This window comes from Engystomops pustulosus, chromosome 7 (assembly GCF_040894005.1).
Source record: "Engystomops pustulosus chromosome 7, aEngPut4.maternal, whole genome shotgun sequence".
Classification (NCBI taxonomy): Eukaryota; Metazoa; Chordata; class Amphibia; order Anura; family Leptodactylidae; genus Engystomops; species Engystomops pustulosus.
Window position 1 is genome coordinate 30472762 of NC_092417.1, and position 72089 is coordinate 30544850.

At 44.0% G+C, this 72089-nt stretch overlaps 2 protein-coding genes across 5 annotated transcripts; both read right to left on the reverse strand.

Moving 5' to 3' along the window:
- Nucleotides 1-2939: 2939 nt before the first annotated feature.
- On the reverse strand, nucleotides 2940-5636 carry INAFM2 (InaF motif containing 2). The gene has a single exon (XM_072115291.1). The coding sequence runs from the start codon at nucleotides 5235-5237 to the stop codon at nucleotides 4446-4448; it is 792 nt and encodes a 263-aa protein (XP_071971392.1). The 5' UTR covers nucleotides 5238-5636; the 3' UTR covers nucleotides 2940-4445.
- A 9812-nt stretch (nucleotides 5637-15448) lies between these two features.
- On the reverse strand, nucleotides 15449-47437 carry CCDC9B (coiled-coil domain containing 9B). Of its 4 annotated transcripts, none has more exons than XM_072115295.1 (14): nucleotides 46967-47432; nucleotides 46570-46747; nucleotides 44040-44082; nucleotides 35795-35905; nucleotides 32617-32721; nucleotides 32392-32505; nucleotides 31944-32078; nucleotides 27453-27527; nucleotides 25522-25691; nucleotides 25016-25089; nucleotides 23374-23424; nucleotides 22690-22789; nucleotides 18267-18324; nucleotides 15449-16165 (listed from the first exon to the last, which is right to left on the reverse strand). In XM_072115295.1, exons 2-14 carry the CDS (start codon nucleotides 46575-46577, stop codon nucleotides 15860-15862), a joined length of 1350 nt encoding a protein of 449 aa, XP_071971396.1. In that variant the 5' UTR covers nucleotides 46578-46747; nucleotides 46967-47432; the 3' UTR covers nucleotides 15449-15859. The 4 variants fall into 4 exon arrangements, with proteins under 4 accessions (XP_071971396.1, XP_071971397.1, XP_071971398.1 ...); XM_072115296.1 differs by having other exon boundaries at nucleotides 23374-23421; nucleotides 46967-47429; XM_072115298.1 differs by having other exon boundaries at nucleotides 16022-16160; nucleotides 46967-47437.
- Between the last annotated feature and the right edge of the window lie 24652 nt (nucleotides 47438-72089).

The following is a 72089-nucleotide window of genomic DNA, read 5'->3' on the forward strand; positions in this document are numbered from 1 at the left end:
ATGCCTGTGGCTCCTGTTTCCAGCGATGCAGTGGTGTTCAGAACTTTGGTTATGATATCATTCTAGAAGGAAAAAGCGGGTCCGAGGACTTCCCTTCAATGACGAAGACTAGAAAAAAATTCCACGTTGTCGGAAGAAACCCCAAAATTGGGTACCATAACTACTACACTCTGAGTAATGTTGGCCAAATCAAATAGTGATTGCATCTCCAAAACGTTAGATCATATGGTATGATGTGGGTCACATACATTGGTTATTACATATCAAAGGTGGTGCAAAGAACAACAGCCAGTGAACAAGCTTAAAGGACATCTACCACCAGGACGAAGGGTTGTAAACCAAGCACACTGACATACTGGCGTGTGTCCCCTCTGACAGGATCTTCTCTTCTTTTAGCTTCTTATGGTCTGGATTTTACAAAAAAAAGGCTTTTAAACTTATGCAAATGAGCCTGAGGGGCACCAGGCTTCATTGGTGTTAATAGCGCCAGGCTCATTTGCACAATTTGTGAGGCCTTTTTTCCTAAAAAAGAAGAGCTAAAAGAAGAGCAGATCCTGCCAGATGGGGCACACACTAGTATGTCTTTGTGTTTGGTTTATAATCCTTCATCCTGGTGGTAGATACCCTTTAAGATCAAAATCCATCATGATAAACCAGAGACACTTACTCATAGATCCAGGCACCGTGACTGTGGTTATCTTTTGTTATCCATAGCCTCCTTCCTTCTAATATCTACTTTAGAAATTATACTCATGAGCCTCAAGATCTCTGTAGGGTGTCATCAGAGCCCTTCCGTATTGTAGCTTCACAGGCTGTTACACAGTGCAGGACTACTTTGCCTCTCCCACTATGTGAGATTACAGAGGGATGAGGAAGCTCTGAGGGACCACGGGGGAGACAGTGTAAGAGCCTGTGAAGCTGTAGCATGGAGGTGCTCTGGTAACAGCCCCAGAACCCTTCTGGCTTTTTAGAATAATGGTAAAAGCTGATTTTAGAAGGAAGGAGGCCATGGATAACACATATAAGTAGATACCACAGTCCTGGTGCCTGGATCTATGAGTAATATCCCTGGTTTATCAGGATGGATTTTGATGGTAGATTTCCTATGCTATGGTTGATCAGAATATCCATTTCAGATATTTAAAATATACAAATACATTTCGGAACACTGGACTAGGACGTGTCGTCCCCTGGAGGTGCTGTCACACTTTTATGTGTGAGATGAGGAGATGTACCCTGAAGATGACAACTCGTACTAGAAGGGTGTTGACGAAGAACTAATTTAATTTCCACATTTATTCCTTTCCCGATAAGAAGAGACTGCGGGGACGAGAGATATTTTTAATGAGACATCCCTGGAGGAGCGGACTCCATACTCTGCGGAGTTACCCTCCTGTTCATTATCTGCGCAGTCACATAGTGCAGGAGGCAGATATGAGATGTTTTCAATTTTTTTCTATAATCTTAATTAGTATTCAGGGGCGAAATTAAATCTTGGCATCTGGGACAAATCTGAACTGATGAAGTTTGGAGCGTTACATTAAGTACTTCACTGTGTCCTTTAAATACATACAGAATGTGACTATTACCCCCGATTAGTCAGTGTTCACACTGGTGCTCTTGGTGATGACAAAGCCTGGAATATAGTGAGATAAAATCCAGATATTACATCACTTTGTCCCACTGACATAGATCTAATAATCATTACATTGCACCGTTCTACACTACAGGCAGTCCCCTACTTAAGGACACCCGACTTACAAACAACCCCTAGCTACAGACGGACTCCTCTGCCCCCTGTGACCTCTGGTGAAGTCTCTGGATGTTACTATAGTCCCAGACTGCAATGATCAGCTGTAAGATGTCTGTAATGAAGCTTTATTGATAATCATTGTTCGCATTACACTGCCTGTACTGGGTACTAAGAAGGAGGCAGTAACCCCTTCTATGCGGTGGCCTCTCACCTGTATAGTATAATACTGGGCCAATGCAATAATACAGTTGTTTTCACTCTCCCAGCAATAGTGATGAGGTTAGACAAAGTTTATGGGGGGTAAAACTCCTATTTTGGAGATATATGGGGGTCTTGGAGATGGAACCCACATCTATGAGATCCTAAATGTTGGTAGACCCTGTGGTTGGTCATGGTAAAGGCTTCAGCTTTTATCTGATCACTGTGGTCCCTCCAAAAGGTAAGACATCCCCCTTTAAAGGGGACCTACCATTCAGATTAACCCGCCCAAAATAAATTCTCCATAAAAAAATATGATTAAAATGCATAGCCCTTACCCCTAAATTAAAAAAAAAAATCAGTTTGTAAACTTTAGCAACTCACCTGACTCCAATGATAATTAATGGAGTCCTGCATATTAAATTTCCCTTGCATTGCCCCACCTCCTTGTTCTTGATTGACAGGTCTCACTGCGGCGGCGTGGAACTAGTACTTATGGACTGTCTGCCGGTATTCAACTACAGAAATATACAGCTATCTTAATTTATCATTAGGGGTAGAAAATGCTATGTCATATGTTTTACAAGGTGCTTACTGGAACCTTGAGAGTTTTGTTACATCATTGAGCACTTCATGTCATGTGACCAGGGTCCTTTTCCCAGTGACATTAATCTACCTCATCTATGTATCTGATCATATGAAAACAGAGCAGCCTCCATGGAGGATGAGGAGGAGTAGAAGTCCATAGAGGCTGCTGTGATTTCATGTGATCAGATACATACATGAGGTAGATATTAATGTTACTGGGTAAACTTAGACGACGTTGCACTGGCCACATGGCAGGAAGTTGAAGGCATATGGAATGGGGAGGAGTAGATGGGAGCGGACGTCTGAGCAGGACACACCCCTTCTGATGCCAGGTAGGATAACAAAGTTGATTTTATAGGGATGTGAGGGAAACAATTTATAACTAGAAAAGAGGACTATGACACACATTTACCTACGAGCTCAAGGAGATTTATTCCACAATTTTTTAATTTGTTCAGAAAGCTGAGTCTCCATCGTTGGGTGATCCTACATTTATGTCCTGTTTTTTAAGCATTCATTGATTGATCATCACAAAGTTTTGCATTTTGCCTAAAGGAAATCTACCATCAAAATCCATCATGATAAACCAGGGGCACTTACTCATAGATCCAGGTACCGTAATTGTGGTAATCTTCTTATATCTGCTTTCCTTCTAAAATCAACTTTTAAAAATATGCTAATGAGGCTACTGGAGTGGTTCTCACAGCCCCTCCTTGTTGTAGCTTCACAGGCCGTTACATTGTCTCACCCTCCCTCTCTGCTCCCTCAGCACTTCCATCTTCCCTCTGCCTGAGGTAATCTTACTTAGTGGAAGAGGAAGGTGCTCCTGCACAGTGTAACAGCCTGTGAAGCTGCAGCAAGGAGAGGTTCTGGTAACACACCAGTAGCCTTTCAGACTCATTAGTTGATTTTAGAAGGAAGGAGGCAATGGATAATAAATAAAAGAAGATTACTACAGTCACTGTGCCTGGTTTACCTGGATTCTGATGGTTGATTTCAATAAATCCTTCTTAGAAACCTGGCTAGATATTAGCTATCCCCTTTTTGAAGACTCCTCTTTAACAAAAAATAATACACTCAGGGTTGCACTGAGAATGATTGACCATAATGATGGATAAGGATTTTAAAGGGAACCTGTCAGCAGAAATTGAGCTTGACTTTTGTGTTAAAACTCTCCTCCTCCTTGACTTTATACAACCAGCTAACATCTCACTCCAATGTTGATTTTCTGGATGATGCCACCAACCTGGGACATAAAAGAAATTGTGACCTAGAAGCTGTTCAGCGGCTTGACAACATACTGGTAATAGTTTATAAGGTCAATTTCTGATGACAGGTTCCCTTTAACAAATTGTTCACCCAAAAGAAATATATAAAACTATCAAATAAAAAGTCATAAAAAAAGCAAATAATTGACAATATTTAATAACTGGTCATACGGTAAATGTGCCATTTATAGCTATAGCCCTTAAATAATAGGTTGACTTAAAGGTGTGCATTGATTCTAGCCAACATGACGGATGTATGAAGAGTACAGTTGTTTCTAGGTGCGATCTATGGACATACCTGAGCTCCACTCTCGTGAGTTGTATGTATCATGACATAAATAGTTCTTATCTCTAACTATAAGAAGCCAGCCCCCCCTCCTCCGACAGGACAAGCCTGCTTTATCTCATCAAAAATAAATATATATATATATATATGACTTTTTTATGCAGCCTATAGGAAGTTCACAGTTCTCGAAATGCTACGGTCCAATCCCAGAGTCACTGATCCAAGAAGAAGAAGAGGCAAAAGGTAGAGTCTACGAGGGGAGAAACACTTGGGTTGGGAGATGTCTGGATCGTCTTCCATTACATAAGAAAAGGCTTTGTCTGCTCCCTTAAGAGTCTTTTATCCCGGACTCCTATAGGCTTCCCGGAGAAGATGTATGTGGAGTACTATCTGTGTAGCCTGGAGGACTTCTTTCAGCTTCAGTGGCTCCATGCCTTAATAACGCCAGGCCCCCGCTCTCGTCTTCATTTACATTAGAAGTAGAGTGCTCCACACTTTCCGTGCTGTATTGTGCTGATGTGAACGCTTGAAGGTCTTCCGTAATGTCTTTGGTCTTCTGTCTATGTGACGTCCCGATAGACTGTGAGGGATCTGTCGCTAGAGGGACCCCCGAGGTCACCCCCCCTGTAGTCATCTCTCCCAAGTCTTGCATTAAGGCCTTTGTTCCTGTAGATAAAGTCACTTCTTCTTTGACGCTTTGCGTGTGGTCTATAGTTGCCTGTGTTCCAAGTCTTGTAGAGGTCGAAGGTGTTGAGATACCTTCATGATCTCCGTTCTCCGTAGCCATCTCCTCCCTCTCGGTATCTTCGTAAAATGCTAGATCCAGCTTGGCCTGTACGACGTCACCGTCACTGTTGTTGACATACGTGGCGTTGGAGAGACTAGTCACGTTACCGTAAACAGAAGTCACAGGCTTTTCGGTGTGGAGACCAACCTCCCCACTTGATCTTACGGGCTTCCATATCAAGCTGTAATAGACGGCTAGAATGATAGCAGCTAGAGAGACGGATAACACGTAGGCAAAAACAGTTGCCAGTCTCACCCATTTTTTATTCGTTTTGGCAGCCATTTTTGCCTTCTTGTCTCCGGTGTACGTAGCAGGTTTCCCTCTCTCAACATTGGTAACGAAGTCTTTGTCCTTCATGGCTGCCCGATTTTTCGCTCTGTGCTCCACCGTGCCGTCTTCTCTGAGAGGATCAACACAAGGCAAAAAAAAAAAAATCTTGGATGGGCCGGACGGATATTAATTACTCCTTGTACCTTTGTTCCAGGGCATAGCCTCGATGTGACGGGGTGTCATGGCATTTCATTGTAGAGATAGCGCAGCCTCCACCGGATCACAGGATGGACCTTCTTCTTCCTTGTCCTTGTTTTTTGTCAAATGACATGTCCTGAGCCTGAATCCTTGACGTAGGGATGGTCGCTCACTTTCTTGTGAATGATACAATCCATTGTACGTCTCTCCATGCAGGTCCCTTCACTTCTCAACCAGATGATGCTGCTTACTTCAGCAACACACACAAGAGAGAGGCAGACGGGGAGGGGTGGACCCACACTTCTTAAAAGGGCGATCGATTGATGCTGGGATGAGGTAGCAGGAGGTGCTATAGCAACGGCCATATGACAAACCTCCACCGGAGCCATGAAGTCACCTTTACACTGCAAGATGTGCCATTTATTTTACAGTTGTTTAAAAAAACTTTTTACTATTGCTATGCCGGAAACCTTAAAGGGGTGTTCCCGTTACAGCATGTTAATGTTATTGTTTGTATGATGAAAAGTTATACAATTTTTCAATATACTTTCTGTATCAATTCCTGACAGTTTTCTAGATCTCCGCTTGCTGTCATTCTATAAAAAGCTTCTATGTTTGCTTCCAATTGACAGAAATCTGACCGTGGTCACACAGGTGCACAGCTCATTATATCACACAGCTCCCATTACTCTCTGTGATACTAACGAGCCGTGCACCTGTGTGACCACGGTCAGATCTCTGTCAATTGGAAGTAAACATAGAAGCTTTTTATAGAATGACAGCAAGCAGAGATCTAGAAAACCATGAGGAATTGATACAGAAAGTATATTGGAAAACCATATAACTTTTTATCATAAATACATTTACATTAATTTGCTGAAATGGGAATAACCCTTTAACATGGATGCAAACATAGACCTAGAAATGGAAAAACATGGGATGTATCATATGGGAAAAAAATCAAGTACACTGTGTGTATTATCTATGTACTTTTATGTATTATCCCTGTACTATTAAACACCACTGTGCATATTATCCCTGTACTGTGACATCACTGTGTGTATTATCCCTGTACTGTGACATCACTGTGCATATTATCCCTGTACTGTGACATCACTGTGTGTATTATCCCTGTACTGTGACATCACTGTGTATATTATCCTGTACTGTGACATCACTGTGTATTATTCCTGTACTGTGACATCACTGTGTGTACTATCCCTGTGCTGTGACATCACTGTGTGTATTATCCCTGTACTGTGACATCACTGCGTGTATTATCCCTGTACTGTGACATTACTGTGTGTACTATCCCTGTACTGTGACATCACTGTGTGTATTATCCCTGTACTGTGACATCACTGTGTGTATTATCCCTGTACAGTGACATCACTGCGTGTATTATCCCTGGACTGTGACATCACTGTGTGTATTATCTCTGTACTGTGACATCACTGTGTGTATTATCCCTGTACTGTGACATCACTGTGTGTATTATCACTGTACTGTGACATCACTGTGTGTATTATCCCTGTACTGTGACATCACTGTGTGTATTATCCCTGTACTGTGACATCACTGTGTGTATTATCCCTGGACTGTGACATCACTGTGTGTATTATCTCTGTACTGTGACATCACTGTGTGTATTATCCCTGTACTGTGACATCACTGTGTATATTATCACTGTACTGTGACATCACTGTGTGTATTATCCCTGTACTGTGACATCACTGTGTGTATTATCCCTGTACTGTGACATCACTGCGTGTATCATCCCTGTACTGTGACATTACTGTGTGTACTATCCCTGTGCTGTGACATCACTTTGTGTATTATCCCTGTACTGTGACATCACTGTGTGTATTATCCCTGTACTGTGGCATCACTGTGTGTATTATTCCTGTACTGTGACATCACTGTGTGTACTATCCCTGTGCTGTGACATCACTGTGTGTATTATCCCTGTACTGTGACATCACTGCGTGTATCATCCCTGTACTGTGACATTACTGTGTGTACTATCCCTGTGCTGTGACATCACTTTGTGTATTATCCCTGTACTGTGACATCACTGTGTGTATTATCCCTGTACTGTGACATCACTGCGTGTATTATCCCTGTACTGTGACATTACTGTGTGTACTATCCCTGTGCTGTGACATCACTTTGTGTATTATCCCTGTACTGTGACATCACTGTGTGTATTATCCCTGTACTGTGACATCACTGTGTGTATTATCCCTGGACTGTGACATCACTGTGTGTATTATCCCTGTACTGTGACATCACTGTGTGTATTATCCCTGTACTGTGACATCACTGTGTGTATTATCCCTGCACTGTGACATCACTGTGTGTATTATCCCTGTACTGTGACATCACTGTGTGTATTATCCCTGTACTGTGACATCACTGTGTGTATTATCCCTGTACTATGACATCACTGTGTGTATTATCTCTGTACTGTGAACTCACTGTGTGTATTATCCCTGTACTGTGACATCACTGTGTGTAATATCCCTGTACTGTGACATCACTGTGTATATTATCCCTGTACTGTGAACTCACTGTGTGTATTATCCCTGTACTGTGACATCACTGTGTGTAATATCCCTGTACTGTGACATCACTGTGTATATTATCCCTGTACTGTGACATCACTGTGTATTATCCCTGCACTGTGACATCACTGTGTGTATTATCTCTGTACTGTAACATCACTGTGTGTATTATTCCTGTACTGTGACTTCACTGTGTGTATTATTCCTGTACTGTGACATCACTGTGTGTATTATCCCTGTACTGTGACTTCACTGTGTGTATTATTCCTGTACTGTGACATCACTGTGTGTATTATCCCTGTACTGTGACATCACTGTGTATTATCCCTGCACTGTGACATCACTGTGTGTATTATCCCTGTACTGTGACATCACTGTGTGTATTATCCCTGTACTGTAACATCACTGTGTGTATTATCCCTGTACTGTGACATTACTGTGTATATTATCCCTGTACTGTGACATCACTGTGTGTATTATTCCTGTACTATGACATCACTGTGTGTATTATCCCTGTACTGTGAAATCACTGTGTGTATTATCCCTGTACTGGGACATCACTGTGTTTATTATCCCTGTACTGTGACATCACTGTGTGAATAATCCCTGTACTGTAACATCACTGTGTGTATTATCTCTGTACTGTGACATCACTGTGTGTATTATCCCTGTACTGTGACATCACTGTGTTTATTATCCCTGTACTGTGACATCACTGTGCGTATTATCCCTGTACTGTGACATCACTGTGTGAATTATCCCTGTACTGTGACATCACTGTGTGTATTATCCCTGTACTGTGACATCACTGTGTGTATTATCTCTGTACTGTGACATCACTGTGTGTATTATCCCTGTACTATGACATCACTGTGTGTATTATCCCTGCACTGTGACATCACTGTGTGTATTATCCCTGTACTGTGACATTACTGTGTATATTATCCCTGTACTGTGACATCACTGTGTTTTATCCCTGCACTGTGACATTACTGGGTATATTATCCCTGTACTGTGACATCACTGTGTATTATCCCTGCACTGTGACATCACTGTGTGTATTATCCCTATACTGTGACATCACTGTGTGTATTATCCCTGTACTGTGACATTACTGTGTATATTATCCCTGTACTGTGACATCACTGTGTATTATCCCTGCACTGTGACATCACTGTGTGTATTATACCTGTACTGTGACATCACTGTGTTTATTATCCCGGTACTGTGACATCACTGTGCGTATATTATCCCTGTACTGTGACATCCCTGTGTGTATTATCCCTGTACTCTGACATCACTGTGTGTATTACCCCCGTACTGTGACATCACTGTGTGTATTATCTCTGTACTGTGACATCACTGTGTTTATTATCCCTGTACTGTGACATCACTGTGTGAATAATCCCTGTACTGTAACATCACTGTGTGTATTTTCTCTGTACTGTGACATCACTGTGTGTATTATCCCTGTACTATGACATCACTGTGTGTATTATCCCTGCACTGTGACATCACTGTGTGTATTTTCCCTGTACTGTGACATTACTGTGTATATTATCCCTGTACTGTGACATCACTGTGTTTTATCCCTGCACTGTGACATTACTGGGTATATTATCCCTGTACTGTGACATCACTGTGTATTATCCCTGCACTGTGACATCACTGTGTGTATTATCCCTGTACTGTGACATCACTGTGTGTATTATCCCTGTACTGTGACATTACTGTGTATATTATCCCTGTACTGTGACATCACTGTGTATTATCCCTGCACTGTGACATCACTGTCTGTATTATACCTGTACTGTGACATCACTGTGTTTATTATCCCGGTACTGTGACATCACTGTGCGTATTATCCCCGTACTGTGACATCCCTGTGTGTATTATCCCTGTACTCTGACATCAGTGTGTGTATTACCCCCTACTGTGACATCACTGTGTGTATTATCTCTGTACTGTGACATCACTGTGTTTATTATCCCTGTACTGTGACATCACTGTGTGAATAATCCCTGTACTGTAACATCACTGTGTGTATTTTCTCTGTACTGTGACATCACTGTGTGTATTATCCCTGTACTGTGACATCACTGTGTGTATTATCTCTGTACTGTGACATCACTGTGTGTATTATCCCTGTACTGTGACATCACTGTGTGCATTATCCCTGTACTGTGACATCACTGTGTGTATTATCCCTGTACTGTGGCATCACTGTGTATATTATCCCTGTACTGTGACATCATTGTGTGTATTATCCCTGTACTATGACATCACTGTGTGTATTATCCCTGTACTGTGACATCACTGTGTGTATTATCCCTGTACTGTGACATCACTGTGTTTATTATCCCTGTACTGTGACATCACTGTGTGAATAATCCCTGTACTGTAACATCACTGTGTGTATTTTCTCTGTACTGTGACATCACTGTGTGTATTATCCCTGTACTGTGACATCACTGTGTGTATTATCTCTGCACTGTGACATCACTGTGTGTATTATCCCTGTACTGTGACATCACTGTGTGCATTATCCCTGTACTGTGACATCACTGTGTGTATTATCCCTGTACTGTGACATCACTGTGTGTATTATCCCTGTACTGTGACATCACTGTGTGCATTATCCCTGTACTGTGACATCACTGCGTGTATTATCCCTGTACTGTGACATCACTGTGTGTATCAACCCAGTACTGTGACATCACTGTGTGTATTATCCCTGTACTGTGACATCACTGTGTGTATTATCCCTGTACTGTAACATCACTGTGTGTATTATCCCTGTACTGTAACATCACTCTGTGTATTATCCCTGTACTGTGACATCACTGTGTGTATTATCCATGTACTGTGACATCACTGTGTGTATTATCCCTGTAGAGTGACATCACTGTGTGTATTATCCCTGTACTGTGACATCACTGTGTATTATCCCTGTACTGTGACATCACTGTGTGTATTATCCCCTGTACAGTGACATCACTGTGTGTATTATCCTTGTACTGTGACATCACTGTGTATATTATCTCTGTACTGTGACATCACTGTGTATATTATCCCTCTACTGTGACATCATTGTGTGTATTATCCCTGTACTGTGACATCACTGTGTGTATTATCCCTGTACTGTGACATCACTGTGTATTATCTCTTCACTGTAATATAACGTGCATTACCCTTATGTACTATATGGCTCAAAAGAAACCTTTTTTGCATTGTGAAAATGCTCGTAAATACGTAATCATCTCTCCTAAACTCCTTTAAGAGTTTAAAATGTGTCACATCATGTGACAATATTTTATCAGCTGTCAAGTTTTATATTACTTTCTACTTATAAGAACAGTCCACAGAAACCCCATACTGACGTATTTCAGGAACACTATAGACGTCCTTGGTCCTTGGCCACCAGATATGAGTAGGGAATGTGAAGCAGAACTGTATAATCAGTAGCTGGATCTGTAGAAAGCTGGGTCACATAGATGCTGTAAAGGGGGGTCAGGCTTGTGTCTCATGTTGGAGGATCCTCTGGTAGCAGATTCCTGTGTGCAGGAGAGGAATCCACTGACAGGGGTAAGACTGAGTAATTGCCCAGGAAGGGCCAGCACTGGGCATTTCTGGGAAAGTGCCGGGGCCCACACCTGCTGGGGCCCCACATAAGGCTGAACATAAGGAATCTATTGGGGAGAGGTGGTTATATCTAATGAATCCATTATGAGGGGAGGGGGGCTGTTTGACATTATAAACTAGGAAAACAGGAGAATGTTTTAGTTCCTGAATTGTTAATGCCGCCACGTGAGTTCACTGCAAAGGGGCCCACTGAGGCTCTGTCGCCCAGGAGCCTTCTGAAACCTGGAGCTGACCCTGTGTATTATGGAAAGAGCAGGGTAAAAAAATTTCAACTCAATACCTAGTCCATGACGTTCACAGGGAGCGGATGTGCAAAATTTGGCGTTTGTAAACGCGACGGTCTGGATTCCTTTAGCAGACATACACACTCAGCTTTATTATATTAGATCTGAGGTTTTGTACTATAATTAATTCTAGGGGTCTATAAATCGGAGAATTTGCGAATCATTTATGTATGTGATGTGGTATATAGTATAAGATCGGAAACTAAGGTAAGAGCCCACAAAATATACCAGTCTGGGATCCCGAGAATTCCTAGGGGTGTCCCTGTCAGAGAGCACTGGTTACCCCTGTTACTATACTAGTGGAATATAATGTAGTGTATCCGGATCTTTCTCCATCCTGCAGTACAAACCGTTCCAACCTCTGCCGACACATGAAAAGGTTAAATGAGCCGCGCGTCGCTTAGAACAAGTCCACCCTCCCACTCATGTAATTGGCAGTCCTGTTCTTTTGTGCTGGGACCAGAGGAGACTTTCTAACCCGTTATTTAGACAAGGAGCTGAACCCGGTGTGAGAACTATGGCAGTGGTGCGCAGCATTTATAGCGACACGTAGGTTTAGAGAGCGTCATAAAAAGTCAGATTTACGCACACATAGAAATATCTGCTGTCCCGTTGCTATAAACAATGGTTCCCGTCATATCGGAGATGAGTCAGAGTCCTCCGCAGTCCTTAGAAATTCGGAGAATCGGGTCCCTGCCAGTTCCGATTGACACAACCACATATGTAGTTTTCCATAGAAGATTGTGTAATCGCATCCCGGAAACTACAACATCATTTACTGCAGTAGGAAACGCAGCAGAAAGACGAGAGCGGCCACAACCAAGGACGGGAAATTTCTGTGGCTTCTTTAAGGTGTATCAGTGCCAGCAAAAACACTTTCCGCATTAAATATTTAGGAGCGCAGTCGTAAGCAGTCGAAAGTCATCATCCGGTCTTTTAATTATCTTCCAAGGTTGTGGAAAATCAATCCGGACTGGAAGCTATTTTTGTGTTATTGAGTCCTTGAGTGATACCTACCTGCTATTTATGTCACTCCATGTTGCCAGTTTGACTGCATTTCAGCCTCCATCCAGGTTCAGTAGCTTCACGGTTATAGTAGCTTCAAGGTCCATGTGCCGGCCACATTTCCCAGACCGGAATTGAGCAACAGAGACAGATTCAGTTTTATGAAATAGCATTAGCGTTTCGGAGCTCACCACGTGCCAACCTGCTATGGTTTGGCTCACACAGCTGTGGTTGCTCTGTATCGAACTGACCCGAGGCTGGGGACACCTTACATTGTGACCCAGTAGCTTCATGTCATGTTTATGTCACGTGACAGTAGACTCTACATTTCTAAAGAGGTGGATTATTCCTCAGGTTGTCACCATTAACATCCTTCTAAAGCTCTGGTCACACAATGTAGCACCTGCACATGGCCACATAACCCAGTGGACGCTGAAAATTTGCAGGACACGAACTCAGGACAACTTGTGGCCATTGGATAACATATTTAGATTGGGCTATGGCCAGAATTAACATAATATAGCAAATATGCAAATAAGTTTTCCAGGTTGGGATAAGGAAAACCAAGCCTCTGTTAGCTACCTTGTAAGGCAGCTCCCTTGACATCAAGCATGACCTACAAGAGGCCTTATGATGTGATGTTGGATTTAAACCAAACCAGTATATCTATTCCAGAAGGAACAGACTCCCAGCTGTAGACAGCGCTGTTTCAATGTGGGTGCATCTCCATAGTATCATAGTATATAAGGCTGGAAAAAACAAAAAGAGAAATAGGGAATTTCCCCTTGGTAGGCTATTTCTAAATTTTACAAAAGGGGGCTAGCTAGCCCTAAGGCACCATAACCAGGGAATAAAACTTAACCTTTATTGGTATTAATATTAAATGTATATCGAACATAGATTTAAAGCTAAAAATACAGAGTTGTCTAACTGCCAGGTATCCAGATATCCCAGTCCTGGTCTCCGGATTGACCAGACTAGGTATTAATTGTATCACATATATGTCTGTGGGGCAGGTAGCAGTGATGGATGTGAATTTTATGTCTCAGGTGAGACTAATAGTAATGGAATAGATGTGTCTTTGGACTGTTTGGGAAATGAGTCCAGGAGGGTAGTTCTCACCTCCTGGTCGGATCAGTGGGGTTTGTCAACCATATTGTCCAAATCGATTATTAGATAGTTGTTACTCTTATAATACTATGTCCCTACATGGGATCTTGTGCCACTGTATTGATCATAGAGTTGGTGGAAGCTGGTACCCCAATTGCCCTAGCTCAGTTCTAAGACCCAATTGTCTCATACACCTGACAAGGTAGCATTCACACCACAGAAACTGCTCTAATGCTAGACTGCCTCCTAGGTAAGTTGATATTCGGTTCTAGACTGGCATAAGTTACTCTGCTATTAAAAACTGCTGCTCAAGCAGGGGGGACCCACACTCTCTGTTTTTAGTTTCTTATCATTTATATACTTGAAAAATAATTTGGGATTATTTTTGCTCTCCCTGGCAATATTTCTCTCAGTCTCTATTTTTGCGGCCTTTATCTGCTTTTTACAGGATTTATTTTTCTCTCTATAATCCTGTAATGCCTCATCGCTACCTTCACATTTTAGCACCTTAAACGCTTTATCTTTCTCGCTTATTGCTTTCCTTACAAGACTTGTTAGCCACATTGGCTTTTTCTTGTTCCTCTTATGCTTTTTCCCATAAGGTATGTGTTTCTCACAGGACTTTTTCAGAATGTATGAGAAAAAGTCCCATTTTTGAGGGGGGGGCTTTTGTCTTTGAGAACATTATCCCAGTCTATGCCTTTAAGGTCTTCCCTTAGTTGCTGAAAATTTGCCCTCCTGAAGTTTAGAGTGTTGGTTGCCCCTTCACTAACGCTCTTAGTAAAGCGTAATACAAAATCAATGATATTATGATCACTATTCCCCAGGTTCCCCCCAACCTGTAGTTTTGATACCCTGTCAGGTCTGTTGGCAAGGATAAGGTTACAGAGACTGCCTATTAAGGCCATCGTGTAGGTTTTTGGAAACCTATAGCCTTGGACGTTTCCCTAGGGGATTCTAGAAAAATATGCAAATGAGTTTTCCAGGATAGGATAAGGAAAACCACACCTCCTTTAGCTATTTCTTGAATTAGACCTCTTACTTCCTGACCCTAGTCGCAAACTTCACACTCAGCAAACCAGTTCCCGACACTGTACTGAAGTGACCCCACCAGGTCAAAACGGTGTTGTCCACAATTGAAAATCTGTACCTTCTGGAATAGATATACTGGTTTAGTTTTAATCCCGCATCATGTCATAAGGCCTCTTGCAGGTCATGCTTGATGTCAAGGGAGCTATCTTATCCTTATCCCATCCTAAAAATCGTATTTGCGTATATATACATATTTTCCCAGATCCTAGTGGAGCATTCATGGTTTTAAGTCTCCACACGCCTACACGGCGGCCTTAAATAAGAGTCTCGGTAATACTTAAGACTTTTCAACCAATCACCTGGTGGTTACCAAAGCCAACTATCGCTAATACTTCTGAAACTTGACACTCACTGCAAACTAGTAAAACGTCCAAAATCCCATTTTTACGCAACACTCCAAAAATAAGAGATATAATTTAATAGAATCTTCCTGTGGGAATACTGTATACATGATAATATGGTAGATCTAAGGGGGATTCTAGGTTAGGGACTTGGACCGATGTTGTCCAGTTGTGAAAACCCAACCCATTGTGGAGTCCTCTAGGAAAGTCCAGTTTCTTCAAAGCCCCATATAGGGACAGTTGTAGAACTTTTTGTAACAGGGTTTATTACCTCTTGGGCCTCTGACAGACCACATGTCGGGTGTATTTCCCAGACTATTCATTCCCCCGGGACCTATAGACTAGATGACCATGATGCTGTGTAGTCATTGAAGAAGAGGCACAGGACCAGAGATGACGATCACTCTGGACAATCTGGGAACCATGGCCGACATATGGTCTACATTACACCCATGTGAAATCAGCCTGGAGCATCATGAGCTTCTTTGTTCCTGTTGTGAATTTGCCACTTCCCCATCACAGCCGAGCACAGACAGATACTCCATCGTTTCTCGCCCCTCTGAGACCACATTGTCGCTTCTTACGTCCATTTTCTTCCCATGAATCGGAACATCCTGTTTACGTTCCGGCAGTATTTTCTCATTAGCAAAAACTATTTTTTCTTCGTATCCCAATGAATTACTTTGGACGGGAACTTTTAGTTTTTCTTGGTTGTTAAATTCATCTTCTTTGAAATTCCCTTCTGAATGTTTTATGGTAACTTTGTCATCAAGACTGTTCTGTGGAATACAAAAACTAAAAATAACTAAAATGTAAGTGAAAAAGAGAAAAGACTTGTTAAATGGATGCTAATTCGTTAAAGGAAATCTTCCATTTGATTTCATGCATTATGAACCAAACATACCTTAAGAATGCTGTAGCTACACTGATGCAGAAACATATCTTGTTTCATCCCTGATCCGAGTGGATTTGCTAATAAAAAAACAATTATAAAATTATGATAACGAGGCTCTGTCGCTCCTGTGGCTGCCCCGGCGCTTATCCTCTTACCCTAATTATGCACTGCTGTATTCACTGTTTTGTCCCTGACAGGCAGAAGTAATCAATTGCTGCACCTGCTGTATATGAGTCATCCAGCTCAGGTTGATTAGTCCTGTCTGGACAGTTCAGGAAGCTCTGTGTAAGCTGCGTATGCATGGCAGGCAATCTACACCCAGTTTTTCCAAGGAATTTTCCCTGAATTTTATAATTGTTTTTTAGTAAAACCACACGGTTCAGGGATTAAACAAGATATGTTTCTGGATCAGTGTAGCCATAGCATTCTCAAGGTATGTTTGGTTCACAATACATAAAAACCAATGGTATTTTTCCTATAACAAACTTTGCAATTATCAATAGTATAAGTTATACAGGGATATAGGGATAATACACACAGTGATGTCACAGTACAGGGATAATACACACAGTGATGTCACAGTACAGGGATAATACACAGTGATGCCACAGTACAAAGATAATTGTCACGGTTGTCCCTGCAACCCACGTCTCGGGTCGCGGGTCCATCCGTGTCTCACTCGTCCTGGCACCTCCGCGGCCCCCTATTGTCCCCCCGTACTGCCTTACCTCTCCACGCTCCCGCTCAGGAGCCACCTAGGGCGCGTGCGGCAGCGCTTGAAGATTTAAAGGGCCAGCACTTTGCTAATTGGTGCTGGCAATTTCCTGGAATTTTATAAAAGATGGCCACTTCCTGCATTCCCCACTGGATCTTTGTGCCTCACAGCCTTAGAGAAAGCTCCCCAGCGATGTTCCTGTGTGTTCCTGCTCCTGAGTCCTGTGTTCCCGTGTTCCTGTGTTACCAGAGTCCCTCCATGTTCCTGTGTTACCAGAGTCCCTCCATGTTCCTGTGTTACCAGAGTCCCTCCATGTTCCTGTGTTACCCGAGTCCCTCCATGTTCCTGTGTTACCAGAGTTCCTCCGTGTTGCTGTGTTCCTGCGTTGCTGTATTCCTGTGTACCATGTGCCTGTGTTCCCGTTCCCATCTGCCTGGACCTCCTGTTGCTGACCCCGGATTTGGACATGACCCTGCATCTATGCCGCCTGCCCTGACCCTGTGCCTGGACCTGACCATGAGTATGTCTTCTGTAAAAGTACCTCGACCTCGGCTGCCACCGCAGGCTAGTCGCACCTGTGGAACGACCTAGTGGTACCCTGCTGCAGCAAGTCCATCCCGCTTTGCGGCGGGCTCTGGTGAAAACCAGTTGCCACTTAGATTCTGATCCCAGGTGTTGCCTAGTACCATCTTCTGCGGTTTCAGTGGATCCACTGATCCCGAACCCTGACAATAATATACAGTACAGGGATAATAAACAAAGTCATAATGAACCCGAAAAAGTTTACAATAAGGGAAACCAATGTACAATGTTATTACAGCTCAGGAATAAGTTCAAAATAATTCTCCAGAGTAGTTGCTTAATTGTTGATCCCGGAAGGAGTTTGCTATATGATAGTATTCCCATTGTGTTAGCCTTCATATGACCAGCCCGGTTTTGCTGTGCTAGATACCTAAATATATCATGTAACATGAGAGATTATTACGATCCCTCTCATGCTGATGAATATCATCCATGTGGGCAGTAGCTGAGGGGTGCAGGGAGCAAACAGGAGGAATCCTGCTCCTACAAGGTCAATAGGACGAGTCACATTTCCTCCTCCTTCTCCCGACCTGCCAGTATAAGGACCTTGATGAGAAAAGATGCTGATGTAGAAGTAACCTCTCCCGCAGGTCTCACATACATGTAACACAACACATTGCACATGGTTCTGGACATGTTATTCTGGTATAAGGCCCAGTATTTGCAGCTGGGATACAGGTAATCTCACCTGTACAGGAGGGTTTCCCGACAAATAAGAAAGATCTTCATGTTCTAGGATCTGCCATCTACAAGGAAATCAGGAAACATCTCCATTAGTCATGAGGTTGTCATAATATCCCATAATCTATGTCTAATAGTCGCATAAAAGAACTTCTATGGGGCTCATTTACTAAGGGTCCGAACGCTGCACTTTCTTCGGGTTTCCCGGATATTTCCGTTTAGCACCAAATTGCCCCGGGATTTTGGCACATTGGCGCTGGCTTTCACGCGACAGAAAACCGGAAGTCCAGCATGTGAGGGTCCTCAGTGACGGATGGGGGCAATTGCCATTATATGTTGGACAGTAACATGCTGGGTCGGGCTCATTTACACTTTCTCCATTCATCCTTAAAGGGAACCTGTCACCAGATTTTACCCCATTAAACTACTTGTCCCTCTGGTAGGATATAAAAAGTGCTTTCTAGAATTCCCTCTTTAATGTGATATGGCACATTTATCTAAAAAACATTTCCTCCAAAGTCATGTGACAATGAGCAGAGAAGAGTCATATTTGCCAGAGATGAGTCAAGTGTAGAGGTTGCAGGTGGCGGGTCACTTTAGACGCCATTATCTTTGGTTCTGTAGGATCTAGAAACATGCTGCTGGTGGACATAATTGTGCTGGGCATGTCGGATCCTTTCGCCACCTCATCCAATTTTTAAAATTTTTTTAATAGGGGTCACTTCCAGAGTTTGAGGTTTGACACTTGCCATTTGTTTCTGCACAAAGGGTTACATTTATCATGTCTTAATCTGCTGAAAACAAGCGTACAAGCTGTGATATGTGATTTGCCAGAAATTGAGACTTCTCTGCCCAATTTGCCAGTTGAGAAAGGAAGGGGCTGTGCCAAAGGCCGGCGCAGGGCGTTCCTCAGCGACCGCCCACCTGATCGTAAAGAGTCTAATTTGCATATTGGGCACTGACTGTCATTGCACAATTTTTGGGGGTTTTGTCTAGAGAGCTTCAAGGAAGCACATGTGTCTGTGGTACGCTGCCCTGACACACTTGGCCTGTCTGGAGACCAGGCCCAAGCAGACATCCACCTCCAGGAGTCTGTCTTATCCTGCTGCTGAAGCAGCCAACTATCCTCTGCAGCCTGAAGCTACATTTACCAGGATGAGAGCATCTCCTCTGGAACTATATCCAACCAGCCAACTCAACCCAGGTGAAATGACTTGCCGAGTTCCAATAAACAAACTGTAAGTTGAATTCTTTACAAATTCTGCCTCTGAGTGATCCCTGTGTAAGGCTGTTACCACCACAGGCTCCCCATTCACCAGCACCAGGTATCCCTACCTCTACATTGGGGTTGCCCCAGGGAAAAACCTACATGTTCAGCCTCTCTCTCCATTTTTTGTACCTTCCACCTGTCGAAGACCTGCCAGGCTGTGGACACGGCCTCTGCTCCCTGGTACCCTGCACCGTCACCGAAGACAAGCGCTAGGCCGCGCTTAGCCTGCCAGTCTTCCCCGAAGCCATGGAAAAGACTAGACCGCGGTGGGGAATGTTGCATATCTTAATGACAGACTTTTTGATATGCAAATTAGAGTGAGTCAACTTCTGAAGAGAAGAGCCAAGTATTCTCCAGGCTGAGAGTAAAACACGCCTCCCTCTTTTGACTGACAGCTCTGTCTCTGATACCGCGGTTTTAACACTAACGAAACTAAGCACCGGCACCAGCTCACCCTGAGCTGGTGCTCGGTGTTTACAGCTTACACCTACCATTTGAAATGGTAGGTTTCCTTTAATATCAAATACAGCATATACATACATTCAGCATATACACACCCAACACTACAGATGCTAGGGCAACTTGACACTGTGGGCCCCATAGCAGCTGCTATGGCTGCTACCCCTGTAGTTACGCCCTTGCTCTGGGAGATAAATCACTATTGGTGGTGTCTGTCCTATTTAAGAATAAGGTTGGCTGAGCATGCATGTGTATGAATTCATGGCCACTTAGGAGGACATCTATTCCATCCCCTAGACAGTCAACAAAAATAAGGAGTTCTGGGTCTGTACTGTAAATATTGTAAAAACCGGATTTTATAGGAATTTTGTTCCCAGATGTTGTTTATAGATGAGCCTTCCACAGGCTGCGGCATGTCAGGCCAAAAAATACAGGTTTTATTTTTAACCCACGTGAGACAAAAATATCCCCCACATCAGCAGGATGCAGAATTTTTTTGTGCATTCATTGAGCTCCGGAACAGAACGATTTCTGTGAGAATAAGTGCAGCGTTTAGAAATTGCTCTTTGAATAGAGGCGAGCAGAATGCCACTTGTTTGTTATGTTCGGAGCATTTACACCCCGAGGAATGCACAAATGTCCCACCGAGACCCAGAGACGTCTATTGTTAGCTCGACAAGGCAGCCAGCAGTATGAACCATATTGCTAATCATCTGGGAAGAAAGAGCAGAGAACTGAATTCATTCCAAACATGTAATTGAATTGTACAGCTCCAAATTGAAATAAAAGGGTCGACTATTAAACCAGAGCTTCCAGATGACGTGCAGTTAATATAAGGGGAAACATTTAAAAAAAATGTACTTTCAAAAACACAGATACATACCTCCCAACCTCTGGGTTATAGAAAGAGGGATCACATTTTTTTGCACAATAAACCATGCCCCATGCCGCCGCCCTATAATAACTTCTCTTATATATATTCACTATATATTCTCACCCTGTACAATGTGCCAATCTTCCTTATTACGGTCCCTTTCTCTGCTCACCCTCTTATTATGAAGCAGTTTTTGCCTCCCCATTCCCTTTTATTGGTCCCTATTTCTCTTCTTCCTTATTATGCCCCTTATCTGCTCCCCTTCTTATTGTGCCCCTTTCTCTGCTCCCCTTCTTGTTGTGCGCCCCCTCTCTGCTCCAATTCTTATTGTGCGCCCCCTCTTATTGTGCCCCCTCTCTGCTCCACTTCTTAATGTGCCCCCTCTCTCTGCTCCACTTCTTAATGTGCCCTCCTCTCTGCTCCACCTCTTATTGTGCCCCCCTCTCTGCTCCACTTATTGTACCCCCTCTCTGCTCCACTTCTTAATGTGCCCCCTCTCTCTGCTCCACTTCTTAATGTGCCCTCCTCTCTGCTCCACCTCTTATTGTGCCCCCCTCTCTGCTCCACTTATTGTGCCCCCTCTCTGCTCCACTTTTTAATGTGCCCCCCTCTCTGCTCCACTCCTTAATGTGCCCCCTCTCTGCTCCACTTCTTAATGTGCCCCCCTCTCTGCTCCACTCCTTATTGTGCCCCCTCTCTGCTCCACTTCTTAATGTGCCCCCTCTCTGCTCCACTTCTTATTGTGCCCCTTTCTCTGAACCCCTTCTTATTGTTCCCCATATCTGCTCCCTGTCTTATTGTGCCCCCCTTTCTACTCCCCTTTTTATTGTGCCTCCCTCTGCTCCCACCTTTCTGCTCCCCTTCTTATTGTGCCCCCCCTCTGTTCCCCTTCTTATTGTGCCCCCTTCTCAGCTCCCCGTCATATATTATTACTGTATATTATATATATTCCCATTATCGATAACCACCAAACTAATGATAGTACCACCAACACTGCTTGACTCCATCGAGGTCTGGACTCCACAAGACCTATTGGAGTTGGTTGTAGCATCCACACCAAGACGCTAGACATGTTATTCCAGCACATACAATTGTTGCTTTATTAGAGAGATCTACATAATCAGGAGACCACACAACACTGTTCAGCTTCTGGAACAATGTTTGCAGTGTAGCAGGACACATAAGACACTGGGTGTACTCAAACTATCTCCACCAGCTTACCATGTCTTGACCAGGTCATGATGCCCTCACATGGCCTTCTTCCATGGGTCCAAGTATGATGTGACATGCTAGTCTTTGCTCCTGAACCACGTCATTGAATCCAGCCTATTTTACCTTTTTCCGTCGCATGCACGCCGGTGCCGATGCGCCACAATCAGATCGCGTTCGCCAAAAACCCGGGGGGCAATTCAGGGAAAAATGGCGCAAATCGGTAATATTCTGGAAACCCAACGAAAAACAGTGATTCTGGCCCTTATTAAATGACCCCCAATGTCTCTTTTCAGTAACGTTTTGAAGATTCTAACCACTGCGCAGAAGGACCTGCCATTCTGTGGATGCTCTACAGAGTCATCACAATTATTTCTAAGACTATAGACCTGAATTCCAACACACCAAGAACTGACTTCCTGATATGTCCTACCTTGGCCAATGGCATGGATTAGATTCAAACAAATCTGAACTAGGTGGGATTTTCACTTTGTAGACTTAAGAATTTCTGTCCTGTACAGTGACAACAATGTCCTATTGAGTTGTCTTCTCATCTTTGCTTCTATATCAGTGGTTGGTTCCAATATACACTACATGTACTGTATATAAAGCCCCTACCTTTGTGCTCTGCCAGTAAGACGGTCTCTTCCCTTTGCGTTGCTGCTCATGGTATTCATCGTTCTGAGGGTCTTTTCATTACAGATCTGTTTCCCGGCACCTCAGAGAATTGATATAATATTGGAAATAAATTATAATCAAGGGAAAATCTACTTTAACGCATCTATTATCCATCCATAGTAGATAAACCCTCAATCGTGGGGTTTTACCTTTAGGACTTAGGCTACATTCACACGAACGTATGGGGGACGTATATACGGCCGACGTATATACGGCCGATATACGTCCCCCATACACTCCTATGAGCGCACGGCACCCTACGGGAGCGGTACGGTGCAGCACACGTGCGGCACCGTACCGTTCCGTACCCGGGAAAAAGATAGGACATGTCCTATCTTTTCCCGTAATACGGGGCCGTGCGCTATAGGTTGCTATGGAGAGGGGCAGGGGTGAGCTGCGCTCACCTCCTCCTCCTCTCCCCGTACACTGCCGTTGCCCGCTACGGTACGGTACGGGCGGGCAACGGCAGTGTGAATGTAGCCTTAGAACTAATTTCAAGAACATCGAATTGTCCCATCATATATAGAATTTAGTAGCAATGTCCCACATTGTGATGATCAAAAGTTAAAAAGTTTATATATAATAACAAAATTTTGTGTATCAACAACTTAAATTGGTAACTACCTTTATTTTCAATCCCAGTGTCTCTACTGTGCATCTTCCTTCCCCAGTCTACTGAAAAGCAAAAAGAAAATGAAAACATTTTGTAATGAGGGCAGGAGTGAGCCTAAACTACCTGCTGCCTGAAGCAGCTATAGAACAGCGTCCCCTCCCTATCCAGCAATAGTGTACAGGCAGTCCTCGGGTTACGTACAGGATAGGGTCTGTAGGTTTGTTCTTAAGTTGAATTTGTATTTTTTATCAGCCAGAATTTTTTTGGTCTCTGTGACAATTGGATTTTAATAATGTTGGATTGTCATAAGAATCAGGATTATCAATAAATCTTCATTACAGACGCCTGTGATAACTGTTATAGATGTTTATTGTAGACTAAGGCTAAAGTACAGTAAGTTACCAACATCCAGATGTCGTCTGTAACTAGGGGTCGTCTGTAAGTCGGGTGTTCTTAAGTAGGGGATCGCCTGTATAAGGTTATTTTCTTAGTAAGTGGATTCTCCTTCCATTGTCTCACACCCAGTTGTCAATTACAGTATTTTTCGGACTATAAGGCGCACCGGATTATAAGGTGCACCATCAATAAATGCCTGCTAAAACGCCTAGGATCATATATAAGGCGCACCGGATTATAAGGCGCACCTGATTATAAGGATGAATGACCAGCAGGGGGCAGACCTGTGCACAGTACAAGGCAGCGGTTGTCTGTAAGTACGGTTCATATATAATGCGCACTGGACTACAAGGCGCACCTTTGATTTCTGAGGAAATCTAAGGATTTTTTGTGCGCCTTATAGTCCGTAAAATAGGGTAGTTCCTAGTTTGTAGTAGGTGACTGCACCCCTGATGAAGCCTCCTATTTTGCTCCAGGTGGTGCTGCCTGAGGCAAGAGGCTCAATTCAACTCATGGCTGGTGCACCACTGAATGAAGGTCAAAATCAGACTGGACATTTTACTTGGATTCACTATATTCTACCTTATACAACAATGGTAATATTTTGGCAAATGTTGCCTAAATGTTGCGCAAAATTTTGTACAAAGTTTGTAACTGTAATTGTGAAAAAGACAGGAGAAACAGTTAAACCACGTAACCTCTATGATGTGTATGACGCCGACCCCATGGATGCATCTAGTCCATACAACATCTAGAATGAGTTCTAAGCAGAGGCCTAATAACTTTGTTACAATGAAAGGTAGTATAAAAGTCATATGTGACAGCTCACGGTAATAAGACACAGATACGTAATCTCCTACATGTAATAGTAATATACAGGCAGTCCCCGGGTTACGTACAGGATAGGTTCTGTAGGTTTGTTCTTAAGTTGAATTTGTATGTAAGTCGGAACAGTATACTTTATAATTGTAACCCCAGTCAGAATTTTTTTGGTCTCTGTGACAATTGGATTTTGAAAATGTTGGGTTCTCATAAGAACCAGGATTAATAATAAAGCTTCATTACAGACTCCTGTGATAACTGTTATAGATGATTATTGTAGCCTTAGGCTAAAGAACAGTAATTACAAATATCCAGAGGTCTGTTTGTAACTAGGGGTCGTCTGTAAGTCAGGTGTTCTTAAGTAGGGAACCGCCTGTACAATGTTCTGATAACATGATAACAATGGCATGTGTTTCCAGTAATTGACATTCTGACCTGTCTCTAGACGCTCTCTCCTGCCACTCAATGCGATGGGAACCGCGTCAACGTTACACACCTCACCTCCAAACCTGACACATATAGGAAAGTGGTCAGTACAATATGAGGAGGGCAAGGGTTCTTCTATACAAAGGTATGAGACATGAATCTATGAGTAAAACAGATGATAAGTATGAGGGAAGAGGGGTGAATTCTGTGTCCGTTGCGCATCCGTTGCATTTAGTCTCTGTTTTTTTGTCTCCACCTCTACAAAAACAATTAAGGTTTTTCATTGGTCAGAAAACACTTGGTTTTTAGCTTCATCAGTAAAAAAAAACTGACCTGTACTGTGTTTTTTTTTTGCGTACCCATAGAGTATTGCCTTCCGTGAACCGCATCCGTAAAAAAAAAAATTGGACAGGTTTCAAATTTTTTTCCAAGGACAACAGATCAGTGAAAACAACCATAAAAAAATGGCTCAGTAAAAATCACTAAAACCGTATGCGGACAGGGGAGGTCCTTACATGTCCTCACTTTTCCCTTTGTCCCATGTCCGCCGCCACTCTCCTTTGTGATTCTTCTGTCGGGCCAGTCGCTCCGTGTCTACCTGCTCCCGCTCCTTCTTCCACTGCATGTAGTCACTGTGCTCCGCCGCCGAGAGGTCACTGCAGCCCATCTCACATGTGTCACCAGGCTGCCAAAAGTGAAACATTAAAGGACATCTAACACCAGGATGAAGGATTGTAAACCAAGCATACTGACATACTGGTGTGTGCCCCCTCTGGCAGTAAATGTTCTTCTTTTAGCTTCTTATGACTTTGTTTTTACAAAAAAAGGCTTTAAAAAATATGCAAATAAGTCTGAGGGGCTCCAGCCCCCATTAACATCGATGCATAATTTTCATAATTTTAAAACCCCTTCTTTGTAAAAACCAGGACATTAGAAGCTAAAAGAAGAGCAGATCCTGCCAGAGGGGGCACACACCAGTATGACTGTGTACTTGTTTTACAATTCTTCTTCCTGGTGGTAAATGTCCTTTAATCATTTAGAAATGTGAAAAATCTCTGGAATATTACAAATTCATAAAATGATGAGGAATAAGAAATTGCACCCGGCAGGATTTGTAATTGTCCTTAGTCATACGTAACTGATGACAGGCTCCATAGCTAATGGAATTATACATTAAAAGGATTTTTGTGTGTAATGAAAATGTACACGGCTTGATATCCGTTGTCATGTGATGTCACACAGGTGCACAGCTCGTTACTTCTCTGCTCATGTGATGTCACACAGGTGCATGGCTTGTTATATGCGTGGTCATGTGATGTCACACAGGTGCACAGCTTGTTACTTCTCTGCTCATGTGATGTCACACAGGTGCATGGCTTGTTATATCCGTTGTCATGTGATGTCACACAGGTGCATGGCTCGTTATATCCCTGGTCATGTGATGTCACACAGGTGCACAGCTCGTTATATCCCTGGTCATGTGATGTCACACAGGTGCACAGCTAGTTATATCCCTGGTCATGTGATGTCACACAGGTGCACAGCTAGTTATATCCCTGGTCATGTGATGTCACACAGGTGCACAGCTCGTTATATCCCTGGTCATGTGATGTCACACAGGAGCACAGAAACAGAAAGTATGTAACAGAAAGTAATCAGAGGTGTTTGATATATTAAGCCGAGCACCTGTGTGACATCACATTCCTGGGGATATAACGAGCCGTGCACCTGTGTGACTTCACATGACCAGGGATATAACGAGCCGCGCACCTGTGTGACATCACATGACCAGAGGTATAAAGAGCCATGCACCTGTGTGACATCACATGACCAGAGGTATAAAGAGCCATGCACCTGTGTGACATCACATGACCAGGGATATAACGAGCCGCGCACCTGTGTGACATCACATGACCAGAGGTATAAAGAGCCATGCACCTGTGTGACATCACATGACCCTTGACAGATTTCTGTCCATAGGAAGTAAACATAGAGGCTTCCTGTTCAATGAAAGCAAGCAGAGATATAGAAAACTGTAAGGAATATAAACACAAAGCCACTTAATCTAAATCTGTCTAATGATTGAGGTTTTCTTACCAATTATGTAATTAATTTTTAAAAAACTTTATCACTGTAACAGGGCTGTGTGACATATTGAATTAAAAAACAAAGGAAAATAAAAATCACTTTTTTATTCCATTTTCCTCCAAGAAAGATTTACCAAATTATTATCGTCTGCTACCATTGAAAATTCATTCCCCAAAAAAACAAGTTCTCATTGACCTATGTAAATAGAAAAATGGGAAGACAAGGATGGAGAATGTAGACTAAAGATGCTACTGTAGGTTATTAAAAAGGATGCGGCATCTTAGGCATTGGTCACATATCCATCAATGGGACTTACTCGGAGATGGTGACAGATTCCGGCTTTGTTGTTGTTTCTTACCTCTTTGTTATATTCTATTTTGCATTCGTTCTTGCTTTTCTCTCTCTTCCGTTGTACTTTAGGCACGTCTGACTCCTAGAAGAAGAACAGGTTTCCGTAATAGCGGTGCTCAGGGAGAAGAGAACGTAATATAACAGCGCTAATACGCATAGCGCTATGTACACGTATCACTAGATCATGTATTCGTGCTATTCCAATAGCTGGAGTCAAGGGGGCGTTTCCATGTAGTGGTGGGTGTCATAGGGGTCATTTAACTTTAGTCTGGTACTTTAATGGTATTAGAACAATCTGATAACCTGATCCGAGACTGATAAGAATACAGGTTATGTAGAGTGAATTGGAGGATAACCGTGTGTCTGCACCGTTCCTCTCTAGTAACATTGTACATTCCAGCATTCCGGGTTTCTTCGGCTGTTTCTGGGCCAGCATTTCCCTGCCAGGCTTGCATTCCGCCTGCTGTCGGCTCCTGTAAAGTCTCGGTGTTACTTTATGCATCTCCTGCCAACTGACATAGCAATCTCTTTGTCCAAGGTTTCACGCCATAAAAGGAAGCAGTGGAGCTCCGACCACAACACTGCGAGCCGACATTCATAGCCAGGAATGAATCAAGCTAATAAATAGTGTAATGAGCCGGGCCTGGCCCATCTATCAGCTCCCCGAGCTCTATAAAAGCAGCGAAACCAGGCGCTACGACTGCTCCGCTCATGAAATTACCGCATTGCAAATCTTTATAGTAGTGGGGTTTATTTTAGACATGTTAGTCTGGGTTTTGTGATGGACTCATAGAGATGTGTTAAATGGCTTGTACTGAAGATGTTACCAAATTCTATTGTGATGCTGGGATTCCCTGTCCACTAGGAAAGGTCTTATAGCAACCACAGTTGCTAGTGTTTTGGAACCACAGAGACAGTAGCCACGAAGTAGAGACCACATAAAGTTATAGAGCGAGTTATGGCCAATGGTGTGTAGTAGCTACTGCCAAACCTCCTCTGGCTTTAATATCAACTGTGCACCAGAAGCTACATGGCATAGATTTCCCTGGCATCACCAAAAAACAATGCCAGGCAATGGATAGAGGTGCCAGGTGGAGGGATGTAAAGCATGATGCCAAGCGTCAGGTGGAGGGGTGTATGGCACCATGCCAAGTGTCATGTGGAGGTGTGTAATGCACCATGCCAAGCGTCAGGTGGAGGGGTGTAAGGCACCATGCCAAGCGTCAGGTGGAGGGGTGTAAGGCACCATGCCAAGTGTCAGGTGGAGGGGTGTAAGGCACCATGCCAAGTGTCAGGTGGAGGGGTGTAAAGCACCATGCCAAGTGTCATGTGGAGGGGTGTAAGGCACCATGCCAAGTGTCAGGTGGAGGGGTGTAAGGCACCATGGCAAGTGTCAGGTGGAGGGGTGTAAGGCACCATGCCAAGTGTCAGGTGGAGGGGTGTAAAGCACCATGCCAAGTGTCATGTGGAGGGGTGTAAGGCACCATGCCAAGTGTCAGGTGGAGGGGTGTAAGGCACCATGGCAAGTGTCAGGTGGAGGGGTGTAAGGCACCATGCCAAGTGTCATGTGGAGGTGTGTAATGCACCATGCCAAGTGTCAGGTGGAGGGGTGTAAGGCACCATGACAAGTGTCAGGTGGAGGGGTGTAAGGCACCATGTCAGGTGGAGGGGTGTAAGGCACCATGCCAAGCGTCAGGTGGAGGGGTGTAATGCACCATGCCAAGTGTCAGGTGGAGGGGTGTAAGGCACCATGCCAAGTGTCAGGTGGAGGGGTGTAAGGCACCATGCCAAGTGTCAGGTGGAGGGGTGTAAAGCACCATGCCAAGTGTCATGTGGAGGGGTGTAAGGCACCATGCCAAGTGTCAGATGGAGGGGTGTAAGGCACCATGCCAAGTGTCAGGTGGAGGGGTGTAAGGCACCATGCCAAGTGTCATGTGGAGGTGTGTAATGCACCATGCCAAGTGTCAGGTGGAGGGGTGTAAAGCACCATGCCAAGTGTCAGGTGGAGGGGTGTAAGGCACCATGCCAAGTGTCATGTGGAGGGGTGTAAGGCACCAGGCCAAGTGTCAGGTGGAGGGGTGTAAAGCACCATGCCAAGTATCAGGTGGAGGGGTGTAAGGCACCATGCCAAGTGTCATGTGGAGGGATGTATGGCACCATGCCAAGTGTCAGGTGGAGGGGTGTAAAGCACCATGCCAAGTGTCAGGTGGAGGGGTGTAAGGCACCATGCCAAGTGTCAGGTGGAGGGGTGTAAGGCACCATGCCAAGTGTCAGGTGGAGGGGTGTAAGGCCCCATGCCAAGTGTAAGGTGGAGGGGTGTAAAGCACCATGCCAAGTGTCATGTGGAGGGGTGTAATGCACCATGCCAAGCGTCATGTGGAGGGGTGTAAGGCACCATGCCAAGTTTCAGGTGGAGGGGTGTAAGGCACCATGCCAAGTGTCAGGTGGAGGGGTGTAAAGCACCATGCCTAGTGTCATGTGGAGGGGTGTAAGGCACCATGCCAAGTGTCAGGTGGAGGGGTGTAAGGCACCATGCCAAGTGTCAGGTGGAGGGATGTAAGGCACCATGACAAGTGTCAGGTGGAGGGGTGTAAAGCACCATGCCAAGTGTCATGTGGAGGGGTGTAAGGCACCATGTCAAGTGTAAGGTGGAGGGGTGTAAGGCACCATGCCAAGTGCCAGGTGGAGGGGTGTAAGGCAACATGCCAAGTGTCAGGTGGAGGGGTGTAAAGCACCATGCCAAGCGTCAGGTGGAGGGATGTAAGACACAATGCCAAGTGTCAAGTGGGAGGCATAAAGCACCATGCCAAGCGTCAGGTGGAGGGGTGTAGAGCACAATGCTAAGTGTCAGGTGGAGGGGTGTAAAGCACCATGCCAAGCGTCAGTTGGAGGGGTGTAAGGCACCATGCCAAGCGTCAGGTGGAGGGGTGTAAGGCACCATGCCAAGCGTTAGGTGGAGGGGTGTAAGGCACCATGCCAAGTGTCAGGTGGAGGGGTGTAAGGCACCATGCCAAGCGTCAGGTGGAGGGGTGTAAGGCACCATGCCAAGTGTCATGTGGAGGTGTGTAATGCACCATGCCAAGTGTCAGGTGGAGGGGTGTAAGGCACCATGCCAAGCGTCAGGTGGAGGGGTGTAAGGCACCATGCCAAGTGTCATGTGGAGGTGTGTAATGCACCATGCCAAGTGTCAGGTGGAGGGGTGTAAGGCACCATGCCAAGCGTCAGGTGGAGGGGTGTAAGGCACCATGCCAAGCGTCATGTGGAGTGGTGTAAGGCACCATGAGGTGTGAGGCGGAGGGGTGTAAGGCACCATGAGGTGTGAGGTGGAGGGGTGTAAGGCACAATGCCAAGTGTCTAGTGGAGACCCCCTTTTATGTGCCCCCTTTGAAGGTGCCTCCTCTTTAGCCCCCACTCTAAATAAATCCCTCCTCCCTTGTTTTGGCAGCAGACTTATAAAAAAAATCATGAATGGCTTCCAATATAAGCTCCTGCATGTAATGTGTACAGAGCCCAATCCTTTTGTACATGTACAGCGCCAGATACAGTACGTCCCCATTTCAGTCTAGACACCGATAGTCCCCATAATAGACTGATTTGCCATTCTCTGTGCAGCGCTGCATAATCTGTGTGCGCTATATAAAAAAAGAATTATTATTATTATAGAATATCATGTATGGCAGATAGATGGCACAGATTTCACACCCATTTTCGGATAGTATAAGAGGAAAGCTCTGTATGTCTCAGTGCTGTAAGGCAAGCAGTGATGTATGATCCAGCAATGTATTCTGAAGGCCACAATATGACTTCCAGCAAAAGTACAAATCAAGTATCCACATCCAACCAACCAAATCCTACAATCAGATTGTTCCCTGCTCTGCACTGCCAGGAGGTGCAGAGGAATTTCTTTACCTACAGCACCACCTGCATGACTTGAGCAGAAGTGCATATAATAAATTGGAAATTTGGTAGTATCCTATTTTATTACTGGCTAAGAGGCATGTTATAGAGCAGGAGGAGCTGAGCAGATTGTACATAGTGTTCTATCTGCAGGCTGCATGTTATAGAGCAGGAGGAGCTGAGCAGATTGTATATAGTGTCCTATCTGCAGACAGAATGTTATAGAGCAGGAGGATCTGAGCAGATTGTACATAGTGTTCCATCTACAGGCAGAATGTTATAGAGCAGGAGGAGCTGATTAGAGTGCACATAGTGTCCTATCTGCAGGCAGCATGTTATAGAGCAGGAGGAGCTGAGCAGATTGTACATAGTGTCCTATCTGCTTGCAGCATTTTATAGAGCAGGAGGAGCTGAGAAGATTGTACATTGTGTCCCATCTGTAGGCAGCATGTTATAGAGCAGGAAGATCTGAGCAGATTGTCCTATTCATATAGGGCTCAGGTAAATACCGCCTATATGAAGATCCGCCATTGCACCCACTAGACTCCTAACCTTTCCAGCATCAATTATTATAGTTCACAGTAAATCCGATAATACTCACTTTTTGTCTGGAAATCCCAATCTGCATGTGGGGACCTCGGCCAGAGTCAACAACATTATTAACGTCCTCCATGGATAACTTAGTTGTCAGAAAGAGAACATCTTGGTCAATCTTCTTACTGACCGTCCTTGTGTCCTGCAGACAATATGTCATAGCTTGTCATGGATCCAGAAATTAGAGTCATTTAAAGGTTATTGATTGCAATGTAAAATCTGTAGCTAACCCCAGGACTGTTCTGTTATTGTACAGGACGTGTGACAGTTTATGGACCTCCTGGGGTTCTAGAAGCCTGGTGCAAGTTCACCCTCAGCACCCACTGTGCATTTCCATTGCAGACTCAGAAACAGCGCCACCTCTATTTATAGGTTGGATCTGGTATTGCAGGTTGTCCCCACAAGCAGAAAATTCATCAGATGAATGTAATTTATACTGAATATAGAAAACTGACCTCTTCTTTACTCTCCATCGAGATGCAGAGCTGCATGTCATTCCCCATGCATAAAGTAACCCTCCGCTCGCTGCTGTCGGAGCTCCTCCGCGCCTTTCTCACTATTCTTTTTTCCTGTTTTCAGTAACATATACAGATACAGAACTATTACAACATGCAGAGTATAATGTGGTCAGTCTAGGAGGGTACAACAATAAAACTAAGCATTAGGTGGATGTGACTTACATGTGGAGTGTTAGTGATTGTGATGGTGAGGCTGTCCTGCTTAGGTCTGCGAGATGTCACCGCCCTGCCACCCTTCTCCGCGCGTAAACGGTCCTCTTCTATCTCCTGCAGCAAAGAAGGAGAATGTAATTTCCGAAATTTCTAAAATGAAGACAGCATGTTATAGAGCAAGAGGAAGTTAGAAGAAGCAAGAGGACATTATGTACAATCTACTCAGCTCCTCCTGCTCTATAACATGCTGCCTACAGATAGGACACTGTGTACAATCTGCTCAGCTCCTCCTGCTCTATAACATGCTGCCTGCAGATAGGACACTATATACTATCTACTGAGCTCCTCCTGCTCTATAACATGCTGCCTGCAGATAGAACACTATATACAATCTACTCAGCTCCTCTTACTCTATAACATGCTGCCTGCAGATAGGACATTATGTATAGTCTGCTTAGCTCATCCTGCTCTATAACATGTTGCTTGCAGATAGGACACTATGTATAGTCTGCTTAGCTCATCCTGCTCTATAACATGTTGCTTGCAGATAGGACACTATGTACAATTGTAATGGCCCTGCCAATGCAGTCATTAAGAAATATTGTACTCCTATTAGACTGCATATCTGCATAGAATCGGATCATCTCTGTGCGCCATCTACTGTCTATAACAGGTAATGCAGCTGTAAATTATGCGCCTGGGATGGATGGGTTTGGATGTTAACCATTCATAAATTGTGTTTCATTTATATCAATCCATCTCTTGCTCAAGGTTGATTGTATGCCTGAAAACTCCACCCAAAGGGAAATATTATTAAACTCCCTGTGGCTGGAAAGTTGCAGAAGGAAATTCATCAGAGTGAGATGGTTCTGAGAGCCCTTGCTACAGGACACATGGCCTGCAGACAGCAAGACTGTTGCTGCTGTCACACCTGAGGGTAATCCAGCCCCATAAGGACTGCTGCAGCCCAGCATATATACATGGTCTGCCCTATCATCACTGCCAGAACAGCTTCTACCTTCTCCAGCCCCAAGTTCCTGAATCTGGGCTGTAAGCATACTTTGCCAGACTGCATACAACCAATCTTGGCAGATAGGACCTCTCCCTCAGCCTGTTCTAATTGCTGTGTTCAAGTTCTGGAATAAAGGAACTGTGATTTGATGTTCTACATCTCTTGTCTATGTGTGATCCCTGGCTGCCGCTAACATCATGGGCCTCCCCTATACCATCTACCCGGGGGTCCGCTTATACATGCATGCACCGGGAGTGCCCTAAGGGGTAAACTTCCATCATAATGCAGTCTCTCCCTTTTCTTGAAGTGACAAGTCAAGCCCTAGGCCAGTGATGGCGAACCTTTTAGCGACCGAGTGCCCAAACTGCAACCACAAACCCCCTCATTTATCGCGAGGTGCCAACCAAAAATTAAAGCAGTAACTTATTGCTCTCTGTTCTTCAACAACGTTCAACTCGCCTCCTGAGGACACCAATACGGTAGAAAGGAGGAAAAAAGTGCATCATTGTAGCTTCTTTCCGGTGTCCCTCTGTACATAGAGAATCATGGGGCCAGCAGGAGGACCTCCAAAGATAATTTGGCCCTGTCTACACTCTCCCTCTTCCTACAGTCCCAAGTAGCCAAGTACGTATCACTTTAAAATATCACTGAAAGCAGCTTCTTATAAGTTGTTTGGAACTGCAGGAAGATTGAGTCCTGTCTGGTGTGCTGGGGCGATGGTCCGGGTGCCCACAGAAAGAGCTCAGAGTGCCGCCTCTGGCACCCGTGCCATGGGTTCGCCACCACTGCCCTAGGCCATGCTCAAGCCAGCCACACAGGTACCAGTGTAATCCAGCTGTCCCCAAGCATTGGGCCAGGCCCTGGTGGGAAGATAAGACAGAGTGTACAATTTGCTCAGCTCCTCTTGCTCTATAACATGCTATCTGCATATAGGACATTGGGGCACATTTACTTACCCGGTCCGTTCGCGATCCAGCGGCGCGTTCTCTGCGCTGGATTCGGGTCCGGCCGGGATTCATCAAAGCAGTTCCTCCGACGTCCACCAGGTGGCGCTGCTGCGCTGAAGTCCGCTGGAATGCCTCGAAATACACCGGCCTACCCAGGATGAAGGTGAGTGAAATTTTCGCGACACAATTTTTTTTTAAATGCGGCGGTTTTTCCGAATACGTCGGGTTTTCGTTCGGCCACGCCCCCGATTTCCGTCGCGCGCATGCCGGTGCCGATGCGCCAAATTCCGATCGCGTGCGCCAAAAACCCGGGGCAATTCAGGTACAATCGGCGCAAAACGGAAATATTCGGGTAACACGTCGGGAAAACGCGAATCGGGCCCTTAGTAAATGACCCCCACTATTTACAATATGCTCAACTCCTACTGCTCTATAACATGCTGCCTGCAGATGGGACACTATGTACAATCTGCTCGTCTCCTACTGCTCTATAACATGCTGCCTGCAGATAGGACACTATGTACAATCTGCTAAGCTCCTCCTGCTCTATAACATGCTGCCTGCAGTTAGTACAATATGTACAATAAGATCATCTCCTCCTGCTCTATAACATGCTGCCTGCAGTTAGTACACTATGTACAATAAGCTCATCTCCTACTGCTCTATAACATGCTGCCTGCAGTTAGTACACTATGTACAATAAGCTCATCTCATCCTGCTCTATAACATGCTGCCTGCAGTTAGTACACTATGTACAATAAGCTCATCTCATCCTGCTCTATAACATGCTGCCTGCAGTTAGTACACTATGTACAATAAGCTCATCTCATCCTGCTCTATAACATGCTGCCTGCAGTTAGTACACTATGTACAATAAGCTCATCTCATCCTGCTCTATAACATGCTGCTTGCAGTTAGTACACTATGTACAATAAGCTCATCTCATCCTGCTCTATAACATGCTGCTTGCAGTTAGTACACTATGTACAATAAGCTCATCTCATCCTGCTCTATAACATGCTGCCTGCAGTTAGTACACTATGTACAATAAGCTAATCTTCTCCTGCTCCTGTTTTATGTTCTTCAGTTATAATGGAAAGATCTGTACCTCTCCTGGCTTTTGCTCCCAATAACTGATAAAAACAACTGATGAGATATGAACTGCTCTATAACGTTCTCCCTAAGATAAAACACTATATAGTAAATCTTCACTGTTGTTTTCTCTTACCCGATGTCTTTGCATCAGGGCTTCATTCTTTTTCTTTAAGGCGTTGATCTTTTTGTCCAGCTCTGCATCTTTCTGCTCCTTCTCCTTCACCTCCACATTAGATTGGGAATCCTGGAAAAAATAAAATAAATATATACCGGTACATATAAAATAAAGAAACAAATGGCAGCACTCCGAGGTAACTTGTGAAACAGGTACTAGTTTATTCCAACATGTGCCAAGCTACGTTTCGGCTCTTGTGGCCTGGAGCCTTCCTGGAGCTTGGACTGTTTGTCCAGGTTCTTGGATGTGCACCCAGATATTTAAGTTTCTACGAGTGCTGCTACTACATTTTTGTTTTATATATAGAGGCAGTCCCCGGGTTACGCACAAGATAGGTTCTTTAGGTTTGTTCTTAAGTTGAATTTGTATGTAAGTCGGAACACAATACATGATAGATATAGAAGCACATATTTGGTTGGTGTAGAGCAGAGGTCTCTAGCCCTGATCTGCAGTTGTTTTCCAATGCTTCTGGAATGGTTTTGGAATGTTGTTGGGTTCTGCTTGGTGTGCTGAGCGCGGGCCGGCACATTCATGTGAGCGGAGTTGGTGTAGAAATCTAATGCTCTTGGAGCTGTTTCCCATTGTTTTGGCAGTAGAGTTATGGGGTGTAGCTATGGCTAACAAGGCAGTGGTATTTTTGACAGATAATATGGTTGTTGTTTAGGTGGTTAAAGGAAATCTACCATCTCGGATCTACCTATTAAGGTAGATCCGGTGGCAGTTTCAACTAATGAATGACATGGGAGCCATTTAGGGGTCCCATGTCATTCATTAGTAGGTAGATAATTGGTAGATCCAAGATGGTAGGTTTCCTTTAATAGTCACTCGTCCTCCTCCCTTCCTGTACTGTGTTTGTTGTGTTGTTTTGTCTTACAGTGTCTTCAACATAATTTTTCCTTCAGAGCCCACCATGTTTCTGGGGTTGACAATAGAATTGCTGATGCCCTTTCCCGTTTTAATTGGCAGGTATTTTGGTCTCTTTGCCCATCGGTGGATGTGGAGGGGATCCCATGCACCTGCTCCCTATGGACCTCCATGAAAGCCAACTCCTTCCATTGATCGGCTGTTCTGTTGCCCCTCGAGTGCTCACAGTAAATCATGGAGTGGAGTGGTGTGTGGTTGCCAGCGATGGGGGCCGTACTCAGGGCCGCCGATAGGGCAGTACAACTGGTACTGCCCTATGGGGCCCGGACTCTAAGACACTAGGGGGGGGGGGGGGCCCGGGGGCCCGGCCGGAGACTGTGCGGTCTGTGCTGCACACAGGTGCGGCCGGTCGGTCCTGGGCCGGTCTGGGGCCGGGCCGGCGCTGATCCGGGCCGCCCGCACTCCCTCCTTACAATTTTTGATTTAATGTATAGTACCTGCATCGTACGATCGTTCGATGCAGGTACTATTAATCAGTACACAGACGCAGTGCAGCACCGCTGCTTCTGCGTCTGTGTATACAGGCAGCTACACAGGTTGCGCAATCGACGTCATTGCGCAACCTGTGTAGCGTGGAGGAGGCTGGCACTTACCATGTCAGCTCCGGCCCTCCCTGCAGCTCCGCGGCTTGGTGTGGAGGCGCGGGGCAGTGACGTCACTATCCTGAGCCTCTACACCAAGCCACAGAAGACCGAGGACAGGAAGAAACCTGCGCCAAAGGGGTGAGTATTATGTATTTTTTTTTTAATTATAGAAAGGGGACATTAATTTTATGTCTGGGGCAGGGGGGGGGGGCATTATTCTGTATCTTGGGCCCGCAGGGGGCATTAATTATATGACGGGGGGTATTCTATATCTGGGGCTGGCAGGGGCATTATTTATGTGTCTGGGGCAGGGGGGGACACATTCTGTATCTGGGGCCCGCATGGGGCATTAATTATATGACGGGGGGCATTCTATATATGGGGCTTGCAGGGGGCATTATTTATATGTCAGGGGGGGGGGGGCTTGCGGATATTATTCTGTATCTGGGGCCCGCAGGGGGCATTAATTATATGACGGGGGGCATTATTCTATATCTGGGGCTGGCAGGGGGCATTATTTATGTGTCTGGGACAGGGGGGGGGGCATTATTCTATATCTGGGGCTGGCAGGGGGCATTATTTATGTGTCTGGGGGGGCATTATTGTATATCTAGGGCTGGCAGTGGGCATTAATTCTATGTCTCGGGCAGGGGGGCATTAATTATATGTCTGGGGCGGGCTGGGGCCATTACTTCTATGTCTGGGGTGGGCAGGGGCCATTCATTCTGTGTCTGGGGTAGGCTGGGGCCATTCATTCTGTGTCTGGGGTAGGCTGGGGCCATTCATTCTGTGTCTGGGGTAGGCTGGGGCCATTCATTCTATGTCTGGGGTAGGCAGGGGCATTTATTATATGTCTGGGGTAGGCAGGGGCCATTCATTCTATGTCTGGGGTAGGCAGGGGGCATTTATTATATGTCTGGGGTAGGCTGGGGCCATTCATTCTATGTCTGGGGTAGGCAGGGGGCATTTATTATATGTCTGGGGTAGGCAGGGGGCATTTATTATATGTCTGGGGTAGGCAGGGGCATTTATTATATGTCTGGGGTAGGCTGGGGCCATTCATTCTATGTCTGGGGTAGGAGAGAAAGAAGAAATAAATTACCCTTACCATTACAGTGTGTTACATTATGGGGCACTATTTGTGTGGTACTAATATTTCAGGGGGCTCTATTACAGTATTTGGGGCACAGTATTGGTGGTAGCAGAAGAAGGGACAATGGGAAAGTGCAGAACATAAGACATCTGTGTGGTAAACTCTGCAGGAATTCTGTGTACGTGGAGGAAGAGACAAGGTGATGGTGGAACTAATGGAGAAGAGGAACGAGAACAATCCGAGGACACGTCACCTGATGTCACTGGATGCAATAGGTGAGGATCTCATGTGTTTTCTGTAGCTGTATATGATAAATACTGATTTTTTGCATGTTCACTTCTGTGTATATATGTAGTATTATAGTAGTTATATTCTTGTACATAGGAGGCAGTATTATAGTAGTTATATTCTTGTACATAGGAGGCAGTTTTATAGTAGTTATATTCTTGTACATAGGGGGCAGTATTGTAGTAGTTATATTCTTGTACATAGGAGGCAGTATTATAGTAGTTATATTCTTGTACATAGGGGGCAGTATTATAGTAGTTATATTCTTGTACATAGGGGCAATATTATAGTAGTTATATTCTTGTACATAGGGGGCAGTATTATAGTAGTTATATTCTTGTACATAGGAGGCAGTATTATAGTAGTTATATTCTTGTACATGGGGGGCAGTATTATAGTAGTTATATTCTTGTACATAGGGGGTAGTATTATAGTAGTTATATTCTTGTACATAGGGGGCAGTATTATAGTAGTTATATTCTTGTACATGGGGGGCAGTATTATAGTAGTTATATTCCTGTACATAGGGGCAGTATTATAGTAGTTATATTCTTGTACATAGGGGGCAGTATTATAGTAGTTATATTCCTGTACATAGGGGACAGTATTATAGTAGTTATATTCCTGTACATAGGGGGCAGTATTATAGTAGTTATATTCCTGTACATAGGGGGCAGTATTATAGTAGTTATATCCTTGTACATAGGGGTCAGTATTATAGTAGTTATATTCCTGTACATAGGGGGCAGTATTATAGTAGTTATATTCCTGTACATAGGGGTCAGTATTATAGTAGTTATATTCTTGTACATAAGGGGCAGTATTATAGTAGTTATATTCCTGTACATAGGGGTCAGTATTATAGTAGTTATATTCTTGTACATAAGGGGCAGTATTATAGTAGTTATATTCCTGTACATAGGGGGCAGTATTATAGTAGTTATATCCTTGTACATAGGGGTCAGTATTATAGTAGTTATATTCCTGTACATAGAGGGCAGTATTATAGTAGTTATATCCTTGTACATAGGGGGCAGTATTACAGTAGTTATATTCCTGTACATAGGGGGCAGTATTATAGTAGTTATATCCCTGTACATAGGGATCAGTATTATAGTAGTTATATCCCTGTACATAGGGGTCAGTATTATAGTAGTTATATTCTTGTACATAGGGGTCAGTATTATAGTAGTTATATTCTTGTACATAGGGGTCAGTATTATAGTAGTTATATTCTTGTACATAGGGGGCAGTATTATAGTAGTTATATTCTTGTACATAGGGAGCAGTATTATAGTAGTTATATCCTTGTACATAGGGGGCAGTATTACATTAGTTATATTCCTGTACATAGGGGGCAGTATTATAGTAGTTATATTCTTGTACATAGGGGGCAGTATTATAGTAGTTATATTTTTGTACATAGGGGTCAGTATTATAGTAGTTATATTCTTGTACATAGGGGTCAGTATTATAGTAGTTATATTCTTGTACATAGGGGGCAGTATTATAGTAGTTATATTCTTGTACATAGGGAGCAGTATTATAGTAGTTATATTCTTGTACATAGGGGGCAGTACTATGGTAGTTACATTCTTGTTTATCAGAGAAGGTATTGTAGTATGTTTTTAGTGTACATATATGGCAGTATTAAGTTGTGTGCTCTTAAAATAGAAGCATTATTCCTCTATAATAGAGGCAGTACGAGTTGCATTTACTTTATCCATTGAATGCTGATGCTTATTTATTGGCATTCTTGTGACTACACACTTATAGATGCATGCATCTAATAAAGTTATTTTTATAGTGTGGTACATGAGTATTTTGTCTTTATATATATCCCTTGTTTAAAGGGAATCAAGCACCAGGTGCACAGCATAGTACCTGAAGGTATCATGCTATGCACCTGATGACCCTGACTTCAGCACTGTAAGTTCCATCAAAATGGCCTCTATGGTTATCCTTTAATGCTTTTATAAAGAATTATGTTAATTACCAGCTTAGGAGCAGTGGGAGTGCTCCAGTGCACCTAAGGGCTCCTTATGTCACCCAGCGGCCAGTCCTGCGGTGATCCGAAATCCCGATACCTGTGCCTGCTCAGCAGCCTCTGTGAATCAGTGTGCAGGTGCTGGGACTTTAGGTTTCCTTGGGGCATGCAATGAACGCTCCTTCTTTTCCTTCCCATTGGTTCTGAGGAAATATGAAGTCCTGACCCTTATGCAGTGATTCACAGAGGTTGCTGAGCAGGCACAGGTACCAGGACTTCAGATTACCTCAGGACTGGTGGCAGGGTGACGTAAAGAGCCCTTAGGTGCACTGGAGCACCCCCACTGGTAATTAACACAATTCTTTATTAAAACATTAAAAGATAGTGGCGGCCCTAGCAATTGCACTTTATAATGTTATATTTGTTATATGTTGTCTGTTAAACACTTTTATATGTTTACTGTTCACCATGCTTTAGTTTTTGATGCCATATTTGCACTATAATAAATATACTTGACCAAAAGTATGACTCCTATTGGCAATCTACCAGAAGAGTGTGCCTTGTCGTAGCAACAGGCCTCAAACCCTGTTTGTGAAAGGTCACTGCGGGGGGCAGGAGGCTTGTTCGGTTTTGGGGTGTGTTGGGGCCCAGACACTTTTGCTGTATGGGGCCCCGAATTTCCTGATGGCTGCCCTGGCCGTACTGCAGCGGCTAGGCCCTAGACTTGGGGTAACCTTGCATTATTTGGAAGGTTTGAGAAACCGTGGAGATTGCTATTTTCTGTAAATTTCATGGGTGGGTTGGTGTGAAGCAGAGTTTTTTTCATTAAGCATGTTATAAAAGGATTGCTTTGCTTTGCAGGGTACATTCGTCCTGACCTGCTTATTATTGATTCTTTTCTTCCTAGATTCCCGTCCAATGGTCACCCCTTCATCTACTGGCCCGAGCAGAAGGCGATGATACGACCAGGTGGAAGATCGCTTGTTTTCTTCAATATGGATGTCCGCTGCCGTGTTTCGCGATGGCTGCAGGCTCTTCCACAATTCGTTGACATTAGTCATTATTCAGAATCTCGGTTTTCGTTTTACATCTGGGGGGCAATGATTTACGCTCTAAGTCTAGGTGACTTAGTTCCCCTGTTTCAATCGGGGCTGAAGAGTTTTTCTTCATTCTTCTCCAGGTCCGTTTTAGTTTGGTCCGAGATTATCCCTAGGTCAGTGAGGGACGAGGCGGGAATTGAGAGGGGCAGGAGGTTGTTGAACACTAGGTCACACTTCGTCATGGAATGGGGAGGAATGGTTGTACGACACAGGGAGTTGGAAGGGGATAATCTGGACCTGTTGTTTCCCAACGGTGTTCATTTAACCAAAATCGGTTTAGATATATTTTTGTCTGGGGTGCAGGACAGGATTGAGAGTGCATTGTTTTTTCTGGCTAGAGGTCGGCAGGACATGTAGTAGGTACATGTCCTACTCTGTGGTGGTTATGTAAGTGGGTTTGTACCGACATGCCCTTCAGGTGCCCATACTCATCTCATTAAAGTCATAATGAAAGTTGCTACTCTATGAGTAGGAGTTTAAATGTTAATTATCTTTAATAAACCTGTGGCCGACTCCCTGTTGTCATTCCACAAAGTTAAATGTAAGCGGTGTCTGTCATCTTTTCACTTAAAGGGGAATGGTACAAAAAGGGGTGGAGGGTAGTGTTGGTTATGCATGCAGTCTGTATGGCATGAAGTAAATTTTATAGGTTTTCTTGTGAAAAACTGAAGATCCAACCTGCTGGGAAAGTCAACTTCTCAATATTATACTTGTTATTAGTTCTCGGTCATAAGGAACCTGCCACCAGATTTTACCCCATGAAGCCTATTGCCCACGAGCAAGGTAGGGTATGAAATGTCCTTTCTAGAATTCCCTCTTTTATGTCTCACACATTTACCTATAAAAAATGTCCTCCAAAGTCACGTGAAAATGAGTGGAGAAGAGTAACTTTTTACCTTAGATGATTCACTTTCAAGGGCTGGAGTTAAGAGCATGATTGGTTCTATAGCAGATTTTGGGTTCAATTTAAAGATAAGAATCTCATCTTTAAAAACTATGGATCTTTATCTGCAGCTTGCATTCTCAACTAGGCCTTTAACTTAGTGTACCTCCAGTTATGTAGTAGTTAGTCTCATCATCAAAATGACATCTAAAACATGATTCTAGCTCCTATAGAACCCAAAATATGGGCACCTGAATTGACGCTACACCTTTAACCTCTAAAAGTGACTCGTCTCTTACAAAAAGTGACTTTTTTATAGGTAAAGTGAGGAAACTAAACATAAAAGAGGGAATTCTAGAAAGGACAATTCATACCCTAGCCAAAGGTGCTAGTAGTGGGGTAAAATCTTTTGAGAGTCCCTTTAATGGTGTCTCTATCAATATTATATCTACACTTCAATATATACGACTCATGATTCCGAAACATAGATTTTAGAAATTCCCAATTCCTACAGCTTCTCGCTTGCTCCCATCTGCAGGGGTTTACAGGAGGTCGTAAGAAGCTCTGACTACAGTAATTGCAATGGACAAGCAGTCATGGAAATTCTTAATCCCTGCAGCTACTGGCTCGGTGGTATCAGATAGCGGAGAAATTCACAGCCTTATGTAACATTTCATGGAACAAATAGCTCTGAGCAGCGCTCCCTTGATGTGAGAGAATCTGGAAGGGAAAGAGTTAAAACAACAAACTAATGAGTTCAGGGGGCCCAATAAACTGCAGGGTGCAGTGTGTTTAACTCTTTCATGTCCAGAGTGCATAGTTTAGAGCAGTGATGGCAAACCTTTTAGATGCTGAGTGCCCAAACTACGACCGAAACCCAAATATCTTTTGCAAAGTGCTGATTCGACAATTTAAACAGTAACTTATGACTCCCTGCTCTGTTACATGTTTAAATTGTATATGCACCTGAGGACACCAATACAGTAGAAATAAGGAGAAGAAGTTTTGGATTATCATTGTAGCTTCTTTCTAGGGTTCTGGACTGCCTGGGACTGCAGGAGGCCTTGAGTCCTGTCTGGCGAACTCTGCGCTAGGGTGATGGCACAGGTGCCCACAGAAAGGGCTCAGAGTGCCACCTCTGGCACCCGTGCCATAGGTTCGCCATCACTGGTTTAGAGGGTGTGTTCACACGATCAGTTTTTCAGATGCAGTTTCCAATGTCCAAAAAATAGAGGATGATCCGCACCTGTTTTGGGCTTTGAAAACTGCACTTGAAAAACTGAATGTGTGAACGTACCCTAAGGCGATATGGAGTTGCAAAATGTTACTAAGGGGGTCACTTACCTTTTGCTGTCCATCCTCCATTGGGAGATATTCAGTTTTGACGCTAAACAAAATATTAACAAGTAAAGGGTTAATATTCTCAGCAAAGTTTTCTATTTAACCTACAGTATTACAGTGTCGGTTGTTGATCAGTGGGTCTGACAATGTGATCCTGAGCTGATCAGCTGTTCAGCAAATAGGGCACAAAATGTCCTTTCTAGAATTCCCTCTATTTGAAATCTCACCCATTTACCTATGAAAAAACTCCCCAATGTCAGGCAAATATGACTCTTCTCATTCTATTTTCACATGAGATGAGTCAAGTTTAGTAGTTGCAGGGGTGGTGTCACTTCAGAAGCCTCTATCTTCTTTTCTATAGCACCTAGAAACATGTTGCTGGTGTCATATTAAAGATAAGGATCTCATGTTTTAGGTCAGCTTTGTGAGCTACAGAACCAGAGATACAGAGAGCTGAATACATGGTTGGAAATTCAAGATGGAGATAAAGACCCAGGTTCATGCCTACTTTGTAACTACCTGTATGTCCAATTCTGTAGTTCACAGAACCATAAACTTGATGAGATCTTTAATATGACATAAGAAGCTTGTTTCTAGGTGCTATAGAACAGAGAAAATGGCTTTCTAAATTGACGCTACCTCTGCAACCACTAAACTTCTTGCCTAGAGGTTTGAAAATATGGCACCCTTATTCCAAAAACAGCGCCACATCTGACCATGAATTGAAGCTCAGCTGCATAGAGATGAATGGAACCGAGTTGCAATACCGCTACAAACCATGGTCAGCTGTGGCGCTGTTTTTGTTTTTGAACCTCCAGACAAAACCCTTTGGGGGTCATTTACTAAGGGCCCGAATCGCGTTTTCCCGACGTGTTACCCGAATATTTCCGATTTGCGCCGATTGTACCTGAATTGCCCCGGGGGGCGTGGCCGAACGAAAACCCGACGTATTCGGAAAAACCGCCGCATTTAAAAACCGAAAAAGTGTCGCTTGGGGAGCGCTTACCTTCACTTGGTCCGAGGTGGTGCATTCCGGCGCGTTGAGATGATTTTCAGCGCAGCAGCGCCACCTGGTGGACGGCGGAGGAACTGCCTTCATGAATCCCGGCCGGACCCGAATCCAGAGCAGAGAACGCGCCGCTGGATCGCGAATGGGCCGGGTAAGTAAATCTGCCCCTTTGTTGCATACACATCCTTTTCTAGTGCAAATCTTAAAAGACAAAATAGATTGGTCCAGTAGGAGGAAACTTTGCCAGATATGCAGTGCTGGGTGATGGAGGACTGCAGTTATTCTGATGGAGATTGCTAAATACAGCGCTCGGCAATCTCCATCAGCTCCATAGAGATGAATGGAGCTGCCCGGAAATGCATTTCATCTTTTAAAGGAGCAAAAAGAGGTCTGACTGAAGGTACATCGGATCCCTGTGATCTGTGGGGTTCCCATCACTGAGACCCCCTCCGATCAGAAAGTTAGGCCCTATACTGTTTCGTGGGAAAACCCCTTTAAGGCAGTAACGCACAAGAATAGCAAAGGTGGACAACTAAAGTAATAATAGAACAAGTGGACTTTATTGCCTAATAGTTAGGACCTATATGAATAAATGTGTCACTATAAATGAAATACCTAAAATTGGAATTCAGAGAAGATATCTCAACAGTCAAGTGCTTTTTAAATAAAAGTGAGACGGTTACCATAAGAATGTAGTACAAGCTGCAGGTAACATGATATAGAGCAGGAGGAGCTGAGCAGATTGTACATTGTGTCGTATCTGCAGGCAGCATGTTATAGAGCAGGAGGAGCTGAGCAAATTGTACATAAAGTCCTATGTGCAGGCAACATGTTATATAGCAGGAGGAGCTGAGCAGATTGTACACAGTGTCCTATCTGCAGGCAGCATGTTATAGAGCAGGAGGAGCTGAGCAGATTTTACATAGTGTTCTACCGCACGTAGCATGTTATAGAGGAGGATGAGCTGAGTAGATTGTACATAGTGTCCTATCTGCTTGCAGCATGTTATACAGTAAGAAAATCTGAGCAGATTGTACATAGTGTCCTATCTGCAGGCAGCATGTTATAGAGCAGGAGGAGATGAACAGATTGTACATAGTGTCCTATCTGCAGGCAGCATGTTATAGAGCAGGAGGAGATGAACAGATTGTACATAGTGTCCTACCTGCAAGCAGCATGTTATAGAGCAGGAGGAACTGAGCAGATATTAATTGTAGGCAAGGCAACATATTTAACAAAATTAAATATCAATCTGCTCAATCCTTTCTCCTGTATTTTTGTACCTCTCCTCAGATTGCACTTCCGATATGACCGGTTCACTTTAACGCTATTTATTTTTACACTAGTAACAGAGAGAGTTTTAACCAAATATAATCACCTCCATCCTATTATATATCAATAACCCTTTAGCATACTGTACATATACATGCCTTGCAGACAAGAGACAGAAAACAATGATGTGATCTGCTATGGCCATGACATATAAGTGAATGGGGAGGACTATAGAACTTTAGTGATACTTACTCAATCATTCGTCACGTCATCTATGACAGTGCCATGAAGTGAAAAAAGCAGAGGCGCTATGTAATGTAAGGTGGGTGTAAGTGTCTCGGGTTACACGCAGGAGCTGCCGCTTCGCCCTGGGATGGGTGTCAGCTATGCTGTAACGCTTTCCTCAGGAATAGTAACTCCATATGCGGTGCTGAGGAGCAGAACTTCATACTTAGCATTGCTGGGCTTAAAGGGCAACTCCTCAAGACATGTAATACAAATGGATAAAACAATACTGCAAACAGTATAAAAGGCAAGATAAAACTAAAGCAAAAGTTCTATAAGGATCTGCAGAACACTCACCATACATTAGTACTATTACTTAGAACATGGAACATGATACATAACATTATATAAGGGTAACACTCACATTTTGGTGCATTTTGGACATCAGGGGTGAAGCTGGGTCTAATCCAAGGCCGAGCTAAAGCAACGGGGGCATCAGGCGGCCTCTCCGCACTGGTTTCATAGCATATAGGATCGTGTTTTCATTACAAAGGCTTTTTCTGGGCCGTCCGCCAAATGCACAGGCCGCCTAATATGCTGACCGTCCGCACGGCATGCCACCAATTCACTCACTTTTACTTTATTCACAGCCGCTGTACCCGCTTTATTAATCTGCTTGATGGTTGGAAGATCAGCAATTTTTTTTCCCAAATGACTTCTGTGACTATAGGAAAAGCTTAATATGTGAAAGTGAATAAATCTTTATGCCGTGTTACGGGTCAATTGAATGTAGATTATTCTTTATGAGGCTGTTATCTGAGAGAAAGTATATCGCTTTGTGGCTTTATAAATGTACGGTTATTGCTTTACTTATGCGATGAACCTGTGTAAATGTGGGCACACGCCTGGCGACAAGGAGAGGAGGAGGGGTGACCCCCCCCCCCTCTACATAGAGATACACGGCACCGCCACATGGGGAAAGATAGGACATGTTCAGGGGCGTAACTTGAGGGGGTGCAGAGGTTGTGGTTGCACCCAGGCCCAAGAGGTTTAGGGGGCCCCTATGGTGTCACTTTCCCATATGAGAAGACTATTACTATAAACCATACATTATAGTCGGAGGCCTGGCACAGACTTCGCACTGGGGCCCATCATCTTCTAGTTACGCCACTGGACATGTTCTATCTATTCTCCATGTACGGAGCGCGTGTGCGGCACCGTATCAATACATGCGGCCACTGCCGCCTATGGGGGACGCATGTACGGCCACAAACACATACGTCCCCCCGGCGGTCGTGTGCACCGGGCCTGTATGTATATGTTAGTTAACAGGTTAGATTTATCATTAAGTTTCTGAGGTAAAACTTTACTAGTTGTCCATGGAAACCAATCACAGCTCAGCTTTCATTTTCTAAATAGCTGTAGGAAAATGAAAGCTGAGCTCTGATTGGTTGCCATGGGCAACTAGAGCAGTTCTGCTCTCAGAGACTGATGATAAATTGTGTCTCTCAAAGGAGATTTACCATCACAATCCATCATGATGGGGGCACTTACTCATAGATCCAGTCAGTGGACCATGTTGGTCGGGTTTGGCGTTCAATTTCGTAACCTGATTTGACATATTGCCGGATTGGTGGCCGAACAGGTGTCCCTCAGGCCAATCATAATCATGGCAAGCTTCTAAGTACGCTACGATTGGAAATATGTCCAGATCAGGCAGCCGAACTTGAACGCTGAACCTGACCATCGCATCAGCTCATCTCTATTTGTTCTCCATGGCCTCCAACCTTTTAAAAGCAACTTTTACAATTATGCTAATGAGCAGAAGAGCTCCATGCTGCATATGCAAAGGTAGTTAGATTGTACAGGAGCGCTTTCCCCCTACCACTGTGTGAGATGAAATCAGGCAGAGGGAATTGCGGAGTGCTGAGGGAGGGTCTTACAGTGTAACAGCCTGTGAAGCTACAGCATAGAGGGGCTCTGGCAATACCACCATAGCCCTTCTGCTCCTTAGCTTAATTGTAAAAGTTGATTTTAGAAGGAAGGAATAAATGCCACTGGTTTATCATAATGGATTTAAAGGTTTTGCATTGGTGGATTGATATGTAACTATACAGGTTCATATTTCTATGACTATAACTATACATGTATGTTTAATAGTTTGAGCATATAAACTTCAGCTTACTGTATATGTTACTTATTACGGTATATGTTTAATTCTTCTACAGTAACCTTATTTACCTTGGTAAATTCATGGTTTATATTTATGAGCTTTTTGTTATTTTCTTGTTTATGTGTTTTGTAGATATAGGGGCATATTTACTTACCCGGCCCATTTGCGATCCAGCGGTGCGTTCCCTGCGCTGGATTCGGGTCCGGCCGGGATTTATGAAGGTAGTTCCTCCGCCGTCCACCAGGTGGCGCTGCTGCGCTGGAGTTCCCGGAGGCGCGCCGCAATGCCCTGAAATTCACCGGCCTATCCTGGATGAAGGTAAGCGCAATTTTCGCAACACATTTTTTTTTTAAAATGCGGCGGTTTTTCCGAATCCGTCGGGTTTTCGCTCGGCCACGCCCCCGATTTCCGTCGCGGGCATGCCGGCGCCGATGCGCCACAATCCAATCGCGTGCGCCAAAATCCCGGGGCAATTCAGGTACAATCGGCGCAAATCGTAAATATTCGGGTAACACGTCGGGAAAACGCGAATCGGGCCCTTAGTAAATGACCCCCATAATGTCTAATGTGATATTATGTATCACATTTGCTGTTTTCTCCCTTATGCAGTTTACACTCAGTATTGGCTCTTCTGAGCTGATATGTTTTCTTGTTGAAACTGTTCAGCTAAGCATTTCTGCTTAGATTAAGAAGTCCAGGAGTTCTACTTGAGAGCATTATCTTAGTAAAACAACCCACTGAAATCCTAAATCTATGGTTTTTAAATAAGTTACAAATTCCAAATCATATATCTGTCTGCTCAGCTCCTTTTGCTCTATAACATGCTATCTGCAGATAGGACACAATGTACAATCTCACAGTGTAACAGTCCGTGAAACTGTAGCATGGAGGGGCTCTGGAACCCCCCCTGCCCCCAGGTGCACTTATAGCTCATTAGCATTATTATAAAAGTTGATTTTAAAAGGAAGGAGGCCATGGATAACATAAATAAGTAGTTTCCCACAGTCACGGTGCCTGGATTTATAAGTAAGTGTCCCTGGTTTATCATGATGGATTTTGATGGTAGATTTCCTTGAAGTAATTTGTTAGTATCCATGTACACTGAATAAGGCAATGAAAACTGTTCAGAAAAGGGTTGAGCTCATACCAGAGATGGCATATGTGTCACTGACTAAGCAGCCGCAGATGGATGTGAGCTCAGAGGGATCAGAGACCGAAACACTGACATCCACTAGTCACCTTGTAAAGCCCAAAACAGGCTGCACCTTTCAATAGGTCACCACATAAACAGGGGTCCTCAGCAGCCCATTACTAACTGACAAAACTCCCCAAAAAATATTGATATGGATTTAGGTAGTTGGGCAGAACAGTGTATCCAATCTTTGCCCTGATTGGACGAAAGCCCAATTAGCTTATGTTCCTCTCTGGACCCAGTAAGTCAGCTCCAAATTTAGACAATTACCTTCCAGTCATTCAGATAGAGAGGACTCCTAGAGAGCTATTCCTGGCAGCCCCATGGATTACCAGCACAGATGGAACATTACTTACTGATGATATTCACTTTTTTTTAAGTCTGTGCATACCAATGTTAGCTCTATTGACATGGAAAAGTGCTCATCCTGAGCAGCCTGGTTCATGGAAAAAGTACCAGATTTACGACCATAGCTCCTACCTGAAGAATGGAAGAAAGGAGATAACAAGACAAGATGGACCTCAGTTTTATCATTTATATTTATAATCGGTGACATCATCGAGTCATTGTCAGTCATTATATGTTAACCCTGTAATAGACAGAAATAAGACTTTACAGAAAATCTGAAAATCTTCCATTTAGGCTGCAGAATTTTTCTCAAAAAGTAATGTATGGGAGTATTGGAAGTCTTGGGGAATGAAAGGAATTCATCAGATTGAATTGTCATTTTCTCTGTGAAGAGCGAGGAGGTGTCAGCAGTCTCCCCCTCCTACACATGGCTGCTGTACAGGAGGTTTGGCTAAAACTAAATGAAAATTCAATTTTATATAAATGCCCAATTTACAATCTTATGTAAGATGCAAAAGTTTCTATTGTGTCATAAACAGGGTCCCCTGTGTCCATATGATTGGGGTCTACAACTATGTTAACTCTGGGGGGGGGCTGCAGACATAGAGCTCCATTATACAATAAGATTGCTTTAATATATAGTTATATTATATATATATGTGAGACTGCAATGTCATCCAGATGTACACAGAAGATGTGTACCTAATACTTGGCTGCTGAGTTGCCAGTACTAGGCCTCTACCTTATAGCTATTGGCTTATGTACTGTTTTACGCAAAGGACCTTTAGGTCACAAATGTCAGATATGTAAGGTCCTTAAGTTGAATAGTATACATCTGTAATACATTACTCATTGTCATGTTTTAGTACATACCCATAGTGTAATATTTTGCCCAAATATGATGGAGGAAAAGAATGGTCCAGTGCTATAAATGGTTAAGGACTTGTTAAGATCAACCAACATGACAACATAAGGGTGTGTATACTAGGCTTTTTTTGGTGCTATGGTAAGGCTGCGGTCACACGTACCGGTAGGTGTCCATTTGCAAACACAGACCAAGCCGCACAAACCGGGGCGGACCGCTATCAATGGAGCTACATGTACATTTGGGGGATAGATTCACAGAGCGAAAGAGGCTTCGGACGCGTGATTATCGAGCAGGGTCCTGTACAGTGTTTATTTTAGAAATAAACGCAGCCGGCGACTTATAGCATGTGATAAGTCACCGACTGTAGTGGGTGTGCAGGGTTGCGTCCTCGGCTCAGTCGGCCATGCCTCCCATTCATGCTCCACTGGCGTGAAGGTGGCGGATTGGGCTAAATAATCGCAAGTGCTAGGAATAAGCCAGCACTTGTGATTATTTCAGGGCTTCTACGCCACTGAGGTGGTGCAGAGGCCCTGATAAATATATCCTAATAAGTCTGTAACAAAGCAAATCATGAGTTAGGTCATCAATATCAGATCACCTGTATCAATCAGTTATTGATACCTGACATCTCTATAAATCATCTGTTACTGCCTGACAAATCTACCAATCAGCTGGGGACACATCACAACTGCATCACAACTGCATTATTACATCATTTTTGAGGTGGTTTTAGGTGCAGTTTTGCTAATTATCTGGTGAAAGACTTAAACCGAATGGGTAAATTTGATATTGAAGGGGAAATTTGTTCCACAAATGTCTTTCACCTGTTGTCAATCAGCTGCCTCTAAAGCTAGTAGGATCATGTCATGTATCAAAAGTGGTCTGGACTCTCGTGATAGGGATGTAATATTACCACTATACAAGGCACTGGTTCGGCCACACCTGGAATATGCTGTCCAGTTCTGGGCACCGGTCCATAAAAAGGATGCCCTGGAGCTGGAGAGGGTTCAACGTAGAGCCACAAAAATGATAAGGGGTATGGAGGGTCTCAGTTATGAGGAAAGATTAAAACAACTAGATTTATTTAGTCTGGAAAAGAGACGACTACGAGGGGACATGATTAATTTATATAAATATATGAATGGTCCATACAAAAAATATGGTGGTAAATTGTTTCAGATTAAATCAAATCAAAAGACGAGGGGGCACTGTCTCCGTTTGGAGAAAACAAGGTTTAATCACCAGAGGTGACAGGGCTTTTTTACTATGAGAACTGTCAATCTGTGGAATAGCCTGCCTCAGGCGCTGGTCACAGCAGGGACAGCGGAGAGCTTCAAGAAGGGTCTAGATGCCTTTTTACACCTAAATAACATTGATTGTTATGCTATATAGGATTGTTTTCCCTAAATCCCTTCCTCATCCAATCTCTTCCCTTCCTTGGTTGAACTTGATGGACAAGTGTCTTTTTTCAACCGTATAAACTATGAAACTATGAAAAAACTGCACCAAAAACCACCTCAAAGCTCATTGTGATGCAATTTTAACTGCAACGTTTGACCGCACCCTAACAGGTTCCCCCTTCAAAATCAAATTCACTCATTGGGGAATATTTATCGTTAGACCAGCTCCTTGGGACTATGGGACTTTTTTTTGTGAAGTGGTGGAAATAGTCAGGTGCGAATTTTGAGCAATGAAAAGTCACAAAAATCCTCTATGCAACTTTTATACACCACGAAAACCCAGTAAAAAACGATAATAAATCTCCCCAATTCAGTTTGTGTCGTTCACCTGTGAAATTAACAAAACTGCACCTAAAACCACCTCAAAACTGTTGGTGAAGCAGTTTTATTTGCAACGTGTGACCGCACCATGACAATTGGTTTCCAGCCACATTGTGGCCTCAGCGTGACTTCTCTGTGTGATCACCAAGATATTTCTGTCATATTCCAGCCGCGCAATTAAAATACTTAAACACAGTTACCTATTTAATTTTCAGTAAGCAATTAGATAACTGCACCCAAAATATATAATTACATTGTACTAACTACTTTATCCTCAGTTTACCTTGCAGTCCTTTTAAGGCTACATTCATATGAACGTATGAGGGATGTATATACGTCCCCCATACACGGCAATGGGCTCAGGGTGCCCTACACCAGCGGTATGGTGCCGCACACTTGCACCGTACCGTTCCGTAGCTGGGAGGAACATAGGACATGTCCTATCTTCACCTCCTCCTCTTCCCGGCGCCGATATATGCCCGCCATACTGAGGTAATGCGGGAATACATTGTGTGAATGTAGCCTAAATCTGCGGCACCCATCTTAATATCACGTCTATATTTAAAGTTTATATAGTTACTAAAAGGGTTACTAAAGGGTTGTTAAATAATAATGGCAAACGCAGACCGAACGGCACGTCTGACATCACCCTTAGGTTGTGTTGTGAAGACTTACTTTTAGGGCGCAGTCACACGGTGCATTTTGGTTGCGTTTTCTTTGCCTTTTGAACCGTCTTAAAACAGGTGAGGAGAGGTGATTTGCCAAATTACATCACTGTTGACATTTGCGTTTACAAAACGCATGACAAGTCTTGGAGGATATATATTGGGAGCTCACCGGGGTGACCATATCTGCTGTGAGGTTAAGGGTCGTGACATCTCCATTAATGATCATTTAGATTGTTGGCATACAAAGATTCTGGAGTCCTGTACCTCTAGCTTAAGAAATTCTGGTTATATATGCAGAATAACAGTACTAGTACGTTATTTGAGTATACTTAAGTATAAGCCAAACTCAAGTAAGCCAAACTCAAATTCGGCTTATACTCGAGTAAAAAAATAACTCAAAACTCACCTTTCCGGCGGGCGCCACTCCCCCATCCCCCCTGCCGCATGGTATTGTGTATGCCGGCAACCGGCACACACTCTTGATGTCAGCGGTCGTCAGAGCTTGATGCAGGCTGTATATTGGGGCAGGGGATGCTGGCAGGGCTGTATACTGGGGCAGGGGAGGCTGGCAGGCTGTATACTGGGGCAGGGGATGCTGGCAGGCTGTATACTGGGGCAGGGGATGCTGGCAGGCTGTATACTGGGGCAGGGGACGCTGGCAGGCTGTATACTGGGGCAGGGGATGCTGGCAGGCTGTATACTGGGGCAGGGGACGCTGGCAGGCTGTATACTGGGGCAGGGGAGGCTGGCAGGCTGTATACTGGGGCAGAGGATGCTGGCAGGCTGTCTACTGGGGCAGGGGATGCTGGCAGGCTGTATACTGGGGCAGGGGATGCTGGCAGGCTGTATGCTGGGGCAGGGGATGCTGGCAGGCTGTATGCTGGGGCAGGGGATGCTGGCAGGCTGTATGCTGGGGCAGGGGATGCTGGCAGGCTGTATGCTGGGGCAGGGGATGCTGGCAGGCTGTATACTGGGGCAGGGGATGCCGGCAGGCTGTATACTGGGGCAGGGGATGCCGGCAGGCTGTATACTGGGGCAGGGGATGCTGGCAGGCTGTATACTGGGGCAGGGGATGCTGGCAGGCTGTATACTGGGGCAGGGGACGCTGACAGGATGTATACTGGGGCAGGGGGCTGGCAGGCTGTATGCTGGGGCAGGGGATGCTGGCAGGCTGTATGCTGGGGCAGGGGATGCTGACAGGCTGTATACTGGGGCAGGGGATGCTGGCAGGCTGTATACTGGGGCAGGGGACGCTGGCAGGCTGTATGCTGGGGCAGGGGATGCTGGCAGGCTGTATGCTGGGGCAGGGGATGCTGGCAGGCTGTATACTGGGGCAGGCGAGGCTGGCAGGCTGTATACTGGGGCAGGGGGCTGGCAGGCTGTATACTGGGGTAGGGGCTGTATACTGGGGCAGGGGAGGCTGGCAGGCTGGTATACTGGGGCAGGGGGCTTGCAGGCTGTATACTGGGGCAGGGGGCTGGCAGGCTGTATACTGGGGCAGGGGGCTGGCAGGCTATATACTGGGGCAAGGGGCCGACAGGCTGTATACTGGGGCTATGGGCTGGCAGGCTGTGTACTGGGGCAGGGGGCTGGCAGGCTATATATTGGGGCAAGGGGCCGTCAGGCTGTATACTGGGGCAAGGGGCCGGCAGGCTATATACTGGGGCAGTGGCTGGCAGGCTATATACTGGGGCAGGGGCTGGCAGGCTATATACTGGGAGGCAGGGGCCGGCAGGCTGTATACTGGGGCAGGGGGCTGTCAGGCTATATACTGGGGCTATGGGCTGGCAGGCTGTATACTGGGGCTATGGGCTGGCAGGCTGTATACTGGGGCAGGGGCTGTATGCTGGGGCTATGGGCGGGCTGGCTGGCTGTGTACTGGGGCAGGGGCTGTATACTGGGGCTATGGGCTGGCAGGCTGTATACTGGGGCTATGGGCTGGCAGGCTGTATACTGGGGCAGGGGCTGTATACTGGGGCTATGGGCGGGCTGGCTGGCTGTGTACTGGGGCAGGGGCTGTATACTGGGGCAGGGGCTGTATACTGGGGTTATGGGCTTGCAGGCTGTATACTGGGGCTATGAGCTGACAGGCTTTATACTGGGGCAATGGCTGTATACTGGGGCAGGAGCTGGCAGGCTATATACTGGGAGGCAGGGGCTGGCAGGCTGTATACTGGGGCAAGGGGCCGGCAGGCTGTATACTGGGGCAAGGGGCCGGCAGGCTGTATACTGGGGCAGGGACTGGCAGGCTGTATACTGGGGCAGGGGCCGGCAAGCTGTATACTGGGGCAGGGGCCGGCAGGCTGTATACTGGGGCAGGGGATGCTGGCAGGCTATATACTGGGGCAGGGGCCGGCAGGCTATATACTGGGGCAGGGGCCGGCAGGCTATATACTGGGACAGGGGCCGGCAGGCTGTATACTGGGGCAGGGGCTGGCAGTCTATATACTGGGAGGCAGGGGCTGGTTGGCTATATACTGGGGAAGCTGTGACCAATGCATTTTCCACTCTCGGCTTATACTCAAGTCAATAGGTTTTCCCAGTTTTTGTGGTAAAATTAGGGGCCTCGGCTTATACTTGGGTTGGCTTATTCTCGAATATATACGGTATACAGTCCTAGATATACAAAACCATATACACAGGATAGTAATACTTTACAGTGCCTATATATGCAGGATAAGAGTATTATCTTAGTATTGTATTGTACTCATACATACATGATAGTAATACTGTGCAGTGCGTACCATGTATACTCAAATATAAGCCTAGTTTTTAGTGCTGAAAAAGCCATACTCATACACAAGTATATAAAAATAATAAACTTGTATACTTACCCTCCGGTGCTCCCAGGAGCTCCTAGCAGTGTGCAGGCAGAAGCACATCTATGCCCTGCTATGGGCTCTGCCCGAACCGCCGTGAGGACGCCGCCAGGAGCGGCAAGGAGAAGTGGAGCGGTGGGTGTGCTGCTGGACATTTCATTATTAAGGGATGGCGCTGCTGGACATTTCATTATTAAGGGAGGACGCTGCTGGACATTTCATTGTTAAGGGAGACCACTGCTGGGGCTTTTCATGATTAATTATTCATTATATGTGTGAGATAAGAGTACTAGTATTATGCAGTCCTAGATATGCAGGATAAGAGTATTAGCATTCTGCTATGCCCACATACATAGGATGGGAATATCAGTACTGTTTTCCATATTGATAATAATAATAATAGTCACCGGCTCTACCCGTCCTACCAGTCTCTAAATCTGTATGAACACTGATTAACACTATCTGTCCCCTATCATTATCTGTCCCTTTTGTGGCATCCAATAAAAAGAATCAAAATGATCATATACATAACGAGGTCAGGAATGACATAGAAATAGCTGCACTGTCTCCATGGCTCCCATAGAGGTAAATAGGAGTTACTGAATCAGCATAGACACAGCATCCATGAGTCCTGACCACTGCAAGGATTGGGGGCTATTTCACCTTATGAAATGGATTTAGGCTAAGTTATAGTGGCTACTTTCTTGGAGATAGATAATTGAGCCAAGAATTTATTCTGCCATATTTGGAGTAGGGAATAATAATTCTTTATTTATATAGCGCACGCAGATTACGCAGCGCTGCAAAGAGCTTACCAAATCAGTACCTGTCCCCAATGGGGCTCACAATCTAAACAACCTACCAGTATGTTTTTGGAGTGTGGGAGGAAACTGGAGTACCTGGAGGAAACACACGCAAACACGGAGAGAATATACAAACTCTTTGCAGATGTTGACCCTGGGTGGGATTCGAACCCAGGACCCCATGACTTGTTCCACTTCTATGGATCATCCACATCATGGGGGTGTTTCTCTCCTCTGGATTTAGTATTGTTATATGGTATCATTAGGATGTATTATTGAACAAATACATTGCGAAAAATTAAAGGACCTTTCCAAATTTCCAAATAGATGCAGTTTCCCACCTGTCTGCTTCAGAATCTGTCCAGCATATGGGTCTGGCGCCGGAACAGCCGTGCAGTGTTTGATCCAAATTTTAGACCGTCACCAATCATATTTGGATAATCTGTTCTGTGGAAGAATCTGTATTTAATTTTTTTTTTTTTTTTATGTAATTATTGGATTTTTGGACTCCGAAGAGTCTTGTGTAACTAATATGACCAGTAGAGGGAGCTGGTTTCATAGTAAAGATTATAGAGCAGATTATGTGATGGGAAAGATATAAGCAGCGATATCTGTAAATGGTTCTCGATATTCCGGTCGGGTAACATTACACTGCTGTTTATAGTGTGTTAACAGGACATATTGCTGACTGATGGATGACAGGGAAGCCGTGGTAATATGTCCCTCTGTATTTTTAGATCATGCAATCTGCAAGTTATGTGCTAAATGTTGAACACACATAGAAATGTAAATATTTAAGCCCAAAATATGAGACTTAGTTCTAGATAAGTTGTTCTAGATAAGGAATGGAATAGTGCTCTCCTATCCATAACATGGTGTAGGTCACATGGTCAAATTTTTTGCTGAAAAATCTATACCAAATCCCCTCTAGATAGACATATTTTAAAAACTGCTATTAGAAAGCAGTGCACCCATTCCTAAATTGTTCCTCCTCACACCTATAAACTTATACATTCTGTTCCCAAAGTCCGATCTTCGTCTTCCTCAATGATTAGTCCGGCATATTCTTGTCTCTTTCACAGCCAGCATGAGGGAGGGGGGTATGAGGGAGCTGTTTTCTCTTCAGTTTGTCACACACAGCCAAAATCTCTCTCAACTCCTTCATCCCCCCCCCTCCGAGGAATTCTCTTTAGTGAGTCACACACAACCAAAGTCTCTCTCAACTCCCTCATTCTTTCCCCCCGGAGGGATTCTCTTCAGTGAGTCACACACAGTTGATGTCTCTCTCAAAGAGTATTTTTGGCAAATAATTTGAAAGTGTGGGGTGAAAAATTACATGAGGCAGGTGCAAACATTTTTGGGATTGTAAATGTGATGTGTGGATTCCTTATGCAGACTTATACACACATACACATAGCTTTATAAACAAGTGCTTCTCAATAAATTAAAATTTCTGCAAAAATTTTTTTTAGCAATTTTATTAAAAAAGCTAACAATTTTTATTGTTATAGTGAAGCTGATTAATGATTGTGAGAAAATGGAACTCCCCGATTAGACCCAACTTAAGACAATGGTTACAGTTAATTTATTCAACTTGCTTACTCAAAATCGCTCATGAAAAGAGATATAAAAAATCAAAAAAGATGAAAAACATTTGGAAGGTACTGGCCAGATTGCGCTAATAATTTGAACTTTATGGATAGCGGATAATTAGGCTTCTTTGTATTTTCACCATCATCTCTCAGGGAAGGGGTTAATGGAGGGTTAGAAATAGGATTTACACAATTCTCTTCATTAATTTTGTGTAATACATAATATTGATCTTGAATTTATTGGATCATGTTATGTGTAATGAGTTTTGTATTGTAATTGTAAAGAAAAAAATGTAATAAAGATGAATAAATGAAAAAAGTGAAGCTCATGTATTACATATAGTCATTACAAGCAGAGTGAACTTTTTCAAGTGTTTCTTCATGTTAATGTTGGCTCACAGCCAAAGAGAACCCCAAAGTCATTGGGGCAGATTTTCTTACCCGGTCCATTTGCGATCCAGCGGCGCGTTCTCTGCGGTGGATTCGGGTCCGGCCGGGATTCACTAAGGTAGTTCCTTCGACGTCCACCAGGTGTCGCTGCTGCGCTGAAGTTCCCTGAAATGCACTCAAGTTAACCGGCCTATTCCTAGTGAAGGTAAGTGCAAGTCTTGCAATACTTTTTTTTTTTTTTAAATGCGGCGGTTTTTCCGAATCCGTCGGGTTTCCGTTCGGCCACGCTCCCCGATTTCCGTCGCGTGCATGCCGGCACCGATGCGCCTCAATCCAATCACGAGCGCCAAAATCCTGGGGCAATACAGGGAAAATCGTCGCAAATCGGATATATTCGGGTAACACGTCGGGAAAACGCGAATCGGGCCCTTAGTAAATGACCCCCAATATCTCAGAAAATTAGAATAATTAACCCAAATCACCTGCATAGGCTTCCTAAGCATTTTAAAAGGTCCCTCAGTCTGGTTCAGTAGGCAACGTAATCATGGGGAAGGCTGCTGTGACCTGTGACCCAAAACATAGGTCGCAGGGGCACCGTGACACTTATGTGAGAAGGTAAGTCCTGGACTGGCCCTGGGGGAGGCTTGCGGATGTTGTGTAGCTGGACTTTCTCAAGGCATTTGATACTGTGCTGCATATAAGGTTGGTACATGAGATGAGACTGTTAGGACTAGGGGAAAATCTGTGTCATTGGGTTAACAAGTGGCTTAGTGATAGAAATGAGAGCATTGTCTTAAAAAAATTCCAGAAACTTATGTATAGATGTATAGTATGTACAGATGTACGGTAAACATCTTCCCTAACCTGTATCAAATCACATGCTGCAGCATGACATCACATAATAAAAAACTATTTCTGAGGAAATCTACATTTTTATACAGCGGCTAAAGAAATCCACTATATAAAGATAAAATTTACCAACAATACTGTTCCAGGTCCAAATAGTGCTGCATCCAATTGCTACTTGATAATAATAAATAATGTCACTATACTAAATATTACTGATAATATCACTGTCCCAGCACATCTATATACAATAATTATTACTACCATACCATTACTGATCAAACACCACCTTGCAAAGCACTATATAACCAGTAATATATATAACCACTATAAATGCCCAAATAATACCGTTTAACCATGACCACATACTTTATGACTAGTGAATCAAACTTACAGACTGATACTGGAAAAAAAACTATATTAGAACCATACAGAGGCTATATAGTCATAATAGGAGCACCTTTAGTTACTATTTAGAGTCCCCTTTAGTTTAGGTAGAGTGCTGGGGGTACCACAGCAGTGAACATTGGAACCTTCTCCTCCTAGTTTTTTATTAATAACCTAACCTCATAGAGGGTTTACAGAGTAGAATTACAATTTTTTTCAGTTGATACTAAGCTCTGTAAAGTAATCAAGACAGAGGAGGATAGTATAAAATTACAGAAGAAGATAGAAGATAATATTACAAGGGGATTTGTAGAAACTGAATCAATTGAAATGACAAATGAATTGCAATTTAGAGGATTCTACAGTTTCATATTAGGAAATAAAATTGAAAATTAATTAAAATTAAATTGTAATATTTTGGGTAGCTCCTACAAAGGCAGATAAACAGGATACAACCGGAGAGGAGAGTCATAGATATTCATGAAATGCCTCTCATGCCTCTTTGAAACTAAGTTAATTAAAATAATGGGTGGATAAAAGTTGATAGACAGGTTATTCTACTTTGGATCTTCATTTCTAATCTTATAAACCCCTTTAAAGGTGACAGGAATATAAACAACTGGATATGAGGCAGCGCAAATTTGGCCTTCAAGTTCTAAACACAAACAAATCAATGAGTAGAAATAAGTAATTCACGATCCACAGTGCACAGGGAGTTGAGTGACAATGGTGGTGGTAGTGGTCTTTTAGGGCTGGTATAGCTAAAGGCTCTGTAACTGTGGCTAGTAGCTTAACCCCAATGGTCTAAGGTGCAGGCTGGGGTCAGGACACTTCAGTGGACAGTGGGTCTGAAGGTGGCATCCATCTTGATGGTCTCCTAACACTAAGGTGCCCTTGATGTTAAAGTGATACCCAAGATATGCAGAAGACACAATCCAACAGGCTCAGCTTACTTCAAGCCTTGGTAGTTACATCCATCCATGGAGGCACAATTCCCTTTACAGTACAATCTATTGTAGGTTTTAATTCTAGAACCATGTCTAACGCTCACACCCTATCAATAACAGCCATGCTGCCTCAGCTGGAGCTCCTCTCTGATGTATACTCTATTGCAGTGGTGGCGAACCTATGGCACGGGTGCCAGAGGTGGCACTCAGAGCCCTCTCTGTGGGCACCCACGCCTTCACCCCAGCACAGAGTTCATTAAAAGGATTCAAGGCCTCTTGTACTCCCAGGCAGCTCAGGACCCTGGAAGGAAGCTACAATGGTAATCCAAAGTTCTCCTTTTTACTGTATTGGTGTCCTCAGGTGCCTATACAATTTAAACCTGTGATAGAGCAGGGAGCAATAAGTTACTGCCTAAATCGTTACATCGGCACTTTGCAAAAGATATGTGGGTTTTGGTTTGCAGTTTGGGCACTCTGTGTCTAAAAGGTTTGCCATCACTGGCCATTCTGGACTATAATAATCCAGCATCTTTCTTTTTTCATGGCATTTATGCTCATGGGTTTAAAGGGGTTGGCCCCTTTACCTCATTTTTCTGTAAAGGATCAATGTAGCGGTGCATAATATGTAATTTACCAATATACTGTATTCTAGTAATAGTTCTGCTCTGGTTTCCTGATATGTAAAGTGAAGCCTCCTGTCTTTTACCTCATCAGCCAGAGATTCCTGACCATAAAATGGCCGCACATGGAGGGTCATGTGATTTTATCGGTCCACTATCCTGCCAGGAATTTACAATAGTATTCATGAAAATAAGATTAACCCCCTAGCAGGGCGATTGTTTATGGACAGATAGAGATCACATGACTCCTCCAGAGAAAGGAGGTGTCACTTTACATATCAAGAAAGTGGAGCAGATCTGTTACTAGATGTATATTGGTAAATTACCTCATATCCTGACAGGGCAATTGTCCATGGACAGGGATAACATGACCCTCCATCGGCAGCCATTTATGGTCAGGAATCTCTGGCTGATGAGGTAAAAGACAGGAGGCTTCACTTTACATATCAAGAAATTGGAGCAGAACTATTACTAGATGTATATTGGTAACTTACCTCATATCCTGACTCCACACACACATACACAAACTAAGAAAACTAGGGTAAAATGGTCAAATTTTTTTACAAGTTGGCAAAATATTTAGAAAAGTGCATTAGCACAGCATAAATTCAATATACAGTAATGCGTTCATATATTATATTGGTGGTCACAAAGATTTTCCTCATTAGCGATTGTCAGGACAAAGAAAGATTGAACATGTTGAAATTCGATCTGTCCAGTTCATTTCTTCAAGGAAAGGCGACTGTCGTAAGAATGTGAACAGCTTAATGTACTCTCCCCATTGAAGGCCAAGTGTGCATGTGTATGGGAAGGTGGGTAGGAATAGCTGTATGAGAATGTGCTGATGGTCAGCGCAGTCTTAGTTTATCTCATATTACTATTATACTATTATTATTCCCAGATATGACTAGTATGCCGTGTCAGCTGTATGAAGTGCACAACATCTGGCTGAGTATTAGGTAGCAGAATATCATTACCCTGGAATCCTGGAATACCCTGTGATTGACTCAGATATGTACATCACTCAGTATCTCTGACTCACAGAGCTTATAATCAGTTTGTACAATGTCCCGTCACTTGTCTCCGACAAACCTGCTGATTGTCACTGAATATTTCTTTGACACATAGTTATTATCCTGTGTATATGATAGCACTTTACATTGACACTTTATACTCCGTGGTCATTGCTTAGTAATATACCTACATAAAAGACTTGTATTACTATACAGTTAGATGTTTGGTATCTATGTTTAGGAATCTGTCCACTGTGTAGATTATTATATTTTCTAGTATAAAACTTTGACCAAATTTGATAAGTCCTATGATTCCCCCTATGCAAATACCACTAGACCTTCCAAACAAAGAATGAGAATTCTGGAAAAATGAACCATCGGTTTATTTTCTAGTATAAAACCTTGATGTTTAATATATTTCTCCAACCATTCGCCAACCCACGCCGCGTACTATGTTCTCCACCTCAACTGTCAACCAATGAATGGTAGATACATTGTTTGACGGAAAAGATTGCAGAGCATAGTACCCAGCATGGGATGGTGAATGGTTGGAGAAATATATTACACATCAAGGTTTTATACTAGTAAATAAACCGTTGGTTCATTTTTCCAGAAGTGTCATACTTTGTTTAATTTGTCACCAGTTTAAAAAAAAAGAGAACTTCCGAAATATAATTTTCAATGTACAATGTATACTTGGTACACAGTAATAGGGTACTGGAACTATGGCATACCCCCCAACCCTCCCAGATTCAATGGACAGTTCCAAACTTTGTACCAATCTTAACACTTTCGACATGGACATAGTTTATCACAATGGTAAAGCCGTGAGCCATCAGCTTCCTGCTCCACTATTCACCCTGTGCTGCTTCTGAGATTGTACTTTGAGGAGCCCATGAGAAGGAGACATTTTACTGTGTAATTAGGCTACATTCACACGAAAGTAAGGGGGGCATATATAGGGCCGACATATTAAGGCCGATATACGTCCCCCATACATCGCAATGGACTCACGGTGCCCAACGGGAGCTGTACGGTGCGGCACATGTGCGGCACCATACCAGTCCGTACCCCATAGAAAGATAGGACATGTCCTATCTTTCTCTGGAATAAGGCACGGTGCGCCATATATTCCTATGGAGAGGGGCGGGGATGAGCGGTGCTCTCTCCCCCTCCTCCCCTCCCCCGGGACTGCCTAGGGAACGACGGGCATCGGCAGTGTTCATGTAGCCTTAGGAGACAACTCCACTGGAATTGTACTATGTGGAAATGTTATTCCATGTGTGAGCCACCAAGGTTTCACTATACTGTGTTGGGTCCACTATGGGGTCATTATTTTGTGGGGATTAGTAAGGGGACATTATGCTATGTGGGGGCACTCAGGAAGACATTAAAATGGGTTGGGGCATGAAGGAGAATTCATTGCTATTGGTTTTGAAATTTTCCAAAATCACAGCTCATGATTGGTTCCCTTACAAATGTTTTGGGGATCCCTGGTGTCCAAAAGCATCTAACCGTCTAGTACAGTTCTGGCTCACTTCACTAGAGAGCCACCACATATGTGCAACCTGTTTGTCAAGAAAAAGAATCAGTATTGGATTATGATATAGGTGGTAGCGTTCAAGGGTGACCATGGCCACCCAAACCACCTACCAAATTTGTATAGTAAAAAGGACCTTCACCCATGAAATCCTGGTACATCTGTTCTTGCTCATAATACACATGTACACAAGAACAATTTCAGGACCTTTTAATTTTTTCCAAAGGTCCTGAAACTGTATATTGAAAGCAGCAGAAGGGGCACATCCTCCATTCCTCAAGAAACTAATTTTAGTACCATATGTTGGAAGTGAATTCTGGACTTAGGGGCTATAATATTCATACAGCCCGGGGCCCATGGCAGATTTAATCCACCCCTGACAGGAATGGATAACCCTTGTATCTATGATCGGCCATCAGCAACAAATTAATAAACATTCCATAAAATAAATCCAAAAAATTGCCATAAATGCAAAAAATGATCCCATAGCGCTGTAAATAGTATGAATACATCCTCGTTCCGACATCCACCCAACCTTCTTTGGATAAACTTGACGGACAAATGTCATCAGTAATTGGTGACATGGTATAAAATAACAGCTGTGGTAATTAATAACTAGGCCATAAAATATTTGAGATTTAGACAAGATAATCTCAAAATTAGTCAGATGAGTGATGTCCTCATACAGTTTTATTTTTATTTTTTTTGAGGTTTTCACCGAGATCATTGATGTAGATGATAAATGAGAAAATGAGACAATTAGTAAGGATTACACAGTGGTGTTTTACTTTACAGCCTTGTAAACCTGCCACCGTCGCTGTGTAATATCTTCTGTTTTCCAGAAATCAGCTGGAATGACTCAATATGTTGCTGACACATTTATAGAAGTAAGTCACATAAAGTAGCTGCAAAACATGATTTATCTTATGGTGTAAAAATAGAAAGGCTCTTGTGGATGGCTGAAAATATAAAGCTAGACCGAATTTTATCCCCTTAAAGGGATTTTCCCCATATTGGGGAGATTTATCAAAAGTGTCTGAGAGCAGAACTGTTCTAATTGCTCATGGCAACGAATCAGATAAATTCTAAACCATACGAATACCACTTCCAAGGTCCTTCTTTGACCGTCTCCGCCGCCTAACTCAGTCCTTTGTCTGATCCAGACCCCATGTCCGACAAAGTAGTTTTGGCCATACCCAAAATTAGAGACAGCTCGGGTCTCCCTGACTTCTTCCCGTATCATAAAGCCTTAATTTCCACTTTTGTTCTTGACATCTTTCATTAATGTGATTCTAAACTGTGGGTTGAGATTGAGCTGGAACTTAATAATGCCAATGCCCTGGGAGCGTTATGGTAGTCACCACTAAAGACTTAACAAGATGTTAACCCGATCCTGTGGTCTACGGTCAGATCAAGGTGCCTGGTCCACTCTCCCCATTGCTTGGAAATCCTGACTTACCTAACCTTGCGTTGATAACACCCGCAGGGGGGACTACGTTGCCAAGAATGGGAGATGTGGTCTTAGACTCTCCACAATCCAGATGCCTCATGTACTTCCCTAGGTCCCACCCCACACTCACTAAACCTGACCACATTTGAAGCCTTGTGTCCAGCCACCTCCACGCCCTCACACAAAATTTAATTGGTCTATTCAATGTTAATGCAGGGAGAGGTGACGGATTCACTCCCCCACTTTGCCAGCAACTGGTAAAGAGATTTTGGCAAATCTTTTACGCCAGAACAGTGGGAAAAAGCCTTCACTCTGACCCACAAAACCTCTATCTCCTGTCGCCTACAAGAACTAAACTGTAAAATTCTTACCCAATGCAACAGAACATCAGTAACGTTCCTCAAAATGTACCCTGAAGTACCAGATACTTGCTGGCGTTGTGGGGAATCTGCGGGTCCCATGCTCCACATTTGGTGGGAATGCAGACCTATTCGGGAGCCCTGGCAGGTGATTTTCAAACTATATAATGACATTTTCCATAAGAAAATTACCCCCCCCCCCACCCCTGGCATTGGTGCTTCTGTCCCTGTTCCCAGGTTCCATTGTAACATATAAGAAGACCCTACTCCCACACTTTATCATGGACATCAGACAGATATTCCCCAGACTGTGGCAATCCCCCAAAGCCCCCGCTTAAGCTCAATGGGTAGAAGTCCTAGACTCAATACGGCACATGGAAGAACTGAGGGCTAGCGATGACGGCACATATGAAGAGTTCCACATGACCTGCTACCCCTGGCTCGTGTTCAGGGACCCACCAACCCCAGATGCTTGGTTGACTGCTGCAGACCTTGCCTGAGGTTGGTACCTGCACTAACCACTCTTAAGCAAATGTGTACCTGCACTAACACAACCGAAACCCCAACCCCCCACCAACCCCCTTTATCCTACCTCTCCCTCCCTTTTCCGTATGTCCGATGTCTGTTATTCTTTGTGTTGTTCTCAAGTTATGTAGTAACTGTTGACCTAATTTGGTCACTGGATCAGTGCTTCTACACCAGTTTTGTAAAGGTTTGCAATCATTATCACGACTAGACCATTCCACACCATGTGGGCGTGGAGGGGGCGTAGAGGGGCACAGTCACCGGGAGTGGGGATAGAGGCATTCGTGCCCAATGCATGCATACTTTTGACGCAAAACTATGCCAGGTCGAACCTGGTGTAGTTTTTTCTGTGGGCCACAGGACATGGCCTTTATCATACGCCAGCCATAGACTAGGTCCAAAACTTCAGATTTGTAACTTAATGTGGGTTGTAACAACGTCAGTCCAACAACCCTTATCCCCACAGAGCAGCTGTTCTCAACAGCCGATATACAGAGACTGGTAGAGGAAGCAGACAGATTATTTTGCATTCATGTATTCATAGTCATTTGTGAGCTTGATTCTCAGCAGGTCGAGCTGGATTTTTCATTGACATCATCTTTCTGTAGATATAATTTATTGATAAGCCGAAAATTTATTGATAAGCAAATTAAAACAACCAGTAAAGAGAATCTCTCAGGGGAATTTGGAACACTAAATCAACTACAGGTCTTTGTAGACCTGTGGTTTAGTGTCCCAAATTGCCTTGTTACAGCTCTCTCCATCACAACATATGATACAAAGATGGACAAATTCCAATATATGGTAAAAATGCAAGGTATAAAGACAGATGAATTCATAAGTATGATATCAAAGTGAGCGAATTCATAGATGTATAAAACAAAGATAGGCATACAAAGGATAAAAATAAATAATATAATAAAAGTGGTGGTCAATACAACTTGAACCTATGAGCAGCGCTTCCCAACTTTTTTCCTACCTAGGGAGGTAAGTCATTATTAACTTAATCAGATTCTACTTATCTATTAGCTGTAAGGGTGAGTACAGGATGGAAAGCTGAATTATACACATTACTAGCTGCAGGAGGAAAGAGGTGGAAAAGAAGGACACAGAAAGATTTTTCTTGATTTATGCAATTTTGTTAAAGGTTTAGTTACACTTTAAGGCTGCATTCAGACGACTGTATGGGGAATGTATATACGGCCGATGTATATACGTCCCCCATAGACAGCAATGGGCACCCGGCGCCATTCGGGAGGGCTATGGTGAAGCACACATGTGGCACCATACCGTCCTTTAGCCGGGAGAAAGAGAGGACATGTCCTCTCTTTCCCCAGAAAACGGTGCCGAGGCCATACATTGCTGTGGAGAGGGGCAGGGTGAGCAGCTATCACCCCCTCCTCTTCTCCCGGGTGCCGCTGTGCTATGGCATGGCGGGCACACGTTCATATGAATGCCTTTTTTTTACTTACATGACCTAATAGTCAAATATTCCGGGCAGACATCAGGACCATTGATAGGACCTATCTGTTATGGTAGTTCCCCACTATTACAGTGTGAGACACAATAGGCTGGGTTTACATCATGTTTCATCGGGAAAGCACCCGGCATCTATGCTTAGCGTATACATTGACATATACGCTACGTCTTTTCATCCTGCAGCCTCCGCCTGAGCAGTATAAGCGCTTATGGAGGCAATCGACGGACATGGGGGGCAGATGCAGCGTATTGTATCCCTCCCCACACCCCACCAAGTGCATACGTCTACTCTGCAGGAGGAAGCACACGGTGATGTCACTGTCCATATTAGGACAGTGACATCATAGTATCATAGTATATAAGGCTGGAAAAAGACGCAAGTCCATCAAGTCCAACCTTTAAGAATTAAATAAATGTTTTATCCCCATAACCCGTGATATTTTTGCTCTCCAGAAACTCTTGAACATGTACATAGAATCCGCCATAACAACCTCCTGCGGCAGAGAGTTCCACAGTCTCACTGCTCTTACAGTAAAGAACCTTTGTCTGTGGTGATGGTAAAATCGCCTCTCCTCTAGGTGTAGAGGATGTCTCCTGCCTATGGTGATGGTAGAACCGCCTCTCCTCTAGGCATATAGGATGCCCCCTGTCTATGGTGATGGTAGTACCACCTCTCCTCTAGGTGTAGAGGATGCCCCCTGTCTATGGTGATGGTAGAACCACCTCTCTTCTAGGTGTAGAGGATGCCCCCTGTCTATGGTGATGGTAGTACCACCTCTCCTCTAGGTGTAGAGGATGCCCCCTGTCTATGGTGATGGTAGAATCGACTCTCCTCTAGGTGTAGAGGATGCCCCCTGTCTATGGTGATGGTAGAGCCGCCTCTCCTCTAGGTGTAGAGGATGCCCCCTGTCTATGGTGATGGTAGAGCTGTCTCTCCTCTAGGTGTAGAGGATGCCCCCTGTCTATAGTGATGGTAGAATTGCCTCTCCTCTAGGTGTAGAGGATGCCCCCTGTCTATGGTGATGGTAGAACCACCTCTCCTCTAGGTGTAGAGGATGCCCCCTTGTCCTGGTCACAGGCCGAGGTATAAAAAGATCTTTGGAGAGATCCTTGTACTGTCCGTTCAGGTATTTGTACATTGTAATGAGGTCTCCCCTCAGTCGTCTTTTTTCTAAACTGAATAATCCCAAATTTTGTAATCTGTCAGTGTATTCTAGTCCCCCCATTCCCCTAATAATCCTGGTTGCTCTCCTCTGCACCCGTTCCAGCTCTACTATATCCTTTTTATACACTGGTGCCCAAAACTGTACACAATATTCCATGTGTGGTCTGACCAGGGATTTGTATAAGGGCAAAACTATTTCTTTATCATGAGAATCTATTCCTCTCTTGATACATCCCATTATTTTATTTGCTTTAGCCGCAGCCGCCTGGCTCTGGTCACTAAAATTAAGTTTACCATCCACCAATACCCCCAAGTCCTTTTCAGCTTCAGTTTTACCAAGTAATTGACCTTTTAGAACATAATTATACTTTTTGTTTCCATGGCCCAAGTGCATAACTTTACATTTATCTACATTAAACCTCATCAACCATTTCTCTGCCCATCCCTCAAGCTTCCACAAACTATTACAGTGTGAGACACAATAGGCTGGGTTTACATCATGTTTCATCGGGAAAGCACCCGGCATCTATGCTTAGCGTATACATTGACATATAGTGGCAGATGGAGGCATAGTTGTTGACTCCGCCAGACCGCTAACCATTCTGTCCGCCCAAAAAAAGCAGGTTGGAAAGCTATCAAGCTACGTCTTTTCATCCTGCAGCCTCCGCCTGAGCAGTATAAGCGCTTATGGAGGCAATCGACGGACATGGGGGGCAGATGCAGCGTATTGTATCCCTCCCCACACCCCACCAAGTGCATACGTCTACTCTGCAGGAGGAAGCACACGGTGATGTCACTGTCCATATTAGGACAGTGACATCATAGTATCATAGTATATAAGGCTGGAAAAAGACGCAAGTCCATCAAGTCCAACCTTTAAGAATTAAATAAATGTTTTATCCCCATAACCCGTGATATTTTTGCTCTCCAGAAACTCTTGAACATGTACATAGAATCCGCCATAACAACCTCCTGCGGCAGAGAGTTCCACAGTCTCACTGCTCTTACAGTAAAGAACCTTTGTCTGTGGTGATGGTAAAATCGCCTCTCCTCTAGGTGTAGAGGATGTCTCCTGCCTATGGTGATGGTAGAACCGCCTCTCCTCTAGGCATATAGGATGCCCCCTGTCTATGGTGATGGTAGTACCACCTCTCCTCTAGGTGTAGAGGATGCCCCCTGTCTATGGTGATGGTAGAACCACCTCTCTTCTAGGTGTAGAGGATGCCCCCTGTCTATGGTGATGGTAGTACCACCTCTCCTCTAGGTGTAGAGGATGCCCCCTGTCTATGGTGATGGTAGAATCGACTCTCCTCTAGGTGTAGAGGATGCCCCCTGTCTATGGTGATGGTAGAGCCGCCTCTCCTCTAGGTGTAGAGGATGCCCCCTGTCTATGGTGATGGTAGAGCTGTCTCTCCTCTAGGTGTAGAGGATGCCCCCTTGTCCTGGTCACAGGCCGAGGTATAAAAAGATCTTTGGAGAGATCCTTGTACTGTCCGTTCAGGTATTTGTACATTGTAATGAGGTCTCCCCTCAGTCGTCTTTTTTCTAAACTGAATAATCCCAAATTTTGTAATCTGTCAGTGTATTCTAGTCCCCCCATTCCCCTAATAATCCTGGTTGCTCTCCTCTGCACCCGTTCCAGCTCTACTATATCCTTTTTATACACTGGTGCCCAAAACTGTACACAATATTCCATGTGTGGTCTGACCAGGGATTTGTATAAGGGCAAAACTATTTCTTTATCATGAGAATCTATTCCTCTCTTGATACATCCCATTATTTTATTTGCTTTAGCCGCAGCCGCCTGGCTCTGGTCACTAAAATTAAGTTTACCATCCACCAATATCCCCAAGTCCTTTTCAGCTCCAGTTTTACCAAGTAATTGACCTTTTAGAACATAATTATACTTTTTGTTTCCATGGCCCAAGTGCATAACTTTACATTTATCTACATTAAACCTCATCAACCATTTCTCTGCCCATCCCTCAAGCTTCCACAAATCCCTCTGTAATGCTAAACTATCGACCTCAGTATTTATTACTTTACACAGCTTAGTATCATCTGCAAATATTGAAACTTGACTGTGTAAACCCACTACAAGGTCATTAATAAAAATATTAAAAAGAAGTGGCCCCAATACTGACCCCTGTGGCACTCCACTGGTAACATCAACCCAATCTGAGAATGTGCCTTTAATGACCACCCTCTGTTTTCTATCACTAAGCCAATTACTTACCCAGATTTTCTCTTATTCCCAGCAGTCTCAGTTTATATACCAACCTTTTATGTGGCACGGTGTCAAATGCCTTTGAAAAGTCCAGATATACAACATCCACAGCGTCCCCCAGATCCAGTCTTGAACTTACCTCCTCGTAGAAACCAATCAGATTAGTCTGACAGGACCGATCTCTCATAAACCCATGCTGACGCTGGGTTATAAGGTTGTGCACAGTGAGATACTCCAGGATAGCATCTCTAACAAACCCCTCAAATATTTTCCCCACCACAGCAGTTAGACTCACGGGTCTGTAGTTTCCAGGATCGCTATTTGATCCTTTTTTGTATATTGGTACCACATTTGC

Bases quoted from the DNA above. Each gene is read 5' to 3' on its own strand.
- INAFM2 (XM_072115291.1), bottom strand. From the start codon at position 5,237: ATGAAGGACAAAGACTTCGTTACCAATGTTGAGAGAGGGAAACCTGCT.
- CCDC9B (XM_072115295.1), bottom strand. The intron at 32,079-32,391 runs GTCAGTTTTCTA...TATTGTCTGCAG, and splicing joins CGATGGAGAGTAAAGAAGAG to GACACAAGGACGGTCAGTAA. The intron at 18,325-22,689 runs GTAGGGGCTTTA...ATTTCCTTGTAG, and splicing joins CTTACTGGCAGAGCACAAAG to ATGGCAGATCCTAGAACATG.